Source organism: Akebia trifoliata, chromosome 9, assembly GCF_017979445.1.
Source record: "Akebia trifoliata isolate Shusen 1 chromosome 9, ASM1797944v1, whole genome shotgun sequence".
Classification (NCBI taxonomy): Eukaryota; Viridiplantae; Streptophyta; class Magnoliopsida; order Ranunculales; family Lardizabalaceae; genus Akebia; species Akebia trifoliata.
The window spans coordinates 5,937,594-6,009,682 of NC_141383.1; the positions used below are offsets into that span (position 1 = coordinate 5,937,594).

At 35.6% G+C, this 72,089-nt stretch overlaps 1 protein-coding gene across 1 annotated transcript; it reads right to left on the bottom strand.

Moving 5' to 3' along the window:
- Positions 1–16,889: 16,889 nt before the first annotated feature.
- LOC147394201 (ATP phosphoribosyltransferase 1, chloroplastic-like) lies at positions 16,890–45,690 on the bottom strand. Its single transcript, XM_086453113.1, has 11 exons — positions 45,308–45,690; positions 45,160–45,219; positions 33,520–33,633; positions 32,788–32,853; positions 32,568–32,675; positions 32,334–32,417; positions 21,587–21,688; positions 20,829–20,942; positions 20,674–20,754; positions 18,280–18,399; positions 16,890–17,444 (listed from the first exon to the last, which is right to left on the bottom strand). Exons 1-11 carry the CDS (start codon positions 45,554–45,556, stop codon positions 17,349–17,351), a joined length of 1,194 nt encoding a protein of 397 aa, XP_086309239.1. The 5' UTR covers positions 45,557–45,690; the 3' UTR covers positions 16,890–17,348.
- Positions 45,691–72,089: the final 26,399 nt, after the last annotated feature.

The following is a 72,089-nucleotide window of genomic DNA, read 5'->3' on the forward strand; positions in this document are numbered from 1 at the left end:
GGATAGAATTTGGATTATGAACCTAGTTTGAATCGAATATGGTTTACAAACTCGATTGAGGTCGATTTGAAAGGTAGTGAATTTGATTGATGATGATTGATTGGATGATATTAGACTTGATTAGGGTTGAATGTGGGGATGGGCCAATAGAGGCCTCACTATGCATTAGAGATAACAAACGGATATTACAATTAGTAGACACTTGATGAAAATGTGAACCTGATGAGGATGCAAAGTGGATGGCAAATCAAGAGTGAATAAACTCGATTAAGACCAAGTAATCAATGACATACAATGTTGAGGCCAAATTGGTCGTTATTTCGTTTTAACTTTAATTGATAAAATCCCATTAGAAAAATCATCATTGATGGTTGGAAAAAATGTGTCCCACTCTTAAAGAAAGGCAATAGATCCGAATTGGAAAATGATGAACGGGCTAATTGAGGCCCATTAATGAAAAATTATTGATGAATTTCGAGTTTGGGTTCTATAAGACGTATGTACTTGAAAATTTTGAAACTTATCTCTTTTTTAAAGTTCATTTTGAAACGTCGAATGAAAACAAAGGTTTCATCACTTAATTAGAGCGTCACAAATTGTGGACTTAAGGATTGAACAATTTGGCACATTTCATCTTATTAAGCTTTCAATCCAAGAGGTAAACGAGAAAAAAAAAATCAATAACCATGATCTTTGGTTAAAACAACAAGAAAAAAAGAAGAAAAAAAATGTAAGTCCGTTAGTCTGAATTTAAGACACATTGCCTATGGTTTTTAGCTTGAGTCAAGAAAAAACACATTTTTTTTCATTTTTAATGATAAGCACAACTATTAAAAAAAATAGATATCCCCTTCTTACCTAAGGGAACAAGTAAAGGAAAAACACACATAAGACTATACAAATTGTCTTCATCGATTCCCTTATGGGTTTTAATACCTTACCTTCGTGAACTTTCAAAATTACAATAATATGAACATGGGATGGATATACATTCGATTTTGAAGATCTTAGTGTCCTAAGTTTATTAATCGTACTTCGATGCATGTGGGCTCATATGTAGTTTTCGGATACTTATTCTTCAAACCACAATGTATGCCAAAGTGTCCATGTCTTAAGTTGGTAAATAGGGTCGATGTTTTCCTCTTAGCCATCCAAAACAATGATCATGTGCACTTTAGAGTATTAGCATCTAGGGCTAATTTTTTTAAAAAGGGAAAGGGTGGTTGTGTAATGAGTTGTGAAGCGTATGTGCACGTGCATTTTGAAAAGTGTATTCATCCTTACATATTATTTGTCCGAGAAAATATAAAAGTAAAAAAATTAAGTAAATATTACATGCATTCTCCCACAAAATGAAAAATAAGAAGAGACGTAACAAATATTAGTATATATGCAAAAAATCAAACAAATAAAAATACATATTTTTATTTTGAAAAAATGACCGAATCAAAAAAGGGTTGGGCCCGTTAGTGTACTCCCTAGTGGAGTTGCCAAGTTGTATACATGAGATTTTCAAGTTTAAAGATCTCTCCTACTTGGATATGGAGTCGTCACCATTCCTTTTTAGAAAAGAGTGTGAATGGCCACCTGGCAAGTAGTTTTTGAAAAATTATTTTTCATTCGTAGCGACTCTCGTATAGATAAAGGCTATTGGTCCACCTAAAGTCTAAGTAAGAAGGTCCATATTAGGGAATATGGAAGGTGTTAGGCACCCTATTCCCTCCACCATTAGTAGTAATCTCAGATTTCATCATTTTGGAAAGTAAATATAAAAAATGGGAAAATTGGTTTGTTCCTTCAAGTGCGAATAACTTTGATTTCGATTTAAACATTTAAGCACTTCCTTATTAAGGAAGGGGCCCTTCTATGGTCCATACATTAGAAAATATTGAAAAATATAGTCTTCAATCAAGGATATATTTCCATAAGGAAAGGACCCAAAGCCTTAGTCTCAAAACATTTTGTGGTATGTGCACTAGTGTAAGGATTGTTTAAGAAAATATTTTGAAAAGAATTTGCAACCTCTACCCTTTCAACTTAGCCAAAGCCCAATCTATCGAAAGTAGATAAGGGCTTGCATCTCATCTTAAGGTTGATCTAGAGAAAATAAAATAAAATAAAGAAAAGGGAGAAATAGAGGAAATGAAATACGAAGGGGAAAGAAAGGGGAATTATTGATTTATTTATTTTTTCTTTAGTCCTTACTCTATCTTTTTTGACTTAATTTCCTTTGTGTCTTCTTCTTGATCTTTAAGATGAACTACTTGATCTTAGTCTTGATATGCTTATAGAGTAGATGTCTTAGTGGTTAATGGATGTAAATATTAAGTTTGTGTGAGAGAGAGAGAATGAGATAATGAGAAAGAGTTGAGAAGATTGAAGTGGTGAGGCGTGACCCACCATTTTTATTAATCTTAGGCATTTCTTTGAAATAAAATTATTATTTTGAGGGTTTTGGGCCATTAGGCCCATTTTGATAGAATATGTTTTTTTTTTTTCAACTTTTTACGAGTAGGGCCCGTTCAAATTGGGGTGTCTACGATAGTGACTCTTTTACGGATAAAGACATCAATTCACCTAGGATCTAGTAAAGGTTCGATAAGAGAGAGTGGAAGGTGTTAGGCATCCCTTTCTCTCCATCAAATGATGGTGACCTTAACAACGTGGTCATTTTTAATAAAAAAAATGAAACAAAGAAAGATCAAACAATCGACAACTTGTACCCTTAAACGTAAGGGATTTGTTACCAGCTCAGATCATAAGGATCATGTCATTGAAAGAGATGATCCTTATCAAAATCATACCTTAGGAACCTAATTTTGATAAGTATTGGTTAATGGTTTTTGACCCATTGTCATGGGTTGAGAAGACCCAATCATCGACAACCTCAAAACTAGTTGAGTGGGGTGTGTGCAAATCGTGTTTAGGGGTTTAAAACGATTTTATTTAAAAATGATTACAACCCATACACTTTTGACCAAACTGAAGTCCGATCTACCAGAAGTAGAAGAGGGTATTCATGGTATCTTATGGCTTGAGGATGGTTTTTAGGGTTAGAAATGTAAAAACTAAAAAATTAAATTATAATGAATGACATGAGGCATAGGGATTGAAGGGTTGTTATTATAAGGTTGGGGAAACGTGTTTTTAGAAGGTGGTGGAAATAGGTCATTCTTGACCCAAGTGGGTTGGATCCTTCAACTCATATGGGTTGAGTGTTAGGTGAATTAAAGGTTGTGGTTGTTAGTTGAAAGAATGGTTGCATAAGGGGGGGTAGTTGTGAATATTTTGAGATGGTGGAGGAGATAGTGACATTAGTCCAATGGTGTGGGATGAATGGGTTAAGTGACTTGATTAAGAATATTGGGGTGTGGGGTATATAGATGACTTATGGTATGTTGTGAGGAGAATGTGATGGGGTTAGGTAATGACATGGGGTATGGGTTGTGCAGCTTTTATGGGTGATGATGAGGTTGGATAGAATGATTTTGAGAGATGAATTATGGTGGTGACAAATGTTCCTCATTGATTATCAAGGATTGCATGGACTTTTATTGGTGGTGATAATGGGTATGGATATGGATAAGGGTATGGACTTTAGGATTGGGCTTGATTGAATTGAGCTTTAGACTTGATGAGGGTTTAGGTCTTAGGATTGGCTTGAATCTAGGGTTTGGACTAGAGTTGGGTTGCATGGGATTAGGGTTAGGTTAAGTTAAGACATTGGTTAGGGTTAGACTTATTTTAGGGAAGGGCTAAAATGGGATTTAGGGATTGAATCCTTGTGAGCCTTAGGTGGGCTTAGGATGTTTTCGACTTCGGGGTTAGAGGGGTGAGAGGTTGAAAAGATGGTGGATTTAGAAGGCCTTATTGTGGGTCCATGAGACCTTTAGAGGCCTTAAGACCTTTTGATTTGATCAAAATATTGATTTTTGACAATTTAGGCATTTTATGCCTATTGGAGGATTTTTTTAGAAAAAAGATCTTTTTGGGTCCTTTCGAGTGAGGGCCTGTTCAAATTGGGATGTCTACTCCTTGATTGATAATGGCTTGTATGACGACGAATAAATGTATGGGCTTGGCAGAGCATTCACTTCCAATCTCGAACCCCCAACCAACTGTGAAAAGTTCAATGGGCTTGGGAGACCTCTTCCGTGCTAAGATGTAGAAGTTTGAAGTTTGTTCAAGTGACTTTTCCAGCTTCCTCGATTTTTTAAGGTGGAATCAAAGCTTGACAAGGTCCAAGACTTGGAGAAGTTTAGTTTTGATTGCTCCATTGCCAGAATTTTTCTTGAATTCGAGTCGAACTTCTTCAAAGTTGCGAAGAAATAAGCCGAGAGAGAGTCGGAGGTGAGAAGTTTGAAGGTGTCATTGAAATACTTCACGACAATCAATCGAGAGATAAATAGAGGTATGAGAGGGAATTGGTAGGTTTGGAGGTATCTGCAAATGCCCTAGACATGGAGTTGATCATTATATACCAATAAGTCATCAATATTAGAGAGTAGAATAACCAATTATCCAATGAGGCAAAACATTTGAAGACAAAAATTGAAGAGATCAACAGACGACTGAACACAATTGAAGAGGATGTTTGCTAATTAGTTCAATAAACAAACATAGAGATATTATAACAATGAATGAATTCAATTAGGCACAAAACATGCAAAGCAATATCATTCATTTCGAAGTCATACAATTTTAACAATAAAATCGCTTCAACCACTTACCATTTATTGACTCACTCAAATCTTTTCCTGGACTATTAATGAGTCTGTAAAACCCCATTTTCAATGCTTTAACCACGATATAAGGATTTGACGCAATCTTAATCTTTGTAGAGCCAACACTAACATAATCTACAACCTTGAGGACAAGATCCCCTTCCTTGAACAACCTCTCCTTGACGTGCTTACCATAATATCTCATTGTTTTGAGGTTATACATATCCATTGCTCGAGATGCCATTTGTTTCTTCTCTTCTAACAGATTTAGATCGGCCACCCGTAAATTTTAATATTCAACTATCTCACTCTGCATTACACAAGCACTAGACATCCTCGAAGTTTCCAATGACAATTTTGTTGGTATAACAACTTTGACTCCATGTACCAAAGAAAAAGGGGTTTGCTTTGTGTAGTTCAAGCTGATGTTCGATAAGATCACAGTCTGTTAACCAAATTTTTATGCCAATCCAATTGACTTTCATTCATAGTCTTACATAATACATGCTTCAAAATCTTGTTTGTGGCCTCGGCTTGCTCGTTTCAAGTCAGATTATAAGTAGTAGACTGGATGTGAAAAATCCCAACCATTGCAACAAAGCACGTGTTTCTCATTGAAATTGGGAGTTGTGATCTATTATAATAGTTTGAGGGGCAAACAAAAATGTGAAATGATGTTATTCATTGTAAAGTCTACAACGACTTCTAACAATGCTTTCCTCAACGGAATGGCTTAGACCCAGTTAATAAAATACTCTGTCACAATGAGAATCCATGCGTGGTTCTTGCTTGATGGGGGTGAAATCTTACCAATTAAATATAGATCCCACATTTGGAAAGGCCAATAAACGCTTACGGTGCAAGCGAGAGATATCAGAATGTATTTGAAAAATTTTAAACCGTTGTACATACACTCGACAATTCTTATGCATGGTTAGCCAAAAATATCCCATTCGCAAAGCTTGAAATACCAAATGGTCCTCACTTTGGTATTTTCTGTTGAAATAGAAAGAGGAATATTGAGAGACAATGACTTGATTTTTCTATTGATTAAGAATGCATATATATACAGAAAGGTTGGGCATTGCCATGAGTTATCCAAAACACAGAAATAAGAAACTATCCTAGAATTAGGGGATTACAACTAATTACAAGGATATTACAACTAATTACAGAAAATACAGAAATAGGAAACTATCCTAAAATTAGGGGATTACAACTAATTAGAAGGATTGAAAAGGTAAAGAAAATATGCTGTAATTAATTCTGTAATATGCCCCCTCAAGATGGAGCTCCAGAGGAGATGCCAATCTTGACCCTTAATTCTTGAAAGCGACTTCGTGGAAGCGGTTTGGTAAGAGCATCTGCAAGTTGATCTGTTGAAGAAACATGAGTAACACGTAGAGCGCCTGATTGAACTTGATCTCGAATAAAGTGATAGTCAATTGCCACATGTTTCATGCGCGAATGAAAGACTGGATTGGAACAAAGATAGGTGGCACCAACATTGTCACAATAGATAACAGGCTGTGTAGAAAGGGTGACGCCAAGTTCTGTGAGAAGGGAACAAATCCAATTAATTTCTGAAGTAGTAGCAGCAACTGATCGATACTCAGCTTCTGTGGATGACCGAGCAACTGTACGTTGTTTCTTGGATGACCAAGAAATAGGGTGACGACCAAGATAGACAATATAGGCACTCGTAGAGGTATAGTCATCTTTGTTGCCAGCCCAATCTGCATCTGAGAAGGCATGAAGAGAAAGTGGATTTTCCTTATGAAAAAATAATCCATGGGTCAATGTACCACACAGATATCGAAGTAGTCGTTTTGCAGCATTCCAATGTTCAGACGTCGGGCGATGCATGAATTGGGAAAGCTTATTGACAGCATATGCTATGTCTGGGCGAGTGAGACAAAGATACTGTAGACTACCAACAATTGTTCTATATTCTGTGTAGTCAGTAAGAGCTGTACCTGAATGAAGTGTGAGATTTCCATCTGTAACAAGTGGTGTAGCGACAGGTTTTGCACCAAACATTTTTGTCCGAGCAAGAAGATCAGTGATGTAACGTCTTTGAGTAAGCAACAGACCAGATGGAGTGGTGAGAACCTCAATGCCGAGAAAATAAGACAAGGCACCAAGATCCTTGATTGAAAATCTTTGTGCCAAGAGGTCAATGTAGTGCTGAATAATATTGGTGTTGGTGCCGGTGATAATAATGTCATCTACATAAACAAGTAGATGTATAGTAATGTCACCTGAGTGGAGAATGAATAGAGAAGTGTCTGCATGAGAGTTTGTGAACCCAGACTCAATGAGGAACTGGCGAAGTTCAAGGTACCAAGCTCGTGGGGCCTGCTTGAGTCCATATATAGCCTTCTTTAATTTGCATACATGTGTTGGATTATCTCGATCAATAAATCCCGGAGGCTGGGCCATATAGACATCTTCAGAGAGATGGCCTTGAAGAAAGGCATTATTAACATCCAATTGGCGCAACTGCCAACCTCTACTAACTGCCAAGCTTAGAACAAGGCGTATTGTTGTCGGCTTGACAACCGGACTAAAGGTGTCATGATAATCCACTCCAGGTCGCTGATGAAAACCTTTGGCAACTAATCGAGCTTTGTACCTGTCAACAGAACCATCAGGAAGCCGTTTAATACGAAAAACCCACTTACATCCAACAAGATTCTGCTGAGAAGTAGATGGAACAAGCTCCCAGGTTCCATTCCGAACAAGAGCATCAAATTCATCATTGATAGCTTGTCTCCATTTGGGATCTTTTAGGGCTTGGTTAACAGTATGAGGCTCAATGTCTGATGGTTGTGAGAGGACAGCAGTGAGATTCATCTTGGTTAAGGGTTTGTGGATGTTGTTTTTCGCTCTAGTGGTCATGAGATGGGTATTTTGATGGGTGGGTTGAGTTGTGGGTGAAGCAGAAGAGGTCTCAACATTGTGTGGTTCTAGTGGTAAACGGTCGACCGTTTGGGCAGTTTGTGACGGATGTTGACACGAGGGATCCCTTTGTGGAGGCGGATTGAGTGAGCCACTTGAGATGGGTAGAGTTTGGACCGGGGGAAGCCATTTGGAAATGATTTCTGGGGTGGGACGAGATAGATGGAATTTGTGAGTGGTAAAGGGAAAGGAGTTTTCAAGAAATTTGACATGACGGGAAATATATGTTTTAGAAGTGGACAGATTAAGACAGATATAGGCACTTTGTGTTGAAGAGTAACCAAGAAACACACAAGGAGTGGAACGAGAGTCAAGTTTATGTTGAGAATAAGGACGAAGCCACGGATAACATAAGCAACCGAACACCCGAAGTTTAGTGTAGTTGGGTTGAGATTCCAGGAGTTTTTCAAAAGGAGATGAAAGATGTAATGTGGGTGTAGGCATACGGTTGATAAGATATACAGCAGTAGCAAAGGCATAAGTCCAATAAGTTAAAGGCATCGATGCATGAGTGAGAAGAGATAGACCGGTTTCAACAATATGGCGATGACGTCGTTCGGAAAGGCCATTGTGTTCTGGTGTATGAGGTGGTGTAGTAAGATGGGATATACCATTAGTGGAGAGAAAACTATCAAGGGCTTGATATTCACCACCATTATCTGAATAGAGGGTAACAATTCGATGTTTAAATTGGTTTTCAACTAATGCCTTGAAGCGCATAAAGACATCATACACATGGGATTTCCGTTTAAGTGGATAATACCAAATATACCATGTATAATGATCAACAAAAATAACATAGTACTGAAAACCATCAACAGAATAAACAGGAGAGGTCCATACATCAGAAAATATAAGTTCAAGCGGATGGGATGAGGTTAAGGTAGACGAAGAAAATGGAATTTTATGACTTTTATTACATGAACAGGCATTACAATGTGTGGAAGAGGATAACGAACTAGACAATGGTAAAGAAAACTTGGAAACAATGTTTTTCATAATAGTAAATGATGGATGACCTAGTCTAGAGTGCCACTCGGACGAAGTGGTCTTGACACTGGAAAAAGCAAGCAGCGGTGAAGAGGTAATTGAAGGGGATGAAGTCGGCCACTCATATACGCCATCCTTAGGTTCACCCATCAAAAGGATTGCCCCCGTGTGTAGATCCTTCACCTGAAAAGCAGAGGGTGAGAATTCAATAGAAACATGGTTATTAGTGCAAAATTGATAAATTGAAATTAAGTTCTTTTTCATGGAAGGGACACAAAGGACGTTTTGTAAAGTAAAGGTGCGAGAAGAAGTAGGTATGGTGGTAGAACCGGTATGGGTGATGTGAAGGGCTGATCCATCGCCGATCATGACATCATCAGATCCTTGATACGGGCTATGAAGAGAGAGATTGCTCAAGTCAGATGTAACGTGGTGAGATGCTCCACTATCCAGCAGCCACGTAGGAGTAGTGTTGTTGCCAAGAACAGCATGATTGGCTCGTGGTTGCCATGGTGTGGAAGGGCGATATGCCTGAGAGCCTTGAGGACGAGGTGTTGGAGATTGTTGATTAGTGACAAGCCGAAACATTGGGCATCGTTTGGCAGTGTGCCCTTGAATGCCGCATGCTTGACAACGACCCAAATAAGGTTTGGGTTGGCGTTGATCATGAGGAGAAAGCACAGTGGTATGGCCTGGCTGTTGTGGATTGTTGGTTGGTGGACGCCAATTTTGACGATTCCGGAAGGCTGTGGAATTTGCTGTTGCTGGTAGTGATAGAGAAGATGGTTGAGTGGTTTGAAGAGATGCTTCTTTGTTGAGAAGTTTCTCATGGAGTTCAGCAAAAGAAATTGGCGTGTCACGGGCATTAATTGCATCAATGACTGATTTGTACTCATTACTGAGTCCTTCAAGAACCCGATCAATAAGATCCTCATCATCAACTGGCTTCCCCAGAAGAGCAAGTTCATCGGCACGAGTCTTTATTGCCTGCATATATTCACTAATTGATTTTGAGCCCTTTTTACACTGCTTTAATTGTTCCTTCAATTGTTTAATGTGACCACGAGATGGTTTGGCGTAGGTATTAGCTAAGGTCTGCCATGCATCAAGGGAAGTGGTGGTGCGAGCAATAAGTGGTTGCAATGAAACAGAGATAGCACCAAGGAGAGCACTAAAAATGAGACGATCCTGACGTTTCCAGGTTGTGTATGCCAGATTTGGGGATGCAACACCATTGACGGTGACGGTGGGTGGTGGTGGAGTATGAGTGCCATCAATGAAGTGATGAAGATCATAACCTTCAAGAAGAGATTGAATTTGATGGCTCCATGTGAGATAATTGGTGGATGACAGTTTGGTGATATTTGAAAGATTGATTGTAAGGAGAGAATGTTGAGGATCCTGGGAGTTTTGGATGGTGATAGGATCGGTAGTGGAGGGGGAGGTCGCATCGGAAGCCATTGAGGATGCTGATTGTGGTGTTTCTGGAAAAAAAACAGAGGATAATATGTCCAAGAAGATTAGGCTCTTGATACCATGTTGAAATAGAAAGAGGAATATTGAGAGACAATGACTTGATTTTTCTATTGATTAAGAATGCATATATATACAGAAAGGTTGGGCATTGCCATGAGTTATCCAAAACACAGAAATAAGAAACTATCCTAGAATTAGGGGATTACAACTAATTACAAGGATATTACAACTAATTACAGAAAATACAGAAATAGGAAACTATCCTAAAATTAGGGGATTACAACTAATTAGAAGGATTGAAAAGGTAAAGAAAATATGCTGTAATTAATTCTGTAATATTTTCCACACATTCTCTCATGTAATTCGTGCATCACTGTAATCCCTTCTGTATGAGTGATTCAACGTAAGAATATCCCAGCAAAACCTCACTTGTAGAACAATCCCCTAATGATAATGTAGTTGACTTCTCATATTGTTAGGTATTTTTCTTTGGCTTCATCCTTCGAAAGAGTCCCCTTGTCCAATTAATCGTATACGATAGAAAATCACATTACTTCCCGATTCTCACTTGTAACTAGAACCTCTTCACTGTTTTGTTCTTGGCAATCTTCTCATTCAAACTGAGTGCTACTACGTTTTTGGGGCACCTTAATAAAAACTTGCTTGTCTATTGAGGCCATTTGGAACTTTACCGTAGTTATAGATAAAGAATTAGCATGTGCATTATTTCTCCGCGAAACTTGTTACATTGTCTCTTTACAAAAAAGGCTAACAATCTGATGGCTTTTTGAATGTATGGATTCAAATGATCTTCTTTCACATGCTACCATCCTTGAAGTTGTGAAACCACCAACAGAGAGTTCTTTATCATAGGCAAGTCTTGAATTTGTGCATCAATGGTCAATCAAGTATCATAGCTTCGTATTCGACTACATTGTTTGAGCAGTTGAAATCCATAATGTAAAAAAGAATTTATTCCCTTCCAACTAAGAGAAAGATATAATAAACAAAACCTAAGTTCTATACAAGTGTGCCTTCTTGAACTTATCAACGAGAATTTGCTTATAACTTGGGCTTCAAGGTCTTCGAGCTATGGAACTACTAAGCATCCAAATTTAACATTTTTATAGGTAAGGAGGTTTGTGCTATGGGTTACGTGAGTGCAAATACATGTGTGTTTTTTAAAAGAAAATATATCAACCCCTTACAAGCATTTGTCTCTCAAGAAAATGAGAAAATATGTAAACATTACAACATTCTCACATACAAAAAATAAAAACAATAAACAAAGTTAGAAAAGAAGTAAAATATATTTTTATTTTTTCTAAAATGGTAAAGTCAAAAAGAAGGTTGAACCTGGCTTCCCTAGTGGAGTCGCCAGTTGTAGCTATGCAATTTTCAAGTTTATAAAATATTGATACTATATGGATTAGAATAACAATTATTCATTTTTGAAAAAGGGTGTGAATTTCCACTTGGATAATTGTTTTAAAATTTTAATTTAAGAAAAACTAGTAACTCTCGTATGGATATAACATCGATCTACCTAAGATCTAGGTAAGGATTCGATTAGAGATTGGGAAAAGTGTTAGGCACCTCTCTCTCTACTTTATGTGGTAACTTTGAAAACATGATTAGTTTTAAAATAAAATAAAGAATATCGATAAAAATGATTTGTACCCTTATATGTAAGGGGATTTAATATTGGCTTAGATCATGAGAGTTACCTCATTGAGAGAGATTAACCCTACACATGTCTTGTCTTAAAATCACACAATTTTAAAAAGTATTGGCTTTTGTGATTATGGACCTACTCTTATAGAATAAGGAGGGGCCAATTATCTTTAGCCTAAAAATAGGTTTTTTGTTATGGGTGCAAAGTGTGTGTGGTTTAAAATAATTTTTTGTTTTGAAGATGGCTTCAACCCCTATAATTTTGATTGAACCGAAGTCCAATCTACTAAGAGTAGGGGAGGTGTTCATTACATCATAAGGCTTTCTAAAACAAAATTTAATAAGGGAGAGATAGGAGAGGAAGATGGAAAGGGGAGAAAGGGGAAATTACTTAATTTAATATCCTATTCTACACCCACCTTGAAGCTTGTATTTTCATTTCTTCTTCTTCTTAAGTTCTTGATGAAGTGTTTATGTTAGTCCGTTTTAGAGAAGAGAAAGGGAAGGTGAGATGGATAAGAATTTTGTAGAGTTTTAGGTTGAAAGAGGGGGTTTGATAGCATGAGTTTTTCAACTAAAAAGGAGGTTTATAAGTATTTGGGATGACTTTTAAAGGTAGAAGGTAGTGGAGGACGACATGAGTTTTAGGCATGAAAGATTTGGAATTTGAGTTTAAGGAGGGGTAAATGGGTTACGTTTGCCTCATACCCATGGATAAGATTGAAATGGGTTTGTTAGACAACTCATAACCTAGGTTGAGTGATGATTAAGTTAGTGAGTGTGGCGTTAGGTTGAGAACACGGTTAATTTAAGAAGTTAGATGGTTTGATTTTAGGAGGTGAGTGTAGTTTTGACATGTGACAAAGAAGTATGAAGGTGTAGGTTACATAAGTTGATTAAGAGAATGGGGAATAATGTAGCATGGGGGCAACTTGTGATGAGATTTTGGATGAGAATGATTGAGTTATGTAATGACATATGGTGTGGTGGGGGGAGTGATGTGTGTAGCTATCGAGGGTCATGATGGGGTTAGGTAGATTAGATTTGGGAGGTTGATGGTGGTGATGATATGTCTCTACCTCTTGTGAGAATGGACTATTGAGGTTTTATCGACTTCGATCAATGGACGTGGATTGAATTTTTAGGATACTGTTGGATTTGGACCTTAGTTAGAGATGGACTTAGGTATGACTTTAGGGGTGGGTAAGTTGGAAAATGGTTAACAATTTGATTGGGTTTGATTAGATAAGGAAACTTTGGGGTTGGCTCGGTAGGATTTTTAGGAACGGTTTTTAGAGAATTGGGCTTTGAATGGTGGACCTAGGTTCGTCATTTAGCAATGGGTTGGGATGAATGCATGGTTGTGAAGGAAAAAGATTTATTTATGAGCCCTTAGGATTTTATTTGTTTTTGAAAACAAGGCCCATAGGTCTTTTGAGGATGTGAAAGACATTTTTAGAAAATTAGCCTTGTTGACCTTCTGATTGAAAAATACATTTTTATGGGCTTTCTTAAGATTGACCTGTGTAAATTGGGGTGTTTATACCTGTCCCTTTTTGTAGGAATTACGTGTAAAGAACTGTAAAAATTATATTAGAACCCCATTTGTGTGGGTCCAAAAAGTTTGTCAAAAAACAATTGAAAAACACTGAGTGAATTGATGAATTTGTATAAAATGGCCACCTAAGCACGAGGACTGACAGGGTTGGCCTTTTGAAGCACAAAGCTTGTTTGAAATCTCAGATTTTGTTTAAAGTTTGATGAGTTTTGAAATTCAGATTAGTTTTAAAATGCAACTCGAAAAGGGATTTTTGAATCCCCCACTTGTTTGACTTATCCGTATATGGTATACGGATTGGATCTGGCTTGATTTACTTGTGCTTTAACAAATTATTTTTATTCATGCTCCCAACACAAAGGAAGCTTAACGTTTTTTACCTGTACATGAAGCACGGACCAGTAAGAAATTTTAAACATTAAAACCCGCTCAACATCTTTCTTCTCCATTTTCACTCCTTCGATTCTTTTTTATTTTTATTTTTCGCCTTTTCTTGCTCTCTTCTTCTTCTTTCTTCATTTTTCTTTGATGTCCATTGTTTCTCAACCCATTTTCTTCAACTTTTGGGAGTGCGAAGTTGTGACGCCTTGGCTGGTGCAGTTTAGAGTGTGGCTACGGCATCAAGGTATGTCTCACCTCATTTCTCTTTTTTTCTTTCTTTTGCTTGCTTCATCTACTAATTTCCAGTCTCTCTTCTTGGCTTTTGCCTAGGACTTGGGACAATCTTTAGCATTTCCTTTTGGGACTTTACTTGAGTTGATTGGGAGCACCACTTTAGGGGTTAAGGTAGCCCGATTTTGGTGATTTGCTGCGTAGATTGAGATAAACTCTCTCGCTTTCATTTTTTTTATATGAATTTTTGGATGGGATGGTCTTGGCTTAATTGAGTGGGTTCATTGTTGTAAAGTGGGTGATTTGGGTATGCATGAAATGTTGGTGTTGGTTGGGGCTTGTTCGAGGGGTTTGGGGATGGATTTTGATGGAGGTGACATGGGCTTGGGTGGGGAGGATTTTGATTTTTAGGGTGTTACTTGGAGGTGATTTTTCTAATGAGGAATGGTTGCTAGGTTGGGTGTTTGGGTGATAGATATGGAGAGTGGTTGGGGAATGTTGTTTGGGGATGAGATTTGGATTGGCTCAGGATAACGGGTGATGGGTTTGAGGATTGTGGTGTTGGGGATTTATGGTGGTAGGTTGGTTCCGAAGAGTGGTCGGGCTAAGTCTTTCGATGGGTTGTTGTATTTGGGTATGGTAAGAGTAGGTTTGAATAGATTCGGGGAAGGTATGAGTTGGGTAAGGCTTGTTGGCCATTGGTCAAGAATTTAGGTTGGAGATTCAAGATAGATTGATTTCCATGATGAGGTTTTCGGGAATAGTTTCATTGGTAAATGAATGTGTGTCATTTGATTGGGTTGGTAAATGGGTTTGAGGTTTGATGGTCTTGAAGTACGTTTTTTTTTTAATTTTTGCCATGCTCTCTTTGTTTCCAAGTACTCGGTTTTTATGCCTTATTTTCCTTATACATTTGCATTATGGTTCTTTGAAGGGTATGGTTTGGTTAGAAATGAAGGTAAGTGTAGGATTTGTTATGGTGTGGCTCTTGGATAGGTTTTTAGAAAATGATTTGAGTTAGGTAGATAGGATTTATTTGAGTTTTGATGGATTTGGGTTGGTTTATCCCAGGCTTTACCAACCCAAAAAAATATATATCATGTTTTATTAATGGGACCAACTAGTTGCACACCACCCATTACCAATTGCACTTTATCACTTGAAAAATCCCCTTTGTGCTCCATTTGGATGATTACAATCCAACAATAATAATAATAATGTTGCACTCTTTTTTTTCCTTTCTTTCTCAATTATGCCCAAAGAAATTATTGTTAATTCAATAATTTTTGCAAGAAATATTTTTTTCATTTCAAAACCATGTTTACAAAGTTATTTTCTCTTGAAATCCACAGGTTCAAAGTAAATTCTAAACAAAAATTTAAAAAATAATACCTTAATTTGATTAGAACTAAAGAGAACACAAACAAATTCAATCACAAAACACGATCAAAGTAGAGCACGAGCAAATAATACAAAATTACAAGTTAAAATAAATCTTAAACCTTAAAAGATTAGGTATTGGTGTGCAAGCAGTAGATTAAAATAGAGGTTATAAAAATTCAAACATTAATAAAAGATTTTTTAAGATTGTGGTGCAACCAACAGTTAGTGGTGTGCAACTAGTCAGTCCTCTTATTAATATATATACTTTTTTAAAAAAAAATTATTATTATCATTTAAAGGCGTTAATATCGCTGAGGTTTTGATTCTCAAGTTTGAAATTTGTAATGCAAGCCAGTAACAAAAAACGATTAATGCAGCACTGGCCTTACTTGAATCCCTGATTTAGTGTCATCATATGACCGTTGAACATTGGGTGGTGTCAATCATCTTCAAGACGTACCAATTAAATTGTTGCATCTCAATGACCACATTCCAACATTCACAGAATTAGCACACAACAATTTCTTATACAATACCCCAAAAGAAAAGTGTAGAAAGCACCTGGAAATTAATCAACTTCGCAAGGCACTCAAATGTTTTATCTTAGCTTCACCATCATATTTCGCAGTTTGACCTTGCCAATTATGTTGGATGTCATGACACTCCTTGATCTTTTACAAGAACGTACATTTTTTTTTCGAATCCTTTCTCATCTCTTGAAAGTGAGAAACATAACAAAGTTGTGTCTGCTATCATTTGCATGTAATGAAAAGTTTCAACAAGTAAGCCATATAAAAACACTTATCGAAGCTAAGTCATGGCTAAATTTTTCCAAGGATCTTTACTAAACCATTATAGAGGATCTTTGCTAGTCCACAGATTTTATCGTTTTACCATACATGTAGCAAAACACATTGATTTGTCCAAAAATATGTTTACGTGCAAGAACAACCAACTCGTCCAAGCTGCACCCAATCTAAAATCATTGGTCCTTAAAAACATAATGAGGAATAAATGTGGTTGAATCACGTCTGCAAGCATCAAGAAATCTTGGGCTAATGATACAAAAATCGATTATTTTACTCTATGGATCAAGACAATGTTGGTTCAAGTTAGGCAATTTGTATGGTAACCAATTATTTTCTGATTTCATGAGGCTATGATCGTCAACTTCAACAATGGAAACCCACTCAAAGACTAAGCTAATTGAAGGATTCTGCAATCTGCACAAAGATATCAACAAATCTTCTCTGACCCACTATTATGTATAAGGTGGCAGCTCTGTCTAGGCTTTAAAAATAACAACATGAAGAAGCAAGTAATCTCATTTCTAATACTAGAAATATCATTAATGAAGGTTACACTTACCTCTTAAGCTGTCAACTCTAGCATTCAATGTCTTAATCAACATCAAGCTTAATCAACATCAGGCCATAAACATTTCGGTGATGAACCTGTGAAGATGTGATCCACCATCCGTTTTGCTGAGGAAAGCTAAAAACATAATGAAGTCCATTACAACATTCATGACTTTATTTCAACAAAACATGATACAGTCCGAGATGTTCTTAAAGCATGAATAATAAACTCCGTTATTTGTCAACTACCTGTGCTCAGCCTACAACTATCTGAGCAGCCAAAACTTAAATTACAAAAGAAAAAAATTGGATCCCAGTAGTTCAAACAAATTTGACTAAACTATTAAGAGTTAAAAACAAAGATCTTCGTAAATAAGTTTTCATTAAAAACCTGAAATAACACATCTACATTTGGAGATGACAAGCTGTTGTTCCTGTATTTGGGCCTTTTTGAGATATCCAGTGCATTCCAAAGAAGTTTTTTGTAGGTCTTCTCCTTGGAGGAGAAGTAAGCAAAATTTTGAAAAGCTCAAGACACACTCTCCATTTACTGCTTACCAAAAAACAGATGCAGAATAACTTCACAACTGAAGAAGTCAGCACAGCAGACTATTAAAGCCCAAGTTTCACAAGAAGATCACGCCACTTTGGAGTTTCTTCATCAAAAATGTAGGTCAAAGGAGAAATCAAAACTCCACTTCCTCCAATCTGTATTGATCCATAGTATATATTAAGCAAAAGATTTGCTGAGGCAGATTAAGAAACTTCACTGTTTCGGTGGGTGCAATAAGTAAATCACTCCAATTGTAAAAGAGGCAGAGAAGGGAAAAATTAAAAAACAAACAGAGATAGATTCAAGTTACGAAGGCAGTGGTCCTGAAAATATCGGTTCCATGCCAACAGGTATGACACATAGCAAAGGCTTTCTTAGTTTTACCTTTAACTAGATTAAGTGATTTTAACCAACAATTAGATAAGCAAAAAAGTTAAATTTACGCATAACCTTCTGGGTGTGAATATTTTGAGATAACCCCTGCATTTCAAACCGATGATATACCCCTTGACCATGGTCTTCTCTAAGATAAACCAAAAATGACCTCGTCTTCAACCCCTTCAATCCTTCAGGAGATTTTGATTCATTTGGCAACCCTTTATCCCCCACCCCCCAAAAAAAAGATTAAAAAAAATGATTGTCTTCAACCCTTGATTTATTTGGCAAAATCATCTAGGATAAAAAAAAAAACTTTATATATTTTACTTTCATAGATTTAGAAGACAAATCATTAGATAAAATCAAGTAGTTAATCAAATCATGCAGAGAACACATGGTGATCTTGTCACCAAAACCTAAGGTTGAAGCATGTGTGTGCTTTTTTCTGCTGTATTTTTTTTTATGTGGGGGGAGGGGGAATATCAAGGGTTTTTGGCTGTCATCATTTTGAAAACACAGGAGAGTATCTTACAACATGCACTAAAACCAGAGGGGAGTGTTGAAATTAAATTACCCAAAATATTAATATGTAAATGAGGAAGTTTGACTCACCGCCCTCAGCTGCTGAACAGACTTGTAGAGTGCCTTTTTGGGTACACAAATGACAATTGCATAGTAGTCCGTTGAGACTCTTCCATTACGCTTGCAAAACACTGGACTTACCGTGGGTCCCTGCAAATAAATAACATAAGAAATCAGGGTAGCACTTGAAAATACGATAGTACACCCTTTTTTTTTTTTTTTGTTATAAATTTCTTTCAAACAGGAAGATGAGATGAACCCCTTCTAGTACAAAAAGTTGAACAATGGGGGGAAGTTGATGTTGATTAGGAGCACATTGACCAGTATTCCGACACATTTTCTCTCATTGTTTGTAATGCCTAGTAATGTGGAATCTCAATTGGAAAAGTTGGTGAGAGATTTTCTCTGGCATGTTAGGAGTGACAATCGGAAGTTGGTTAATTGGAAGTTAGTGTGTCGTCCTAGGAAACTAGGTGGTCTTGGGATTAAGAGGTTTAGGTCTATGAATAGAGCGTTGCTAAGGAAATGGCTTTGGTGTTTTGGTATTGAAAATGACTTACTCTGGAGGCATTTCGGTAGTTGCTAAGTTTGGGGAGGATCATCTTGGCTGGGACTGCAAGCCAAGTAGACTTCCTTTTGGGTGTCGTGTTTGGAGAGGTACTTCTAAGTTGGTAGCTTCCTTGGGAGATCATATTCACTATGAAGTGAGAAGAGGTGATCGTGTTCTTTTTTGGGAGGACCGGTGGTGTAGTGATACCCCTCTACATTTTCTGTTTCCCAATTTGAACATGTTATCTATGAGAAAAGGAATGTATGTCTCAGCCTTCTTGGTTCCTAGGAGAAGACTGGTCGAGGACGCAGTCTCTATCGTTGATTTGTTAACTTCAACGGGTCTTTTGTTGTATACCGTGGATGCAGGATTTGGAAAGGAAATAGTGATGATCGCTTCTCTATCAAATCTCTGTATTCGTTACTTGAAGGTACTCAAGAAACGTGTTTCCCTTCTTCATTGATTTGGAGTTCTAAGGTTCCTTCAAAAGTATCATTTTTCTTGTGGTTGGAGACCTTGAATAAGCTTCCAACGATCGATCTTTTAAAATGTAAGGGTCTCATCTTGATTGATTATTGTTGTATGTGTGAAGCGAGTGGTGAGTTTGTGGAGCACTTTTTATCCATTGTGAGGTGGTTTTTTGTGTTTGGTCCAATTTTCTTTACTTATTTAAGGTCCCGTGGTGCCAACCTAGTTTGGTTGTTCCACTCCTTTTCAGTCGGAAGTCCCCTTCTTTTTCTGGCAAGTTGAAGATTCTGTGGAGGTTAACGCAGATTTGTGGAAAGAAAGGAATATGTGCTCATTTGACAGGAAGGAAAGTAACTTACAAGAACTTATTTTCAATATATTTGGTTTGTTATTCTTTTGGTGTAAGCAGTTTAAGGAGTTTAGGTGCTTCTTCTTTGAAGATTTTCTGTTTAGATGGGAAATTGTAACAAGGGAGTAGTTGTCGCTTGTCATCTTTTGAGGACTCTTTGTCCTCGCATCAATAATATTTTACTTATCAAAAAAAAGAAAGAAAGAAAATACAGTAAACAAAGAAGTACAATAGGGCTCAGATCGAAATAGAACATAACACATACCATTTGAAAACAAGATCCTCGAAGAACACCAAATCAAAATCTTTATTCAATTTCCACCAACAAAAAAAGTTTACCCTTTATGATTTTATTATATGGTGCATGCTTCACAATATCATTGTATAATAGATTTTATTATAGCATTGTTCCTGTTATAAATTCAATTTACACGTCATAGTCTAGCTCAACCCATTAAAAAATATATATATCAAACTCTGGCTCTTCTTCCACTAGCTCTTGTTTCTTCCTATTTCTACATTTTTCTCTCTGCCGAACGTACTGTTTTGCTTCTTCTAGTACTAAAGTCGTGTTATGTATTTTTAGTCAGATTGATGTTACACTCAAAGCGTTGTTTGTTGTCTGAGGGACTAAAACATTAGTTGAAAAAATTGAAACTATGGATGTGGTGCAATTTAATTTGATTTTTGATGAATTCGGAAAATGAATTTTGATATAAACTTTGGAATGTGAAATTTTGAATTATCCTTTTTGCTATATTTTCCCATGATTTTCTAGTTTTTGAAGTTTTTGCTATTTATTTATTAATTTAAAAAAAAATATTCTCATGAGGTTAGAACACCTTGCCTCACGCCTCGACAATTAAAACACAGAATGACAACTATTTCAACAATACATAAAACAAATGACAACAATAGAAAGAGAGACAGAGTTTTGATCATGTAATTCAGAGCACTCAATTTGTCCACTCAAAACTTCGGCTTAACATCACGGTCTGTGATTTCTTTATCCAAGAAATAATGGAGAAAACAAGTAGCTTTCCTTCTAAACCCATACCTGCAACCCAGTTAACGATGGCTGGCTTAAAACTCTCTCAGCTACTTCCTCTGCACTACTTCCCCTCATATTTGCAGTTACCTATCATCAAGAGTGCAAATAAGACAGAAAATTTCACAGAAAAACAAATCAAAATAAGCAACTAAGATGCCCACCGTGAACTGATCAACAGCCCTCAAATGTGCCTCTAGTCTTTCAAGAATTTCGTGTGTAATATCCAAGACACCTTCACGCTGAATCATAGAATTTTTGCTTGCAACAAGAACAGCCTGAAAAACATTTCAACTCTTAGGAAAGAAGATTCATAAAAAGATTTAGAGTAGCCAAGATGTGTTAAAGCCAAAAATACAAGACAATTTTCTTTACCACCAGGGTCAAGATCCTCTAATAAATAGTAGTTAGCCATAATCATGGTTTTAAATCTCATGCAAGACCGAGATGACAAGCCCAAGTCATCTCGGTATCGTCCATAAATGAGATGGATAGACAAGGCGTGCGGAATCTCACAAGATAAATGAGATGACACAGCCAAGATTTTGAAAATCTCGTCCGAATCAGTAAAACTAGGCTGATTCAACCGGGATTTATTATTTCTTAATTAAAATAATTAATTTTTTTTAATTTAATACATATTATCTAAATAAAATATGATTTTATGATTAAATATCTTCTAATCAACCTCATTTTATAAATAATAATAAAAATTATAATATTCTTAAGTATACATGAGGTATACATGAGTAAATAATTATAAACCGAGTTAAAGGGTTCATCTCGTTCAAGACGAGTTGACTCATTTGAGACAACTCAGACTCGTCCATTAACAAGACGAGATGTCAAACCAAGATTTGAAACCATGGTCACAACCCTATTTAGTTCAATGTTTGAAATGAAGAGGGACTAAGAGATTTACCTGGCTTTCTAAGACAATTCCACCTTCAATTTCTTTCAAGTTATTTTCGCGCAATGTTGTTCCACTACTCACAAGGTCCAAAATAGCATCTGCTATACCCATCTAAGACACACAGAAAAATGCTTGGTTAGCCACATACAATGAAATATAGCCCAGAATAGATAGATTAGCAAAAGTAAGTTGAAATGTACCAGGCACAACACATCTAAGAAACACAACCTACACTAAATTATTACTGGATAGGCTGTTAAAAATGCTGATATTAGGTCAGAAAGGAGAGAGATCAGATATTTCAGATACGAGATCATGTCTGATTTCAAATCAAATGGTATGTATCACTAGCCTAACATGATCCAGCTTCCTATGTAATGCAGTTAACAGAGATATAACAAACAGTCATAAAGAAAGGTTTTGTATTAAGGGCAACCAAATGAAGGGCATATAGAGGCTGGCATGTTGTGAGAAGTAAATATACCAAAAAGGACTTCAGACTTTTAGCTCAGAAGTTCCCAGCATTTGGAAGTGCAAAAACAAACAGAAGTGCCCTAGTCATTTAGTGTTAAGTCGTCTTTTTTTTTAGGTGGGGGTGGGGGGTGAGGGGGGATGGAGATAGTGAAAGCTTATATTAACTCACTTTCAATAACAGAAGAATTGGCTTTGGAGTCTGGAAAGACTGGAATAGGGGTAGCAACCCAAAATCCTTGAGCTAAAGTTTTGTTGTTGTTGCACCATCATCATCATTATCATCAAAACCCATATCCCATAAATTTCAGGTTGGCTGAATGAATCCTGTTAACATGCTCAAAATAATTATTATCCAATCCACTTTTCCCTTCTAAGATAATCATGACCATGCAAAACCAAGAACTAAAGCATTCTACACATTGCCTGCTAGATCAAAACTTGAATAAATCCTACAACCATGAGAATTGGGGTTTTTAAATAATATGATGGGACGACCGAGTTATGGGGAGAAATTGATGCATGACGGAGAGGGAAGTATGTGAAATACTAGGAGTTTAGGGAGCGTTGGTATCTAGTCCATTCTAAATAATTACAAAATTTTCACTGGAATCCTTGATTGTTGGCTTGATGTACGTTTCACATTAAAAATGCAGGAAGTGACTCTTATGTGTGTCTCATTCACACTGTCTCTATTTTCTTGAACAATATTCTTATGATTTACTCCAAAAGTTCTTGGAAATTAAGACAATTGAGCACCCTTTCTCCCTATTACCTTTATTCTGGTGATAAAATCACTAGGTATGAGGATGTCTAAAGACCTCAAAAGATGAGCCTTGAGGTGTTCAAAGTGACTAGAGATAATCAAAATATTTCTCAACTTCAGTTGTAGCAGACACTATTAATTGTGGGGCCTCCCAATCTGCTTTGAGGTTTTTGATAGGTTCTATTTGCTACCTTAAGGTCATCTCAGGCTTGAGGATCAATTTAACTAAAAGCAAAGTCAAAGAGTCAAAAGAGGTGGAGATAGAAACTTTAACGAGGGTGTGTGATGTAGGATCTTTCCTTCTAATTCTCTAGTTCTGTTGTTAGGAGTTAGTTTCCAGTCCAAAGCCACATGGGATCCAATTATTGATTATTTGGTAGGAAACTAGCCATAGAGAAGTCTTAGTATATATGCATAGAGGAAAGGATAGTGCTGACAAGAGCAACTTCTCTAAGTCTTGTTCACTATTCTTATTTGGATTGCAAAAAAAAGTAGAGACTGATTAGAGATTCTCAATGGGATGGTTTCTCCAAGTCCCATTAGATACTACTTGGTATATAGAAGGCCGTTGGCACACCTTAGAGAAAAAAAGAACAAACTGACAAGCGTCTCTACTATGAAAACAAATATATCATCTATCCATAAGAGAAATGAAAGTGTCTAAAGTGAAGTTTGGTGCCCAAGACTATGGAATAGAAAACATTTGGCGAGGTGCCTACTCTAGTCAGAAAAATGAGGACAAGTGGGGATGACAGTGAAGGTGCTCACACAAGCCCTAGTTTGATGGCTCAAATATTCATAAAACCATAAGCATCTCCATCATGCCAACAATCTATACATAAGAGAAATGAAGGTGCTTCTATCCCCAACGAACGACCACAAAGAAAGACGTGGACATCAGAATAGCACTTATTTAGTAGAAAGGACAACCCATAAATACTTTAGGAGATGATCATGTTAGCAGGAAGTCATGACAATGGCATCTCAGTACTACTCATCAGCCAAGCGACCTAGCCCCGAGAACGTCATGCACTTTCTTGTATATCTCACTTCAAAACCTCCATTCAGTAAAAATTGATATTTCTCCTAGGCTCACTCCCAAAATGTTTGAATGCATCAACTTGGTTATTTACTCTTTTATTTCCAGATATATGACCAAAAAAAAAAAACAAGGATTTCATGTTAAGGAAAGAGTTGTAATGATATTGGGGACAATTACAACAATGGTATTAATTTTGACATATTTCCACAAAATATATACAAATATTTTTATTTCACATGGCCCGACAATAAATTCAACTGACATTTTTTATTTTTATTTTGACCAAAATATTCTTTAATTTTTTTAAAAAGTATTCTAGAAATATTGATAAAATTTATAAATATAATAAAAAAAACTATATATTTCTTGTAGAAAGGACTTGTAAATTACATGTGATATTCATTTTTAAGAAGAAATGGATTAGGATTGGTTAGGCATCTATATATCATCATATTCAAAAATAAAAATATAATAACACGTAAGTATAGTACTCAATAATTTGCCCATTAACCATGTATTTTACATATTAAGGTGTATGTTGTTAATAAGACATTTTTATTTTTTTTGCTAAGTAAAAATATATTATACGAGAAACTGGGGATCACAATGACCAAACCAAAAAAGTGGCATGAACAATGGAAAAAATATGAAAGACTAATTTGCAGCATACGGTGACCCAATGCCCAAGACTAACTAAGAATCTCTTATATTACAAACTTGATCCCATCTAAACAGAACAGCTTCAAAGAGAACTCCTTTAAATATTTTTTGTACTTTACATGAAAAGTAAAGGGTGTGGGGATACCCTGCAATATCCAACAAAAAAAAGGATATTATGATTTCTTAAATCGAATGCTAACGTCCCTTGAATACATGATGATTGTTTTCTTTCCAAATGTCCCAACAAACAGCAAAGGAAATTATTACTCTCATTTTCATATATATTATTATTGTTGTCCACTCTTTGACACTCAGGTACTTATGTGTCCGTCTAGAGGAATGCTGCTGATCTTAATTTTCACACTTCATAGTGTTGCTGATGGTATTCTTATGATTTATGAGTGCATTTAAATGTTTGTTATAGCATTTTCTAGAATTTCAATAAAATATTCCTCAATATTTCCATCATTTCATGAAAATTGAATTCCACAATGAACAAAACATTTTCATTTCCAGATTGATTGAAATAGACACTGACATAAACTTATATATATTTATCAAAAAAATATTACATATACATATAATAAATACGGTCAAGATCGTGGGACAACTATTTGTCATAATTTTTTCTACAACACTACCTAGATGTCATCCATTTATTCATTTTTTTCCAACACTGCTGGATGCCATGGATCTTGTAAAATGGACAGCATCCGAGCATTGTAAAAAATGTTTTATCAAATAGTTTTCCCCCCGTTCTCGACCCACACACACACACATACATATATATATGGGGCAGGATCAAGATCGAACATTTTATCCAATGTTTTATAAAACATATTTTGTAAACTGGGGTTAGAAGTTTCGGAATGGACTGATTTTTGGTGAGGATGATCTCTACAAATCAGCCCATTCCAAAACTTCAAACCCCAGTTTACAAAACATGTTGGATATATATATATATATATAATTATTGGGAAATACATCCTTACTTTATTTTATTTTCCTAGTTTTCTATTATTCTCTTTGGAAGGGCATTTATGTCCATTCACTTTGATTAGTATATACATCTTGGAAAGCACTCCTTGAGAGACTTGACAATTATTCTTCTAGAATTCTTCTTGGTATCAGAGCCCTAGAGGATCCATTGTTTGCTCCTTAGGGTTTCTCCTTCACCACCTCCCTCTCCTCTCTCTTCTCTTCTCCTTCCACCAACCCATTTAGTCTTTGAGACCAAACCCTAGCAAGTAGTCTTTGTTAAAGGGTCTCCCCTTCAGGGGTTCTTTTTTTTATTTTTTGACCCCAATCGCATGATGTGATAGAGGTGTTTCTGTGTGATTGGTTCCCTGCAATAAGGCTGCACTGTTGTTGGGTTGCAAATTTTTTGTGCTGCTGGCTGGACTTTTCTGCAATTAGGGCCCTTGCATATGCAATAAGGGCTGGGCTATCCTGCTGGCAGTAGTGCTGCGATAGGGGTTTTTCTGCTGTGTTAAGCTGTTCTGCTGTGTTGGGCTGGCAGTGGTGCTGCGATTAGGGCTGACTGCGTTGGGCTGCCAAGCTCTCATTACCAATAAGGATTGGAGTTGGTTGTGATGCTGCGATAGGGGCTGTGCTGTTAGTAGTGGGCTGCAATTAGTGCTGCTGTTTTTTGGGCTGGCTGCTTTGATGTTGTGGGCTGCGATTAGTGCTGCTGTGCACTTATGTGATTGTGATTGTGTTGATTTCGTTTTAGCTCCTTAGATGATCGCAAGACCTCCCTTCAAGCCAAAGCTCCCTCTACTTGCTTTGTTATTCAATTCTGTGGATAATCTCTACTATTTCTGTTTTGAGGCGGCTGCTGTCCTTTTTCCTTTACTCCAGATTTCTAGTGATCGCTCAGTTCTCACACTCTAAGTGTATGATGTTTTGATCCTACAGTATTATCTTCATCAAATTGTAGACTTTCTACTTTGGATTATTACTATTGTCTTTAGCCTTTTGCCTTTGTGAATTATGGCATCGCATCATGGTCAAAATTTGCAGTCTTGGTCTCAAGCTTCTGGTGTTCTTTCTACTCCACCGACAAATCAAATGGCTCTAGCAGCCAATTCGGCCTTTTCCGACTCTCGTGCCCAAGGATCTGGGAGATTTCCATGGGGGCGGTCGTCGTGGTCGAGGGAGTGGCCTTATTTGCAGTCACTATGGGAAGATTGGCCATGAGAAAGTCCGATGTTTTCAGCTCATCCCCACTTGTGCAATCTACTACCACTCCTTTTGTGCCACATTCTGCTCCTCATACTACCACTGTAAACTCATCACAAGTTCCTACTACTAACCGCCTTGCTTCTCCTGAAACTATTGATCTATGGCAACTTCAAACCCAGATTTCCATTATTGTTCGTGATTAGATTCATGCTCATACTGAACATGAAGCACATCGTCAAGAGAAATACCAGAAGAAAAGGGGATGGTACCCTTACTGTGTATAGGTGTAAGTGACTCATCAGCAATATGAACCTCAATTACCATGCCCCCAGGTATATCTTCTGCATTTCATGGCAACCAATTGAGTCTTGTTCCCCTAACATAAGTTATCGATTCTGGTGCCTCTGATCACATGACTGGAGAATCTAGCCATTTTACTCCATCTACCTTTCCAATTACTCATACAGAGGTTCGCATTGCTGATGGGTCAATTACACCTATACACAGTAAGGGTATCATCCCTTTATCTTCTGGTATTTCTCTTGACGATGTGCTTCATGTTCCTCACCAATCCCTTAACATTTTGTTTGTAAATAATATTACCAAATCTTTAAATTGCTTAGTGATATTTTTTCCTCCTTAATTTTATTTTTCAAGACATGACTTCGAAGAGGATTTTTGACAAAAGGTATGAATAGGATGTGCTATACCTGTTTGGAACTCTGCACATTACTGCTCCGACTTCTGTCCTTCCCTCCTCTAGGAGTCGTAATTTTTCTTCTGAGTCTATAAATTTGTGATATGCTCGCTTAAGACATGTTAATTTTCAGTACTTATGTTCTTTATTCCCTGTTTTAAAAAAATTTTGCAGTGGAGATAAGTTTCAATGCTCTCTATGTGAGCTTTCTAAACATACTCATACTTCCTATATTCCTTGCATACATCGATTTAATATTATGTTTGATTTAGTTTATTCTGATGTGTGGGGGTCTTCCCCTATTAATGTTTTTACTGGTCATTGGTATTATGTTGCATTCATTGATAACTATTCTTGTTGTACTTGGGTCTATTTGATACGATCTCATTCTGAAGTGCTTCCTATTTTTGTTAATTTTCTTAAAATGATTTAAACACAGTACAACATAATTGTAACAGCCCTTAGGTCTGTTAATGGAAGGGAATATATTTTTGATGGGATTCGCTCTCACCTTCATGAGCATAGTATGCTTCACCAATTAACCTATCCCTACACTACTGGGCAGAATGAGGTGGCGGAACATAAGAACCGCCACCTTATGAACATTATTCACAGCCTTCTTTGAGGAATGCATGTTCCTAAGTTATATTGGAACATAGAAGTCCTCACTGCGACTTTTCTTCTTAACAGTGTATCAAGTCGCACCTTAAGGGGGCAGGTACCTCTTCATGTTCTTCGCCCTGATAGTATCATCTTTCCTATTATACCTAGAGTCTTTGCATGTACTTGTTTTGTTCAGGACAAGACCCCTCATCGCACGAAATTATATGAAAAAAATCATTCAATGTGTTTTTTTGGGTTACTCATCTATGTCTAAAGGGTATCGATGTTATGATACCGTCTCTAATTGTGTCATACATTCTCTTGATGTCACTTTTTTTTTTAAATGTTCCCTACTTTCATAACACATCCTCTTTGTAGGACTTTTTTTCCTTTACATGATTTTTCTCCTTTGTAGGGACCTTCTTCTATAATATTTCCTTCTCCAGTCTTCTCTCCATCTTCGCCAACGCTTCAGGTTTACTCTCGTCGCACTCGCTCCTATCCAACCTCCTCCTTGGACTTAGATATATTCTCTACTACCCATACTCTTATTCCTTCTATTTCTAACTCCCACTTACCTATTGTACTTCGCAAAGGTAAGAAATGATGTGTTACCAATCACCCTATTGTCCAGTTTGTTTCCTATCAGGGTCTCTCTCCTTATCAGGCCTACCTTACTGCCACTACTTCTATTCGAGTTTTTCAATCTGTTTCAAAGACTTTACGAGACCCTCACTGGTCAGCCACCATGACTATTGAGATGGATGCCTTGCAAAAGAATCATACTTGGAAGCTTATTTCTCTTCTCTCTGGGGAGCGAACTACTGGTTGTCAATGGATTTTCACTGTCAAGTATCTCGTGGATGGTACCATTGATCAATACAAGGCCCGCCTAGTTGCTAAGGGATTTACGCAAACTATAGGCAAAGATTTTGGTGTTATATTTGCCTCTGTAGCTAAACTTCCTACTATTCGCCTCCTTATTTCTTTGGTTGCATGTTACTCATGGCCTCTCTGCCAACTAGATGTAAAGAATACCTTTCTAAATGGTGATATGTCTAAGGTTATCTATATGAACCCTCCTCCTGGATTTCGTCTTTAGGGGGAGTATTATGGGAAGGTACGTTGCCTTCTAAAATCTCTGTATGGGTTGAATCAATCTTCACGAGCCTGGTTTCAACGTTTTTCTGAGATTATTTTATCTATGGGACGCTCCAAATGCCACTCAGATCATACATGTTTTGTTTGTCGAGGATTGGATGGTCATTGTAATATTGACCTAGTTTATGTAGATGATATTATCCTTATTGGGGATGATGCCCAATAGATTGAAAGGGTAAAAATGATATTGGGCCGTGCTTTTGAAATTAAGGACTTGGGTCCTCTTAAATACTTCTTGGGGATAGAAGTGGCCCGCTCTCAACGTGGTATTTCACTATCTCAGAACAAAAATACACACTGGATCTTCTTCAGGACACTGGTATGCTTGATTGTCATCCTGCTTTCACTCTTACGGATCAGAATCATCGTCTTCATGCTGAATCTGATGATACTTTATCTGATCCTTCTTCCTATCAAAGACTCGTAGGCCATCTGATTTATCTGGCTAACTCCAAACTAGATTTGACTTTTGCGTTTAGTGTGGTCAATCAGTTCATGCATGCTCCGCGCAATTCTCATCTTGATGTTTTTTATCGTATTCTTTTTTACTTAAAATCGCATCCTGATTTTGGACTCTTTTATTCGTCCACCGCTCAACCACATTTGTCCTACTTCACTAACGCTGATTATGTTGGTTTTGTTACGAATAGAAAATCTACTTCTAATTTCCGTACTTTCCATGGTGGTAACCTGATCTCGTGAAAATGTAAGAAATAGAATGTAATTTTTCATTCTCCTGCTGAAGTTAAGTATCGAGCTATGACCCTTGGCACATGTGAGTTTATTTGGCTTCAATCTTTGCTGACAAAACTGGGATTTCCTATTTCTGATTCCTCCACATTGTTTTATGACAACAAGTCCGTTATTATGCTTACTTCTGATTCTGTTCTTCACTAAAGAACCAAGTATATTGAAGTTGATGTTCACTTTCTCAGGGAGAAAGTTCGATCTGGTGCTCTTCAGACAGTATTTATATCTTCTTCAGATCAACTTGCTGACATGCTTACGAAGTCTGTTGGTCCTTCTGTCACTAACTCTCATATTATCAAGCTGGGTTTAGTTCATATATTTGCTCTAACTTAAGGGAAAATATTGAAAAATATGTCTGTACTTTATTTTATATTCCTAATTTTCAATTCTTATATATGTAAGGGCATTTATGTCCATTCACCTTAGTATATGTATCTTTGCAAGCACTCCTTGAGAGACTTGACAATTATTCTTCTATAATATGTATGGGTAACGCTAACGTCCAAGACCCCATAAGGACGTTAATATTCCCACAACTTTGTATTTCCAAAAAATGCCCTTTTTTTTTTGTTAGTGTTAAAAAGTAAATATATTTTTGGTACTCATTGGATGATATTTTTGTAAATATCAAAATTCTTAATGGTATTTTGATCCTTATGCAATAAATGCTTTTTCAAGAATGCTATTAAGATTTTTGATATTTACAAAATTACCATCTAACAAGTAACAAAATCCCCTTACTTTTTGTACTAGAAGACAAAAATAATAGCATTTTTTGAAAATCCAAAGTTTCAAAAATAAATAATACAAAAATAAATAAAGAAAACAAAGAATTATAACGTATCCCCACAAGGTGTAGCCATAGTCAAAATATGTCAAAAAGGCATGCACCTCCCCAAAGCATAAGCTCTTTCTACACTTCTAGGAATAAAACATAAGCCTTCCTCGGAAAAGGGCCTTTCCTTAAAGCCACGAGGCAAATTTTGATAGCCTCGCACTAAGGAGAGACTCAAAGAATAAGCCTCTGATGCATTTGCAAACATTTATTCTAAGCATTATTAGCACACATATAAACTCACACAATCTCTAATGTTTTAATTATTAGGGTATATCAATAAATTATTTATATATTTAAAAATACTTTTTTTATAATAAAACATGAATTGGATGCTTAATTGTCTATTCATTTAAGCAAGTACACATATTACGGTCTATGCAGGTAGTATGGCATGATTATTCATTTCTATATATGATATAGTTGTTTTTCTTTGTTGGGCTCTTCGGTTCAAACAACATGTAGTGAAACGTTAATGACCTTTGTTTCCACGCTCCATAAGAGTTTTTATTGTGGTTTATGACTTCAAGTATACTTTCATGTCTGATTTATAATTTTCCTACAGTTTGAACGAAAATTTTCTCAATGTTTCCATCATTTTCATGATAATTGCATTAATTTCCACATTAGTCAAAGTATTTCAATGAAATATTTCCATTTCCAAGATGACCAAAATAGACACTCAAACTGAAATCCAATACCTTGACTACAACTAAAGGGAAACAACAGTGTAATGATGGTAAAACTTAGAATGTGAGTGAAGTTACAAAAATCATACAAAAGTCAAAACCTCCCTACTAGAAAGATAACCTTGTCAAAAAGACATTTAGTATTTATTTGTGTTAGAAATAAGACGGTCAACAATTATTTGGATGTGGGTAGTTGGAGATTGTGAGACCAATGGCAACAACGGTGAGTGGAATTGCAACCAAGCTATGGACATGGACGAGTGGAAATGCAACTCAGTTATGGACGGGTAGTGAGAAAAGAGGGTCGAGGGAGTAGGTAGAGCAAAGGGTGTCAAGCAAATGTTTGAGTTCTTTTCAAAAAAAAATGTTTGAGTTGGATCAGAAGGCTTGTGACAAAATGTATAAATATAGTTAATTTCTTTCGTTAGCCTCATCCAACTAGTACAACATGAAAGAATAAAAAATACAACAGTTGATTCTTTATAAACACTTTTATTGTACTAATGTGAAAGCCCACAGAAGCTGATTTAAAGAACCAGTTCTAGTGAAAAACATTGGAAGTCAAATGGTGTGTATTCAATGTGTGCAGTTGTGAAATATAATCCATGAACAAGGAAAGAATTTCAACTGAAGAAACTATAAAGGGAAAAAGGCAATAAGGAAAACTAAAAGAAACTTCAATTATAAAACAATCAAAGACAACCTGTTAAAAGCTTAATCCGTTAATGAACGTATGAACATGAGAGACAATGACAAGGACAAAACCTGGATGCTCTCTTAATGCAAACTAGGCAGCCTTTTGCTAATATAAACAAAACTGAATGAAAATACCATAAACTTGACCAAACTCCAACATAAAACATAAGTTGAACTTTTACAGTCCCAAAGAAGTTCTCACCGCCGGTGCTGCCTCCAATGCTCCATCAGCAGTTGAGAAAGTAACATGCTTCAATCCTTTCTCTTTCATAAATTTAGGACCCAACTGTGCATAAAAAAGAAGCAAAGATTCACTCAACATGACATATCCAACAAAAAACTGGATGATGAAAACAGGTATCTATGCATGAAGCAAAATAAAAATAGATAAATAAATAAAAGAATAATGAAATGGGGTACTGGATTATGAACATACATAAGTGAAACCTGTCGCAACTCGCATAGGCCTCTCATTGGTCCATTGCGGCATTTTTGCAAGCTCATTCAGCGAATTTATATTTTCAAAAATCCCATACTTGGGAATCTGAAATTCATAAAATATGATTATTAACATAGAATCGGGAAAAACGGCCAACAACTAAAGTTAGTTGTGGCCCATTAAGCATCCAACAAATAAAATATGACAAACTACATACCGCAAGAGATAAGCGACAATCCCCATACTCAAGTGCACCATGAACTATCACCAAATCTTCATTCCCCTGCCAAAATACAGAAATAAAAACAAGAATATAATCCAAGATTCAATAGCACGATAAAACAGATGATGCCATTAACAGGTTTCTTCTTCCTTAGGAAATATACAATCAAGCATTGAAATAGTTCAGCAAAACCATGCTACATAGTTGCAAGAGAAACCAAAGATGTGTTTCCTCTGCTTGATCTTTTCACTCACCATCTAATGATGATACTCTGTTGTGTGGATACAAGTATGGATATCCAAGTCCAAGATGTGAACAGAGTCTCGGATTCGACGAATCAAAAAAAAGAGGATTTGCGGGCTCGACATTATCTTTTTAAGAATATAGAAATAATGAGTTATTTTCATATAATAGTAAATAATAATGGATTACAATAACAGAAGAAGTAGCTCTGGACAGTATAATATGGAGGAACATGATTCGTTTAGCTGACCCCAAATTTTTGGGGATAAAGCTTTGTACTAGTTGTTAATAATAATGGATAATACCAATTAAAAATAAGCAATAATGGATTATGTGACAGATGATCTTATGAAATTTATCATATACCCATAATCTATGATAGATAGAATTTATAATAAGGGGTTATGTGACGGAAGATATTTGAATCTGACTTTTTGGATTTGAAATTGCCCAACTGAGCTGAATCTACTGATGCAATCATACCTGTCCAAATTCACTTAATGTATCAAGGCCCACAATACCAAGGTCGAGATCTCCCGACAACAATTTCCGAACAATATCTTTCGGCCGCTGAAACCAGACTTCCAAGTTTGAGAGCTGCATCAGAAAAATTAAAGAGAATGACCATTTTAACATAAGATGAATATCTTCAAACAATGCAAAGCACATCACATGAAAAAGTGATACAAATAGCAATGCAAACAACATCAAATGTAAACATGTCACTTGGACATTTCAGAAACTGTAACAAGGTTCAACAAATCATTTCTGAAACTAGGGACTTCGAAAAAATTTCTGCTTTTATCCATGATCCAAGCACATGTATAGAAAAAAAAAATTATGAAGAAGAAAGGAAGAGAGAAAAAATTAATATATAAAAAAACCATTGTAACTTTGGAACAAGTTATAAGTACATCGGTTATAGGTCTATCATTTATGAGATGTCGCATGTAAGAAGTAGATGATGTATGTGTTGCCAACGTGACAAAGATCTGATCAAGTGGCCACATTGTGATAAAATTCCATGTGCATGTTGACATTATCAAGGACATGAATGATGATGTATCTATCGTTAACAGGGATTGTTAAAAGACCTGCCACAAGGCCTGTGAGGCATGCACCCTGAGTAACAAAAAAAGCAATTTTCGAAAAAGAGAAAAAAGTCATATTTAATTCGCATTTGATAACTCTCACGATAAAAAAATATATGCAACTTTGTAAAAAAATGGGGGGTCAAGTTTTAAACATTTTTTTTTTTTTCAATAAAAAGAATAGAAATGTAGGACTGGTTAATTTTTGTGGCCCTATGGTTCTTTGTGATTTGGTACACAAATGTTGTTTAATATGGGATTTGTTGATTATGTCTTGGTTTTTTTTAGCATCATAAAATGCATAAATATTCAATATTTGCTCAAAAATATATTGAGAACTTAAAATCGTCTCTAACCCCATCACAAATGGTTTACAAAAAATGGACGGTCCACGATTTTTCAACTTGTAAACATGGGGTTAGAAGTTTTGGAATGGGCTGATTTTTGGTGAGGATGATCTCTATGGTGAGGAGATCATCCTCACCAAAAATCAGCCCATTCCAAAACTTCTAACCCATGTAGGACAAAACATGTTGGGCAAATTGTTGGGCAAAATGTTGGGTGCTGAACATTTCCCATATATATATATAGGTTGGGTTCAAGAGCCAATAACATAGCCAACATGTTTTGTCCTATATGGGTAAGAAGTTTCAAAATGGGCTGATTTTTGTGAGGATGATCACTATAGTGAGGAGATCATCATCAAAAAAATCAGCTCATTCCGAAACTTCTAACCCCATCAAAAGTGGTTTATAAATTAACAGTAAAAATTGACGGTTCACAATTCTTCACCTTGTAAACTGGGGTTAGAAGCTTCAGAATGGGCTCGTTTGTTGTGAGGATGATCTCCTCAATGTAAAGAGCATCCTTACAAAAAATCAGCTCATTTTGAAACTTCTAGCCCATATAAAAAAATGTGTTGGCTATTTTGTTGGCAAGTTATTGGCTCTTGAACCTGACCCCATATCTATATATATATTGATAGCACTAAGCAAAGTTTCGGATTGGGCTGATTTTTTGTGAGGATGATCTCTATTGTGAGGAAATCATCCTAAAAAAAAAAATCAGCCCAATCCGAAACTTTTAGGTTATATAGTACAAATTTTGGCTCCCAACATTGGTTGCCGAGTACTACCAATATATATATGGGGTCAGGTTCAAGAGCCAATAACGTACCAACGAAATAGCCAAAGAATTTTTTTCTTATATGGGTTAGAATTGTGAGGATGATCTCCAACTTAAACCCCATCAAAAGTGGTTTACAAATTAATGGTAAAAAATTGACAATCCACATTTTTAAATCACTTTTGATGGGGTAAGAAATTTCAGATTGGTTTGATTTTTTGTGAGTATCATCTCCTCACCATAGTGATCATCCTCGCAAAATATTAGCTCAATTTGAAACTTCTAGCTCATATAGGACAAAGGCGTTGGCTCCGAGTTGGCTCCCTAACATTGGCTGCCAAACGGGATCCCATATATATATATATATATATATATATAGAGAGAGAGAGAGAGAGAGAGAATCAAAACAGCTTAAAACAAATAGAAGAAGAGAATAAGAGAAGAATAGAGGAGGAGAAGATTGGAGAGAGAGAGAGAGTTGAACACAATAATTACAATAGGGTTCGGCTCCTCTAATATATTAAAAGTACTAATAAGAAAACATGTGGGGCCCACCCCATTAATTAATTACATACGTAAATAGCAAAAAAGGGAAAGGGGGGCATAGGTCTACCACACATAATAGAAAGGGCCCATAGGGCTGTCATGTATAATAGAAACAGCACTAAGGGCTGTTGCACAAGAATTATGCAGAATTCTAACACTCCCGCTCAAGCTGGAGCATGCATATCAAAGATGCCCAAGCTTGGTACATAAAGAAGAAAAAAGTACGTGAGATAAAGGCTTTATGAGAAAATCAGCCAATTGATCATTCGACTTGACATACGAAGTGATAATCTGTTTACGCATGAGTAAATCCCCAATAAAATGACAATCAACTTCGATATGTTTGATACGCTCATGAAAAGCAAGGTTGCTAGCAATAAAGGTGGCTACTTGATTGTCACAATGCATAGGTAATGGAGCTTCAACACCTGTGTTGCGAAGAAGAGAATGAACACATAACATCTCAAAAGCAATGTGGGCCATTGCAAGATATTAAGGTTCAGCACTAGAGCGAACCACAACATTTTGCTCTTCTTATGCCAAGTAACAAGATTTTCACTAATAAAAGTGCAATAACCAGAGGTGCATCAGCAATCAGAATGACCACCGGCCCAATCAGCATTAGAGTATCCAAAAATAGTCAAGGAAGAGGAAAGACGATACAAGATACACTTTCTAGGAGCACCCTTCAGATAGTGTAGAATGCGACAAATAGCTTCCCAATGAGGCTATCGAGGGGCATGCATAAACTGACTGACCACTCCCACTACATAAGCAATGTCATGACGAGTAACTGTAAAATATATGAACTTGCCAACCAACTGCCTGTACCTCCTATTATCCTTAAAAGTTTTCTCATGTTCAACATCAAGCTTGATAGAAGGATCCATGGGAGTATAAATGGGACGAGATCTTAGAGTGCCCGTCTCAGATAATAAGTCCAACACATACTTGCATTGCCATAGAATGAGCCATCCTTGCAACGTGCAACCTCAATCTCAAGGAAATAACAAAATAGGCCCAAGTCTTTTGTATGAAACTATGTACTCAAATGAGCCTTCAACTGAGCAATACCAACAAAGTCACCACCAGTTATAATAATGGCATCCACATACACAAAAAGAACAATAGTACCTGAGGTAAAATGTCGAGAAAATACAAAATGATCAGAGGTGGAACACTGAAAACCACACCAAAACACCGCAGAATTAAATTTGTCAAACCAAGTACATGGAGACTGTTTCAGTCCATAGAATGCCTTCTTCAACCTACACACAAGATGTTATTTCCCTTCAACTACATAACCTAGGGGTTGATCTATATACACTTCCTCTTATAAATCTCCATGAAGAAATGCATTTTTTATGTCTAGTTGATAAAGTGACTAGTTAAAACTTACTGCGACAAATAGAAGAATTGTAACAGAGTTGAGACGAACAACAGGTGAAAAGGTCTCACAATAGTCTACACTATAAGTCTAAGTATACCCTTAGCCACCAATCAAGCCTTAAGACGGTCAATAAAACCATCAAGTTGATACTTTACTGTGTACACCCAACGACAACCAACAGTGGTCTTCACGGAAGGAAAAGTGGTGAGATCCCATGTTTGATTCTGATAAAAAACATTCATCTCATCATCCATAGCAAGTTTCCAGCCAGAAGTAATCAGAGACTGACGATAAGTACTAAGAACAAAAATAATAGACAATGAGAATGCAAAAGAGTGAAAAATAGAGGAAAAACAATGAAAAGATACTAAATTAGAAATAAGATTTGAGTGTAGGAACGAATACCTTTCAGAAACAAAATAGATAACGTGGAGGATGAGAGTGATGTAGGAGGATGTGGAAGGTCCTTAGAAAAAACAAAAGGTGGAGGATCCTCAGGAGATGATTCGACTGCGACTGGACCATGAGATACAATTGGGTGATGTTGAGAGCGCTAATAAACCTACAAGTGAAGAGGAGAAGAAACTGGAAGGGGAACAACAAGCAAAACTAACTCCCCCTGACAAGAATGAACCAGATCATAATCAAAATGATGACCCACAGTGGAGAAAAAAGATGTAGACTCAAAAAAGGTGACATCAACACTAGTATAATATCGACGCCCCATAAGATCATAACAACGATAATCCTTTTGAGTTCGTGAATAACCCAAGAAGACACTTAACAACTCGAGAAGACAACTTATCATGACCTTTTCCAAGAATGTGGACGAAGGACACACACCCAAAGACACACGGAACAAAAGAAAATGACTTGGCCTTAGGATATAACAAACAGAAAGGAAGTTTGGTTACCCAAAACAAGTGAGGGAACGCGATTAATAAGGTAATAGGAAGTAAGAACACCATTGGCCCAATAAGGTTTAAGACTGACATACTAAACAATTAGGTACGAGTAACATCCAAAGGATGACGAAGTCTACGTTCAGTGATACAATTCTATTGGAAAGTATATGGGCATGTAGTCTAATGGATGGCCCATGGTTCTGCAAAAATCAGACATACAGTTTTGGGTATATTCAAGAGCATTGTCAGAACGAAAAATATTAACACAACGTTCAAACTGAACAAATATCTCATTACAAAAGGTTAAGAAAATTTTGGGGAGTTCATAACGATCTTTCATTAAAAAAGAAAAGTCATTCTAGAGTAATCATCCACAAAAATAACAAAATAAGAAAAATCAGAAGTACTATTTATTCTTGTAGGACCCCAAATGTCCAAATGGACCACATCAAAAGGACTCAACTGACGAATATCTAAGAGGAAACTACTACGGTGATGCTTGCCTAACTAACAAGTCTCACATTCTAATACTGAAATTGGACTTCACATGGGAACAATTTGACACAACTTCTGCAATGATGGGTGACCCAAGCGATAATGCCACTATAGAGGGAAGATGGAAGCACTCAAAACGGGAACTGGCTCATCACAATCGAGAAAATATAGCCCATTCCATTCATTCCCTGAACCAATCACCTTATTTATTTGAGGTCTTGAAAAGCACAATAGGTAGGGGAAAATGTTACAGAACAGTGTAGTGATTTTGTTAGTTAACTTACAGATAGAAGATTAAAAGGAAAGTCGAGAACAAATAAACCAAAAGTGCGTGTCATGGGATTGGTAAGATGAGGATCACCAGTGCTCAGGACAGGGCGAGAAGAACCATCAGCCAAAACAATATGAGATCGAGATAAATGAAAATTAGAAAAAGAAGCAGATACCAAACATGTGAGTATTAGCACAAGAGTCAATAACCTAAGAAGAGGATGGGGATCGAGCAACTATACAAGAAAAATTACCTGTATAGACCATAGTTGTTGTGAGAACAAATGAAGAAGAAGATAAACCTGACAATTTCTGAAGAATCTCACTAATTTGAGTATTAAAATCGTCCAAAGACTCAAAATCAGTAATCGGTGGTCTAAAAGCAGATGGTTGAGTAACAGATGTAAAAGATATATCAACAGATGGATTATGGGAATAGTCAGGACGTCCCCATTTGTCCCAACAATAGTCCTCGGTATGTCATGTCTTACCACACTAGTTGTATTTCCAATTTGACCTATCAGTACCACTACTTAGAACCCCACGGGTTCCACCATGACCATCCCAATTACCACTACGACCACCACCGTGAGTACCGTCGTGGCCATGATGAGGAGTCCCACAAGTACCATCACTAGTGACTAAGGTTGATGACTCCTTAATAGAAGGAGTTGGGTGCATAAGTACCCTTTGAAGTCAAGAATATGCATTCGCTGCAATAAGAAGTCATTCACCAGCCATAATTTGATCCTTGAAGATATTGTACTTCGAGTTAAGAATGGACAACAGCAATGTAACTTGAAACTCTTCCCGTTGACGTCGCAAAACTTCAAAATCAGTGCTTAGGGATTGATATAGCAATAGTTCTCCCCACATACCTTTCAGATTACTGTAATGTTCATTCAAAGGTTTATCACCCTATTTGGTAGTGAACATGGACTCAAACAACACAAACACTCTAGTCCCATTACTCTCTTAAGAGCACATATCTGCAAGACAGCTCCAAATCTTCTTTGCAGTATCAAGGAGTTGGACATTGGAAGCCACAGATGGTTCCATGCTTAACCAAAGTCAGGTCATAACCAATGAATTTTCACTTCACCAATCTTCATAGTTCTTTGAATCCTCGGAAAGAGGATCTTCAACAAGGTACTTAGCTTTCTTCTTGGGTAAGGACACTTTTGTTACATGGGACCAAGAATGATAATTATTTTCATTCAACCGTACCGAAATAATCTGTTTAATCGAATCATCACTTAAAGAGCTACGTTCATCCATTAGAACAACCACGAAGAGAAACAAATACGGAATGAGGGAGACAACAACCGATGTAAAAAAAAAAACCTAAGAGAGAGGAGGCAAAGGTATGAGACGTAAAAAAACTCCACTGATTTTGGGTAAATCAAAAACCCAATTTCGACCAAAAGAAGCCGACATAAACACCACACACCGCAATTAAACCTTTGAAAAGGTCTGAAAAATAACACCACGCAGCCCCAAAACTCATTCACACATAACCAAACCCTAGATACACATCTAGGGTTTATCTTGCACCACCACAACAAACCGAAGTTCATTTCACTAAAAATACTACAGGAAAAAAGTTCAACTACAAAAATAAAGGCTTAAACCGCCAAAAAATAGGAGAGAAGAAAAAATACGTTGCTCTAATACCAAGTAGAGAATCAAAACAGTTTAGAACAAATAAAAAAGGAGAAGGAGAGAGAGAGCAAAACACAATAATCACAATAGGGTTTGGCTCTTCTAATATATTAAAAATTACTAATAAGAAAACATGTAGGGCCCACCCCATTAATCAATTACATACATAAATGGCAAAAAGGGAAAGGGGGCCCATAGGGCTTTATTAAAAACGTAGGCTCGCCTTTTGCATTTTGAGGCATTTTTTATTCTTGAATATGCACACCCCATGGATGAAGAGGAAGACATAGCCAAAAATAAATAATGAGAAAAAAAAACCTTACTTGATTCTTTGATGAATATTTCCCAAATCGTTACTCACTTCTCCAACAATATAGTTTTAGATGCTTCAAATCAACTCAAAAAGTTGATTGTAAGACGAAAAGAAACAAAACAAATAAAGTTTGGGTTGATTTGGATGGAGTTTGGAAATATATTTTTTTAAATCCACACAAAATCAGAGTTTTTTTTTTTTTTGATCGGTAAAATCAGAGATTTTAAGATTTTGTTTTCTTTAAAAGGATTGGATAAGGGTTTGTTTAGGGTTTCAGCCTATATGGTGTCTTTGATTGCACTTGTAAAATCAGTTTTCCATGTGTTTGATTGGTTTTTGTCATGGAAAATGGCTGTTGATCATCTTTCAAAAATCTAGCAAAAAGGGAGGCTTCTTTTATTCTTGAAATAAACAAACCTCGTAGAAGAAGAGAAAGATGTAGCCAATAATAAATAATGAGAAAGAAAAAAAAAAAAACCCTTAGTTTAATCTTTGATAAATATTTTCCAAGTTCTTACTCACTTTTCCAACAAATAGCTTTCGAAGCTTCAAATCAACTAACAAAGTTGATTGTAAGAGAAAAGAAACAAAAATAATAATATTTGGGTTGATTTGGATGAAGTTTGGATTATTTGCACATACACACACACACACAATATCAAATATTTTAAGTTTCTTTTCTTCAAAAGGGTTGATAAGGGTTTATTTAGGGGTTTTAGGATAAAGGTGCGTTTAATTGCACATGGAAAATAGGTGGGAAATCCATTTTCCATGGAAAATCACCTTTTACATGTGCTTTATTGGTTGTCATTATGGAAAATGATTTTTCACCCTCTTCTAAAAATCCAACAAAGAGTGGATTTCATTTTCCCAACTATCACCAGGATTTCATTTTCCCAACTATCACCATGGGAAAATGAAATCTAACCCCAAAATCCCACCCCAAATTAAAACTCTAATCTCTTTTCTTCCTTTTCTTCCTCACTACCACCACCACCACAATCGTCCCATTTCCCTCATCACAATGCCGTCATCTCAATCACCCTCCTTTTCTCCCTTCTTCTTCTTTTTCCTCCTCCCCCTGCCCCACCCCTACTTTACCTCCCTCTCTCTTCCTTCTTCCTTCTTTTTCCCCCTCCTCCCTCAATCCCACCCTTGCTTCATTCCTCAAGTTCCATTGAGTCATCAACCCCCCATGACAGTTAATGTCATCATGTTTGTTAAAATTTTACCTTACCATATTAGCAGTATACATAACTGAATTGAATAAATAAAATATGCAACTGGAACAAGTAATAAATTACTTCAAATGGTAAAAAAGAACTACCTCATGGACATATTATTTATCTAGTATTTGGATAAGCATTCCTAAAGACATAATTCTTTTGTCTCCTTTGCTTGAATGTAATAGCACTTGAAATTTGGATAGTTCTAAGAATTAGACTTAAGAAAATAAAATGAGGAAACATTCTAGAAACCTTAGACTAGTTAAAATTTAATGTTTTAATACATTTGAGTATCATTCGGAGTCCTACAAGGCAACCACTAAATGCTTTCATAAGTTGAATAAATATTCTTTATTTCTTTTCACTCATATCCATTGTTGCGGCTACTTCAATTTTATTTATTTTTTTATAACTAAATGGAAATGATCAAGATGACCACAACAAACAAAAGGCAATAGCCCCACAAAAGACCCAATTACGTGGATAGGTTACAAGCCCATTCTCATCCCCCCACAAAGTCTTCAAAGAAAATCCCTTTGGATTATTCATAGATTTTGCAAAATGGTGAAGATAATATCTTGAACCGAACTCTCCCTAACTTCGAACACCCGCGTGTTCCTCACCTTCCAAATTCCCCAACAAACAATAAAGGGGGCCATACTTCATAGTTCCCTCTTGAAAGCCAAAAAATATGACCTGAGAAATAGCCAAATTTCAAACAATGCCCAGACATCTCAAGGGGAGCACCAAGAAACACCAAACAAAACTAAGAGATGCGACCAAATTTCACAAGCCAGCCTATAATGTAGGAGGTGGTTCACTGACTGTTGCAATTTGTGACGTCTGACTCCTTAATTTTGGGGGGGTGAGAATCCATCATTTGGAACAATCAAGGCAATAAGAGTCTATCCTACTTCTTCCTAATAGGGATGACAGATTACATACCCTCCCTCCCCCTCTCTAATTATTTCTTCTTTGCTTCATACCTAAAACCTTTTGCAAACTCCATCTTCCATTTTGAAATCAACCCCATCATGTAGCAATCAAATACTTCAGAATATTCATTAATAGAACCCTAGAAAACCTCCCCACCCCGTTGCAATGTCCCTAATCAATGCATCGATCCCCAAAATTCATTATCTTAACACTGGTTAAACCCATCATCTTTGTTTTCCAAAAAATTTGACCAACACTAGGGGGTTAACAATTTAACATGCACAATATACTCTAACCATTATTGTTAGAGTATACGATACAACAATATGGTACATGACATACATTGACTCGTATTCCATGTATCTCATCCATAATTTAAGGTTGTAATGTATAATCGGTTGTGGTAGAAATTAGGAGCATAAGTAAGATCATGTGGCTCATAGAAGAATCTCATTGGAGAGGTTTAAGATAAAAGGAAACTAGAGATCATGATACATAAGTGAATGAACTAGGGAGGTTTATAAAGATAGGAAGGTGTGATCTTTATTGAAGAAAACTAAGGTAATAATAAAAAAGAAAAAATAAAGGATTTACTTCCGATGATGATGGTAGCTTAATCAATGATACCATGTAGAATATGATTTATTGAGAATTCTTGGATGACAATACATTAACCCTAAATGGATTTATATAGAAAATTACAAAAGCCAAATATAGAATAAATCTATACCTAATCCTGACTTTCCTAATCTTATCAATATTATTTCTAATTTTTACTACAACCTTCTATACATCACAACCATCCATTATGGATGAGATACATGGAATATGATTCAGTGTATCTCATGTACCATATTATTGCACCATATACTCTAACAATTGTTAAGAGTGGTTTATAATTATATTTCAGATCCCAATAACCCTAACAACATACCTAACTCTACCCTAGTCCCTTTAACAATCCCCACCATTCTATAAAAACCTAATCTATCATTAAGAAATACAAGAGCTTAACATCCACAATTATGCACAGGGAACCTCACAAATTGACTTCTAGTAAGTAATTTTTCCAAAATTTTGAATAATGTAATGTCTATGATATAGTGATTAACACTTTTTTTTATAGATAAGACTTTGACGAGCACACAATGTCTATAATTCAAGATCAATCCATTCAACACCATTGTGACATGAACATAATCAATACCAACAAAAGCACCTAGGCGACAATGGACCAGAAAGTTAAGCACTAATCTCTTTGGGTTGTAATAAACCACCATGCTCTACAGCTGCAATTTAAGGCAGCATTCACATTGCTACCCTTCTTTCAATGTTTGAACCAAAGACATGGTGCTGGCTCTGATACCATTTGATCCGAATCTAACCAATTACATGTACACCACAAGAACATAGGTGACGATGGCGTGGAAAGTTAAACCCTTCTTGTTTGGGGTCATACAATATTTTCATTCCTTTGGAAAATCATTATTTCGCACCGAAAAGAATTTCCTTCTCATCATAAAATCCAGTATTTCATCTACTGAAAAGAATTTACTCATGTTGGTTCTAAAACCACTATATCATCTTGTCACACACCCTGTCAATACCAAGACATATTGATGGCTCTTGTACCATTTGATTCCAATCTAACCTATTAGATTTACACCATAAGGACCCAAGCAAACAATGGTGTAGAAAGTTATGCCCTTGGGGTCATAACTTATCTTCATTCCTTGGACAAATCATTATTTTGACCACCGAAAAGAATTCCCTTTATCATCATCAAAAATTGAAAATTTAATGTACTGTGTTTCATCTATCCATATCAACAATGATTTTAAAAACCCTGCATCTCATCTCGCACATCATACCGATACCAAGTTGACTCATTCGAGCCACCTAATCTCAGACCATTTGAACTTTTTAAAATTGTTAATTAATATATATATTTATGTTCAAAAAATTAATATTTTTCTATTATAACTTAATTAGTAGATGATTAGTCACAAAATCTTATTTTACATAGATAACAAATATTTATTTATATCGGAAAAAAAACACACACACACACACACAAAACCAACATTGTGTACTCAAAACCCAAACAAAACTGTAGAATAATGCAACAATTGAACCCAAAAATAATAATAATAATAATACACACCTGAGGAATTTCAGCCACGTACTGTCGAGGATTTACTTGCCTAACGGAGAGTTGACAATCCTTTACAAAAAATTAAATTAAAATTAAGAGACAGAAAGAAAGAAACGTTACAGTGAATCAATCGAAGAAGAAGAAGGAATGAGGATACCTTAAGAAGATCAAGGGTCTCAGCAGCCATTCGACCTTTACTGGGCAAACCCAGACGAATTTCACTTCTTTCCAAGGGGATAATCTTCTCGTTCACAAATGTGAGAGGAGATATGGAGGAGCAACAAAGAATTGTGGGTTTAACAGAAAAAGAAGAAGTATGAGTAGGGATTGAAAAATTGCAGAGAGAAGAAGGGATAGTTGCAGAAGAAGGATTGCATTGTAGGAAAGTTTGGAAGCTGGAGGCCATGGCTTCTCTTCTTCTTCTTCTTCTTCTGCTTAGTAACCAAGACCAACTTCAAAACCCTAAATGTTATTCAGAGAAGGAGGCTTCCGTACCAATATTCAACCGGTCTTCAAAATGTAAGTTACCCCACCTTTCTTTGTCACTGTTCAAGTCATCAAATCTAGAGGGGTGAGAGAATTTTGGTCCACGCTATTTGCACCCATTTTTATGCTCATTGCACCCTTTTTCCTCTCTACATTCCACACAAAGTGTTTTTAAGTGGGAACCGTGAGCACAAATGATGGGTGCAAATAACCTTCTCCAGAGAATTTTTTAAGGTGACGTGTTAAAGGCACTCCAATTATTACTTAGGGCACCTTGAACAATTGACCTTATTTTTGTCTTATATAAGTTAAAAATTTTTAAATGAGTTGAATTTTTGTGAGGATGATCTTTATGAGAAGGTCATCATCACCAAAAATCAGTTCATTTTAAAACTTTTAACCCTATCAAAACAAGTTGAAGAATCGTGGATCGTTCATTTTTTTTAAGATGATCTCCTCACCAAAATTAGTTCATCATGAAACTTCAAACCTCCCAAAAAAATGAATAATCCACGAGTCTTCAACTTGTTTTGATGGGGTTAGAAGTTTCAGAATGGGCTGAATTTTTATAAGGATGGTCTAGTCACCATAAAAATCATCCTTATCAAAAATCAGTCCATTCCGAGACCCCATTAAAACAAGTTGAAGAATCATGGATCATTCATTTTTTTTTTTTAGATGATCTACTCACCAAAACTCAGTATATTTTGAAACTTCTAACCCCATCAAAAAAAAATGAACGATCTACAATTCTTCAATTTGTTTTGATGGGGTTAGAAGTTTCAGAATGGACTGATTTTTTGTAAGGATCATCTAGTCACCATAGAGATCGTCCTCATAAAAAATCAGCCCATTCCGGAACTTTTAACCCTCATAAGACAAAAACTTTGGCTATGGAGGGTGCCCTAGTTAATAATCCAGGTGCCTTTAACAGTTTCTTTTTAAAGGCCTCTCTAAATCGCTATTCACATTTTTCATGTATTTTAAATTACATTTTTATCTCTAATTAATTTAAAATTATTTTTATTCAAGGTTTTGAAAATCAAACCAAACCAATTGTTCAATCAAACTTGACGAAAATTTGTAATAAATTATATTTGATTGTGAACCATCAATCTTTTTTTACATTTTGTTTTTTAAAAACATAAATGAAGGTAATTTAGAAAGAAAAAAAAAAGTACATATATTTCTATATTTTTTTAATAAACATGATCATATCTTACCAAATTGAACTAGAATTCAAGTCAATTTGACAAATTTTCAATCTAGACGTTGATTCAATTTTTAAAACATTATTTTAATTCAATTGTGAAGATTTCCTAATTTGTAACAAGAGATAAACTTTATAAAGTATTAAATAGTTTTACAATGAAAAATACAAGCATTAAACGTTAAAGAATTTTATGTTAATAATCATTTGGATCAAATCGATCATCACCATGTCTTTTTCATAAATGATCAATAAATGCATAGTAGGATCTCTCTTTTTAATTTGTTGATGTCGAAAAAGGAATTGTTGAAATCGACCCATTTCATGCACCACCATCTCGACATTTGTGAGAGATGTTTGATTATAATCGACAAATCCACATAGCCTTCATCTTTGACCATCATGTTGTGCATTATGATCCACGTAGACATAATATCATGTAATATATGTTTACGCCAATAACGTATTGGTCACTGAACAATGTAAAATCATGATTGGAAAAGTTCGAATGTTTGTTCTATATCTTGTTGAAATGCTTCTTTTATTATTGTAAAATACTATTTTTTGAGACCTTGGGATTAAAAGCAGTCTGTACAAGAGTTGACCACTAAAAGTATATATCAGTCAAATAATAACCAACATTATGTTTTATACCTCGAATGGTATGATGGGAAAAAAAAGTTATACCTTGAGCGAGGTTCTCAAATTGGTTGGACTACTGTAAGACATTAATATCGTTGTTGGAGCCTGAAAAACCTATGCATGCATGCTATATCCAAAAGTCATATGATGTCATTGCCTCAAGAATTATAATTGGGGATCCATGACGTCTTGAGTATTGTCTTGCCCAAGTCGTTTGACAATTTTTTCAAACTCAAGACATATAACCAAAACTCTCCAACATTCTTAGGAAGTTAGATTCTACATCTTTTTTGTAGTAACCTTGCAATATATTCAGCATTGAGTGATCTCTAAATACCTCTGCAATAGTCCTACAAAACCTCTTCATACATACAATTCCAATAGACTCAATGGCAGAGCCAAGAAGAGACTAGGGGGTAATTGCCCCGCCTCAATTTATTAATGTAATTTGAAACCCTTATATTATAGTAATAATTTAAGTTACCCATATGTTTTCAAGTCGCTGACATATCCCTTTGATTGTGTCCCCCTCCCTCTCAAGTATTTAGGTGATTTAGAAACCCTTCAACTTTTGGTGAATATTTGAGATATCTCATCTACATTTTCAAATTGATGGCATATCCACTTTGACCTTGTTGCCCCCCTCTTAAGTCTTTTTAGGTGATTAAATACCTTTTATCAAATTGAAAAATTGTAGCACCTCCAAATTCTAACATGATTCCCCATGATTCCAAGCACTTAGACACATTCTCACAATGATAATAATAAATAAACAATATGGTGATATTTTATAATATTGCAACGAAAAGATTGAATGAATCTGAAATTTAAATGTATTAATATCCACAAAATAACTAGAAAGTAATGCTCAAAAGCTAAAACTCAAAATTGCCAAAAACATAAGTTGGTGAAACATTACACTTAACAAAGGAATGATCTACAACTAAAAATGATAGGGTGAGTAATAGAGAAGTTACCCAGCAAAAAACTATTATTTCAAATTAACAAATAGCTAACACGGGGAAAACCATGTTAATACATTAGTAAATATATATAAGTTTTCAAACAAGAGTAAAAGAAAAGCAATCATAATCATGCTGAAAACTAATTAAGACACTATTAAATAGTTTGCAATGTAATTCCAACAAAACCAAAATAAGCATATGAAATAGGTTTTACAAACAAATAGTGGTGTATGTTTGTTAAGAGTATTAATAACCATGACTGGATACCTATTAGTCAGGATCTGAATATGTTCCAAACTTTGCCGATGTGGAACCTCGTCGTTAGTTTTTGATTTTGTGGTCGATCATTGCAATTACCACATTAGAATGACTATTAATCCGACTCAGGTTAGTCATTGACTGTAGTCATAAGGTACAGGTCCTTCTACGAAATATCAATACGTTCAACTACTCTAGATTGTTAATGACTAGCCATCTTTATTTAAGCCTATCAGGCAAACATATGATTATCTAAGACATCTCAATATTTTTACAAACTATTGTTACATTACATAGTTCACCAATAAAGATAGAGAAGAATATCTTGAATCTCAGTTATGATGCTACTCCTTTTATGCATCTCATAATAGGAGTTTATTATCGTAATTGTTCATCCTAGGACAGCATGTTACTCCTGACGTGATATGACAAACTATCCCTTAAGACTTTTATAAGCTCTTTGACAGATCCCAAAATAACTACGTGTAAGTAATTATGACACCTCTTAAGCATTTTAGTGACTCTCGATGGATAAGGTGCCAATCTAACCTTGAGATTGGGGTAAATGATACGATTGGAGAAAAAGAAAAGTGTTAGGTAGCCTTTTCTCCCCACCAAGTGGTGATAACCTCAACACAACTCGATCAATTTTTATTATAAATATAAATGGGATAAAATGTCATGTGTCGATAACTTGTACCATAAGTAGGAATTTATTATTAGCTTTAGCTTATAAGGATCATCTCATCGAAGGAAATGATCCTAATAGGCATTAGCCTAAAAAATAACACATTTTTTAAAGTGTTGGCTTCGGTTACGGGTCCATTTTCATGAGTCGAGAAGAACCCGAATGTCAAGTGCCTCAAAACAGTTTAAAGATTTAAATCGATTTTATTTTTTGAAAGTGGTTACAACCCCTATACTTTCAACTGAATCGAAGTCCGATCTACCAGAGATAGGGGAAGGGGAGCATTACATCTTAGAAGTTTCCTAAAACAAAAATCAAAGAGAAAAAAGAGATAATAGAAGAGGGATATGAAGAGGGTAGAGAGAGAAGGGTGTATCCTTTGACCCACCTTGAGGCCTTTGCTTCATTTTTTCTTTTCTTTTTCTTCTTCTTCTTCTTAAGTCCTTCTTGAATGCTTAGTGAAGTGTGAAAATATTTCTTTTAGAAGGTAATGTGAGAATATGAAATTAAAATAAAAGAGAGTTGGGAATAGATTTCTTTTAGTTAGACTTGGGTACCCATTTTGGAGGGAGAGGTGGTATTTATAGATGTTGGGAGGATACTTGAGGAATATAATGGGGTGAAGTGTTGGGAGTATAGATAATGGCATAAGTTTTGAAGGTGAGGGGTATGAAATTTAAAGTGGGGAGGAGGATAATTGTGTAATGAAGGTAAATGGGTATTATTTTTATCCAAATTGTTTGAATCTTACCCAATCCATTTGGGCAGAGTATTTGGTGAGGTGAGATGATGGATGTTTAGTTTAATAGAATGTGAGTGTAAGGGAGTGATGTGTTAATGGAGTGTTAGGTTGGTTGAGGGGGTGAAGTGTTTAGATTAGGAGAATAGGTTATGTAAGAGATTGATTGATTGGAATTTGGGAGGGTTAAAGGGATGATGACATGTGTCAAAAGAGATAGGGAGGTGAGGTGGTTGGATGGGAGAAAGAGTGTTAGTTTGGTGATGAGGGGTGTAGGTTAGGTTTGTGAGAGTGGATTTGTAAAAAATGATGAGGGGAGGTGTGGGTTATAATGTGAGTTAGTGAGATGTTTAGAGAAAGGTGATGGATTAGAGTGTAGGGGGTATAGGTTATGATGTGGGTGGTTGGTTGTGTTAAAGAAATGTGAGGTGGGTAGATTAGGGAAGGGTATGGGTTGAGATGATTTTTGGAGAGAGGTGATGTAAGTAGATATATTATTAGAGAAATGTGATGGGAGTAGGTGGTTGGATGAGGAAAGTGAGAGGGGGTGATGACATGTGTCATATTTGATGATCAAGATGATGATTGGTTGATATGGATAATGGTTTGTGGGTTAGGATTATGGGTATGGATGTGGATTGGATATGGATAATGGTTTGTGGGCTTTAGTGTATATGCTTGAGTTTTAGGAAGGGTTTTAGGTTATTAGGAATTGGTTAGGGTTATTTTGAAATGGTTTCTGAGGGTGGGTAGGTTTTAAGATTTGAGTGATGTGGGATTAAATTTAGGTTAGGTGTAAGGTAAGAAAATGTACTTTTGAGAGTTGAGGGTTTGTGGGCCCTAAACGGGTTAGGGTATTTTCGAATTCGGAGGTGGAGCGGTGAAAGTTAGGGAAGGTGGGGGTACGCCAAGTCCTTTTGGTGGATCCACTAGACCCTTAGGAGCTTAAGGACTTTTAATTTGATAAAAATGTCATTTTTTTAGTGATTCAGGCTTTTGAGGCCCATTGGCCAATTTATTTGGAAAATCGGTATTTTTGGGCCTTTTTTAGTAGGAACCCGTTCAAATTGGGGTGTCTATATTAAATAAACATGCAACATTGCCTCTTGATAATAGAAAATAAAGTTAACCCTATATACTCACTCTCCAACACACATACACAAAGAGAGTCCATGTTCTCTTTCATAAGGAATCGCACCTGTAGTACAACCCCTCGAATCAAAAATACTTTTCTTTACGAAATTTAAATCAAAATCTCCATATGCTTCATAAACATTAGAAATTGAATTTTCGACAAGTTTTAAACATCAAAAATCACATTTTAAGTTTATTTTGAAGAAAATGACCAAAATTGGTCGAAATCCGAAATACCTTTTTTTATGACAAAAAAAATTAAGTTTTTGTCGGTGGCACCAATGGCTTTAATGGTAGCAAACTAGTTTTTGTCGATGACACTAACAAAACCTATCCATAACGAAGGTTCTGTAAAGTTGTGATTTTTCTAAGCTTCAAAACTCGATTTTTCTTCAAACAATAATAAAAGAAACAATTTTTAAAACATGGGTTCACCCCTAAAACATCAAACAATAAGATTTGTACACACGTGATTTCGTCATTACGATGACCACATCTACAATGGTTTGGAGTCGCCACCATTCATGTTGTAAGGGGGTGTGAATGGTGACCCGATGTACATTTTGAAAAATTACCATTTTGAGCTCGTGTGACTCGCTCGATGGCTAAAGATAAATCAACCTTGAGATTCGGGTAAGCGACTCGGGTGGAGAAAAGGGAAGGTGTTAGGCACCCTTTTCTCCCCACTAAATAGTGGTAAACCTCAACTCAACTCGGTCATTTTTTTTACTTAAAAAGATGTGAAAATAATGTGCCACGTGGGTGCATTTGTACCCTAGATAGGGGTTCTTTTGTCGGCTTGATCATAGGGTCATTCCATTGATGGAAATGACCCTGATAGACTTTTAGCCTTGGGGTCCATTCATCCTAAAAAAAGTAATGGAAGAGGGGTGAAGAAGAGGGAGGAGGAGAGGGGTAGAAGAGAAGGGGGTTATTTTCGTTGCACCCACCTTGTATCTTCTTTCTTCTTTTCCTTCTTCTTCTTTGAGTCTTCTTGAGTCCTTAGTATTTTAAAAGAAAATACAACTTTGTATGGTTGAAGGAATAGAGAAGAGATGATGAGAGAGATGATTGTAGTATGTGGTTTTTTTTTGTGTGAAACTTGGGGATGAATTAGTGAGAGAGAATTGGTAATAGTGGTTAGTAGTGAGAGTTGGGGGGATAATTTTTTGTTGGTGAGTTAGGGGATTTTTGAGAAGAGGATGAGGGTATTTATAGAATGTTGAGGCGTTATTCTTCTAGGGCTCTAATGGGGTGCCGTGAAGAAAAAGGCTCGACTGGTTATGAGTTTTGCGAGAGAATTGGGTGTAATTTAAGAGGCGATTGGAGGGTATTTCGGGAAGGGTGGTTAAATGGGTGCGTTTGCTCCAAATGGTTTGGATCCTCCCCCCTCCATTTGGGGTGGAGTGTTTGGTGAGGTGAGTTTAAGATGGTGGTTGTGATTAAACTGATATTTGATTTAAGCGCCTGGAGGCTTTAAAGAGGTGTTTCCTGATCTTTATGGGCGAGTGAAGGAGATGCTGCCCTGTGTCCCAGTGGGTGGAAATGAAGGGATTAGAGATAGTTTGATGGGGAGCGTTGAGTGTTTTGACTTGAGAGGATGGTGTAGGTTTAGGTTGTAGATGTGGGTTTTATAGGGATGATGAGGGTAGATTAGGGGAGATATAGGTTAGGGGGTGGGGAGATGTGTTTGATTTGAGAGAAAAGGTGATTGGGTTGATATGTGGGTAGATAGGATTTAAAGCAAATTAATGGGGTAGGTAGTTGGGTGAGGGAGGTGAGATGGGGGTGATGACATGTGTCATCTTGATTATCAAGATGGTGATTGTTTGATGTGGGTAGTGGTTGATGGGTTAGGGTTGTGGGTTGGATATGAATTTGGGCTTAGGGGCTTTGGAGTGTTTTGGGCTTGAGTTATGAAATGGTTTTGGATTTAGGAATTGTTGGTGGTTATTTTGAAATGGATATTTGAGGGTTGTAGGTTGGTATTAGATTTTAGGTGATGTGGGATTGAGTTTAGTTTAGGGGGGAGGCGAGAAAATGGATTTTGAATAATTTGAGGGTTTTATGGGCCTTAGGTGGGTTTAGATTTTATTGGGATTCGGAGATGGAGCGGTGGAAGGTATAGGAGGTGGTAGGCGTCCAAAGTCTTGTTTTTATTTTATATTATTTTTTTTTAAAGATTTTTGAAATCATGGGTTTGATTGAGATGCCACGTGTGGGCAAATCAGGCTTTTTTAGGCCCGTTGAGAGAATTTCATCGAGCATTCGGGTATTCTTAATACAAAGGCGGAGCGGTGAGGGTTGGACAAGTGGAAGATAGGTCAAACCCCTTTGGTAGGTCCTTTTAGACCATTGAGAGGTCCCTCAGGGGCCTCGATTTAATTAAAACATCACTTTTTAGTGATTTGGGCTTTTGAAGCCCGTTGGCCAATTTTGTTGAAAAATCGATGTTTTGAGTGGAGCGTGGTAGATGGGGGCATGTCGAGTCCTTTTGGAGGGCTCCCTAGACCCTTAGGGGGTCTTAAGGGCCTTGATTCGATCAAAATACCATGTTTTGATTGATTTGGGCTTTTGAGGCCCGTTGGCAATTTTTATTAAAAAATCTGTATTTTTGGGCCCTTTCGAGTATGGGCCCGTTCAAATTGGGGTGTCTACAAGATTGATCATGATTTTTTGAAAAAATAATATATTTAACCTAATATTTAACAACATAGTAAATTTTGGATTAAAAATCTAAGATGCATGAAAACTACAACCATTAATAAGATACAGGAAATTCCCTACATTAGTTTGATGCTAAGAATATGCGAAGAGCGTAGAAATCTAAGTTGATTCCTTAGTTTTTCCTCTTGGGAGTGTCAGAAACTTTAACTTTACAATTTTCTTCAAAGATCTCGACAAATCTGTAAAACCCCGAGTCTTCGATTCATATCTCGAGGAAAAATAAATAATAGAATTTTGAGAAAATCTTGAAAGTGGGACTTAGGGGTAAAACTTTAGGATATTTCTGATAATTTTTAATGGAATCTGACCTCACCATTGGATTCAAAATGATCGAAAAACATACTTTAGCCTGTAAGCATACTCAAATGCGAGTCCGAACAGAAAAATTACAAAATCCTCGATTACCTAGTCGGATCAGATCATGCTAAAATAATGACTTTTTGATAAAGTAATAATTATTAAAATTCAATCATACCATTGAGTTCGTAACAAAAAATTATTGAAAATGGATTATTTACTTATCAATTTCGGAGTCCAAAAAGTCAAATTATCGTCAAAAACGAAAACGACGTTAATTTTAGGGTCCCATTGGGCCAAAAATGTAAATTTTTGTTAGAGACGGAATTTATAGAAATTGACCACACCATTAGACTTAAAATGAAAAATTAGACGAAATAGAGTATTCATTCATCACTTTTGGAGGTCGGATGGTCAAGTTATCGTTGATCGAAACAATAAACGAAATAACAATTTCGTCTTAAGACTTTACGTAAATAATTTTTTTTTTATTTTTTTTCACTATTCATCTTCCAAAGTCGTCTAAAAACCTGCCAACGGTTTAAAAAAAATTAAGTTGATGAATATCAGAAAGTTGATATTTTGTTTGCAAGATTGAAAACGGTAAAAATCAAAAAAAAAAAGGGAAAAAATGTATAAAATGGTAAAATGTCAGAGTCATACCTGAGGGATGATGTCTGTATTTTACATTGTTGTATTGTGTGTAGGTTTGAATGGATATCAAGGATAATGTTACTGATTGCGTGTTTATTTACTTTTTGTTAGTGCGAGACGTTGTTTACTTTTTCGTTTCTGTTCTGTTAGTTATTTAGGCGGGTGTGCTACACTTGCATGGTAGGAAACGGATATCCATTCGCAATCTGTGTTATGTTAATTTTTCTTTTGTTTTCAAATGAAAATAATATATATATGTAACTATTTTGTAAGTTGTTAAAGAGTGTGAATGCTTGAAGGATAGTGCGTCATATCATCTGGAGTGGTGTACTATCCTAAGATGTTACGGTAGGGACCACGAAGCTCATAAGTGGTATGGGACGCACAATTGGAATTTGAGTTGTTACTCTCTATCTTTACCAGTGAACTTGTAATATAAAGGTGGTTGTATACGAATGGTTTGTATATTTAGGAATCACATGCACGCCTTATAGACATAGACGAAGATGATTAGTCAGTGATCACTAACAATCTATAGTAGTCGAACGTTCTAACACATCAAAAAGAGACCTATTGCTTACGGTCACGTCAAACGGCTAGTCTGAGCCGGATAAATGATCTCGCAAGTGTGGTAAATAGTGACCAATCACAAAATTAGGAACTAATACTTTATTATAAAACACCATGTCCCGACTGAGAGCGATCTAGTCGTGAATCTCAACTCTCTAATTCCACTACTCTACCAATAATAATCTGTTGCCTTATTTTGATATATAAAATGAAATACATGTTTAATATTTCCATTTGATCAATTATTTTGTATAAAAAGAAAATATTATAGTGAGTACTGCTAATCGATGTAATGTGATTTTTAAAACGCTTAGTTGCTCATCCCTGGCTATATGTACCAGTTAATCGTAATTTTTTTTGTAAAACTTTGTTTATTTTAAAATGATTCAGTACATTTATTCGTTCATGTTAAGAAAAGTTATTGGTAGAAATTGTTTTCTTCCTTACTGGGTAACCATTGTTACTTACCTTTTCCTTCTCTATATTTTAGTTTCAGATCCGAAGTTTTTTCGAGGCAAGTGTAGAAAACGAGTGAGAATCATCTGGTGGGTCAGATAAACAGTCAGAGTCTATCACTTGGTGAGTATTGGGGCTATACCCCTAATGGTGTCAGATTCATTTAAAAGTATTATGGGTTTTTTATCGAGCGTTGGGACTTTTGTTAGAGTAGGAAATAGTTGTATAATTCTGTATTTTGTTATCCTTCCGCACTCTGATTTATCGTAAGTTATTAAATGTATGTAGGCTTCTGCTATTGTGATATTTTATTTGTATATATGCAAGATTGTATGTCATTTATTAGGTACAGGTTGAACGTCTTGGAATGCTAACATAAACAAAGGGGACCATGCCGAAATTTCGAGGCGCCACCTTGTGCCTCGAGATCTGACATGGGGCTTTGTGTTAGCGTTTGGCAAGGCGCCACAGAATCAGACAATTTAACATCCTATGATGAACCCTAACAGATCCTCTAAGTGATCAGAAAGTTTTTAGAGGTAAGGATTTTCTCTAGGGTTTTTTTTTTCATAGCAAAAAAGAACATAACAATAGAAAATATGTAATTGTATTACATTTAAAAAGTCAAAATGACGTAACAGTTATTTTTCAATTTGTATTAAGAAAGTCTATGTCCCGTGCTTCGATTTTCACAAACTTATAGTCTAGCTCGATTAATTTTTTGTTGTGAAGCTAATGTGTAATTGAAATTATTGAATTTCAACTTCAAGGAAAACAATTTCCTATTGATTGACTTACAAATTTACTATAAAGACGCATAAAAATCTGGGGAATTATAAAAATATTTAAGATACCCTATTTATTCAAACTAATGACAAGCCCCTTTGACCCTTGTTCTTCTTTACTAGAGTAGCAGAAAACGATCTAAATACCCTCATTTTTAATTAGTAACATAAAACCCTTAATTTTAATAACTTTTTCTTCTAAAATTAGCCATATCCAAACTGTTCAACCTATATGGTTAGATAATTTTAATTTATTAATTTCATCTTCAAACCATCGTTTTGAAGATCACCTTAATCTCTTGTAGAAAATGCTAGAATTTCCAATTAAAACAAATCTTATAATCTTCTATGAAAACAAATCCATTAAAGTAGATTAATCTAAATATTGAAAATTAGGGTAAATGTTTTTATCCAAGAGGTTGAAGATCTTGGAGATGACTGATATTTTATAAGAATTTTGGTGAATATTTGAATACTTTGTCTTTAAACTAGTAGTATTGCTCTTTGACTTGGGTCTTCTATCATAGATTAATAAGAAATAACTTCAACCTCTAACCAAAAACCATTGTTATCTTAAAACTGTCCATCTTCAAGCTTTACGACTTTATAATTAACTATAATATGCCCCCCTGTCATAAAATCCCGGCTCCTCCCCTATGTGGACTCACTAATTCTTACATATTCATTAATGCTCTCCATACGCCAATATTTAGAATACAATTGTTTTTTTTTTGTTGTAAGTTGGACCATTCCTTTGCATGAAGTAGTTTTCACGACCTTTGACCACGCCAACAATAAGGAGGAATAGACTTCGACACTTTCAACATCATCTATGAAATAGACTTTTTCTAAATGTGGGGTTCTTAGAAAGTAATTATTCCAAATTATAGTTTTCCCTCTCACAGTGTATTACGATATATCCAGGAATTGAACCTTTACATTTTAGCTCGTCATATTTTTCAAGAGATTTAGTTATGCTAACATTGTTAAAGGTATATATACAAATTAATAATGTTTGTTTCTTCCACTTTTGCATTTCTGTTGCATAATTAGGGAAATGTGATAAACAACTTATCATCTTTATTAGAATATAAAAATGGTGGATGTGATAGGCTTGTTTTTAAACTCATTATTCAAAATGATTGTAAGAGAGTCCATAAATTTGGGTGATCCAAAAATGATGAACTAGAACGAATACAATGTTGACCTTTATAAAAGAAAAATAAGAAATAAATATGTTAATAATTTTAAAAAATCTTTTATATCAACTCACAACTACAAACCCTATCCTCTAACACCAACCCTTCAATGCAAAAAAAAAAAAAAAAAAAGAAACTCAGGTTGAGAAATTATATACATTGTTTTTCTTTAAAAACAAAAGAGAAATTAACATTACAATGTTGAGATTGAATATCCAGTTTCCTACCATGCAACTGTGACTACACGGCTTAAAATAAATAACAGAACAGAAACATAACTCAGAGCCTTGTGCTAACAGAATTAAATAAACATGCAACCAATATCATTATCCTTTGATAGCCGTTCACCAACCTATACACAACACAACAATGTGAAATGCAAACATCACCCCTCGAGCGTGACTCATACATTTTACCGTTTCATCCATTTTTTGACATTTTTTACTTTTCATCTTTTCAAGCACAACACCCATTTCTCAATCTTTCAAAGTCATTTTGATTATTAAATCGAAAAACTACCAAAGTTTACTCAAAAAGGGGTCCCAACGATGCACGGAACAAAAATTGTCAAAACGATGAAAGTTGGTGAAAATTTGGTTAAGTGTCGGAAACTTGAATTTTCAAAGTTCTTGAAATTGAAAATGGATTTTTGAAAATGAAAGCTTTAAAAGCGAGATTCGACATAATACAAAATTTATAGCTTAATTCAAAGTAACGCAAAAGATATTCACTTTTGAAAATCTAATGAAAACGTCGAAATTTGTGTTTTGTTGTTGAAATCAAAATTTTGATTTTGATCCTTTGAGATTTGGATTTTGAAATCATTTATATTGTTATGAAATGAGTGGTAAAACATTAAATTCTTTAAATAATTAAAGTAAAAAAAATTAAAGAGGACATTTACTTAAATATTTTTAATGAAATAAATGGTGAAAATATATATACAAGTGAAGGGGAGTTCAAAACAAAAGCAGACAATAGTTTTTATCAACATTTTTCAAAGTACGGTGGGACCATGGTTTTTGGACGATAGAACAGTCATCAAGTTGCAACTTCATGAATTTTGATTTTTTGCCAATTTTTTTTTCCGCTTGTTCTTCGATTTTCTAACCCATCCACGTATAATTATTTAAATAAAGTGAGAACACATCAAACAATGAGGGTCTTGGCGTGATTTTAAAATAAACGAAGCAACATTCTCGATTTAAAAATAAACAACAAGTTTTGTAAAAAATCTAAATGCAAGTTTTCGAAATCTATGACTACTAATAAGAATTGAGAGTCCCTTACATGATTTGTGGTTGTCAGACACAATGAGCTGAAAGCGCCCTCGATCAGCGGGGTGCGCGGATCCGCTTTTGACCTTTAAGGTTTGGGAGTCGCCACCTAGTTATTATGGTTTAAGAACCGATCATCGACTCTAAACAGATAAGGAAAACTAATCTACAAAATAAACTAGGTCCGGGAATCATGTTACTGGTTGGAAGGTGTTAGGCACCTACCCCGCTCGGCAAATGCCGGTATCTACTTTTTCAAATAAAACTACATTGCTAAAAAGACCTAAATAATAAAAAAATAAAAATATTTACATTTACGAACGCAACGGTGTTATTCCCTCAGATCTGATAGAACAGCTCCTCGTACAACACTTTTCGCTTCGTTCTGTCACCGGACTCGCTTCAGACATCCAAGATGAATTACCTCATTCTTAAATCTGAATTTTTCTGATTTGTTTATGGATTTCTAGGTGTTTTTGAAGGGTTTTTAGGTGTTTTTTGAGCTAAAGTTGGGGTATGGATGTTAGGTAAGGAGTTAGGTCTTCAAAATTAGGGTTTATGGGAGGTTAGGGAAGTTTTTTGACTTACTTTTCTCAGGATTTATTTTTTCATACGAAAATAGATTGTACAGACCCTTATTTATAGAATTTTTTAAGTACTTTTTAGATAGAGTTAGTGTTTAATTAATATTATTTTAGATATAGTTAGTGTTTAATTAGAATTATTTTTAAATAGAGTTAGGTGCTGTTTGTTAAACTGAAAAAAATAAGTGCTGAATAGCATTAAGCGTTGAAACTTATAAGCGCTGAATTTAATTAAGTGTGAAAAAAGTGTTTGTTAGATGCTGCTGAATCATATATGTTACACATTGCTGAAGCTGGTAAATTGTCTTTGTTACCCTTACAATCATATTATACATTGTTTACATATTTCAAATGCCTATTTCTTATCAAACACAATAAAATATATTATTTCTTATAAAATTAAAATATAATTCATTTTTAAATAATAAATAATACTCAAATCTTCAATTTATAAATATAATTTATATTTATAAAAGCCAACAAATTCAAAAATTAAAAATAATAATGTCATACAAGTCACCAAAATTTGAAATCAACATTAAAATAACTTAATTTTAGATGAATAATTTTCGATAGAAATAAAGGATGTGTAATTATAAAAGCACCTTATGAATTAATAAAGGCAATCTACACTATAGCTAATTTTTTTTTTATATAGGTTAAAGTTTTTAGAATGAGCACATTTTTAGTAAGGATAATCTAGAGATCATCCTCACAAAAAATAAGTCCATTTTGAAACTTCTAACTCGTCAAAAATAGTTTTTTTTTAAAAGGACGATTTACGATTCTTAAACTTGTTTTGATAGGGTTAAAAGTTTCAGGATGTGCTAATTTTTGGTGAGGATGATCTCCTCATTGTAGAGATCATCTTCATCAAAAATCAACTTATTCCAAAACTTTTAACCCATATAAGACAAAATAATTTAGCCATGGTGTGGGTTTATTCATTTGTGGGGTGTTTATATACTAATGAGGAGATCATCCTCACCAAAAATCAACTCATTCCAAAACTTTTAACTCATATAAGACAAAATAATTTAGTCATGATGTGGGTTTATTAATTTGTGGGGTGCTTATATATTTATCCATGGGATATAAAAGGTAAATCTTTTAAGAATAAGGGCATACTTGTCCGTGTTGAAAGAAGCAAAGTGCTTACCGCTTCAGTACTTTTTTTCAACATCAAAATAGTGTTGAATTTTTTTCACTTATTTTAAGCAATAAGCACTAAAAATATAGAGAAAACAAACGCGTTATTTTGACAAAAAGTGCTGAATTTATTTTTTTCAGCAATAAACACTGAAAAATAACGCAAACAAACACTGCTGTAGTGTTTAATTAGAATTATATTAGATAGTTTTACAATTTAATTAGAATTCTATTAGATAGTTTTACAATTTAATTAGAATTCTATTAGATAGTTTTACAGTTTAATTAGATTTCTTTTAGATAATTTTAGAGTTTAATTAGAATTATATTAGATAGTTTTAGAGTTTAATTAGAATTATATTAGATAGTTTTACAGTTTAATTAGAATTCTATTAGATAGTTTTAGAGTTTAATTAGGTTTTTTTTAGATAGTTTTAGAGTTTAATTAGAATTCTTTTAGATAGTTTTATAGTTTAATTAGAATTCTATTAGGGTTTTGACTTTGATCTTATTAGATTGATTAGGGTTTTGACTTAAATCTCACTTGATTGACTAGGATTTAGGGTTTTGACTTAAGTGTTACTTGATTGGCTTGATTTTAGGATTTTGACTTAAGTCTTACTTGATTGACTTGACTTAAAAATATTTAATTTTATTAGGATTTCACTTTACATTAATTAATATTTTAATTATTAATTTAGAAAATTTTAATTATTAAAATTGTAAAATTATTATTTTGCCATTGAAGATGACTTTTTGCGTTTTAAGTCATTTATCAATGTTCCAGGATGTTTTAGAATCGATTTTTCGTAAGGAATTCAATGGAAATATTGGTTTGTGTCATTTATGAAAAAAAATTTTGTGTGAAATGGTCGTGAACTTTATGAGGGGTATTTTCGTAATTTTGTCAAATTTTGTGAAAATTGGCGAAATGATTTATTTGGTTTCGATTTGTTGTTTTATATGTTTGAAAGTGTTTTCCTAAGCGTAATGTAGACTCTAGGGATATTTTGAGGTTAGAGGTATTTTGATAATTTGATCATTTTTTAAAGATTTTTATCTCGAAACTTCTTTTTGTTTGAAAAATGATGATTTCTTTGTTTTTGGGGTTATATTTTCCTAGCGTAACGTGGTTTCTACAGTTTTGTTAGTTTGACATACCTCATCCAAATTTCTGAAACATATCTAGCAAAAAAATATAGCATTGGAATAATTATCCCTCATTGGGAACCGTCACAATCGGGTTAACGAGTTGATTAATCAGGCGAGTGCAAAAATGAGATGTCTACAGAGCTAGCTTGGAAATCACGGATTGATAGCATGGAACTCAAAGTAGAGTGGGTTTGATTGCGAACTAACGATAGTTGGTAAAGCTTTTCATGGACGACACTCTCATTTCCCTTTTACAATAAAAGATAGATCTAACTAATAACTCGATGAAACCTTTGAATGGAATACGTTGAGGTTCGCTCGAACTACATGACTGTTTTTTTTATGAAAGATGGGGAAGATGAAAAAGATGGGCAAAGAAAGATGGTGATGTTGTAGATCTTGTCAAAGCCGATAACTTTGCTTTCTTTGTCAAGGTTCAACTCGGCCTCGTTCTTGAAGAGAATGAGTCAAAACCCTTGGGTTGAGAATCAGTTGGGTTTGGATTATTTAGAGAAGAAGAGAATGAGTTAAAAAAAAGTCAACTTTCTTTTATAAAGGACTAAGAGATTTTTTAGTATTTTCCACTTGTTTCTATTTTCGATGATAACTTGACTATTCGGACTTGAAAAATGACAAATAAGTATTCCATTTTGAATAATTTTTCGTTACGAACCTAATGATGTGATAAAAAAATTTCTAATTCTCGCTCTAACAGAACTTCACCCATTTTAGGTCCCATCCAACACGAAATTTGAGGATTTTATAACTTTTTCATCTGAACTTGAATTCGAGCATGCTCACAGGCTAAAATATATTTTTTGACCATTTTGAATCCAATAGCGAAGTCAGTTTTTATTAGAAATAAATAGAACTAAATCCAAGTATTTTACCTTAAGTCCCTCTTTCAAATTTTTTTTTAAAATATCACCATTTGATTTCTTCGAGATATGAGTTAAAAATTCGAGTATTACATAAAAAGAATATAAATATGTTGAAAATAGCTAAAATAAATATAAATATTTTCAAAATAATTCTTAACATAAATAGATAAACATATTAAACAAGTTTAAATATAAGTAGTGGTAGTGTGTTTGTTTAGAGTATTGAGAATCATGAGTGGATACCTCTCAAATAGGATCTAAATATGTTCCAAACTCCACCGATGTAGAATCCCATCGTTAGTTCCTAATTTTGTGGTTGGTTGTTACACTTACCATGATTGGGTGACCATTTATACTACTCAAGTTGGTTGTTGACTGTGATGATAAGTTACATGTCCTTTTCGGAAGTTTCCGTATTTAACTACTTTAAAAAGTTAATGATTATTGACTAGTTATTTTCACCTGAGCCTATCAGGCAAACATGTAATTCACTAAGACTTCTCCATACTTTTCACAAATTACTGTTACATCACATAGTTTACCGATAAAGATAGAGAGAAAATTTTCGGATCTCAATTGTGATACTAATCCCTTATGCATCCCATATTACATAGGAGTTACTATCGCAATTGTTCATCCTAGGATAATATGTCACTCTAAACATTATATGACAAACTATGCCTTAAGGCTTTCACAAGCTTTTTAACGGATCCCAAAATAATTATATATAGATATCTTTTGTTTTAAAAATAAAATAAAATAAAACATAGAATCATGTAAAGTGGACATCCAGTTTTCTACCATGCAACAATATAACCCATAAAAATAAAATAGTACACATCGCCTCACAGTAATAAAATCATAAATAAACGTACAACTATCATCTCACGATAACAAAAAGTAAAATTTAACCCTAGATATCTACTTGCCACTACACGCAAATAATGAGAGTCCACACTCTTGTTTAAAAAAATCAAGGACATTGCATCTACAATACGATCATTTCGAATTTCAAAATTTAAGCCATTTTACTTTCTCAATTTCAACCAAATCTTACATACTCTTTGAAAAAGACAAAAGTAAAGTTTTAAATAGTTTCAAATACCAAAAATATTTAATAAAATTCCTATTGAAAAAATGACAAAAATGGTCAAATATAGGTTATGAAGGCAATTTAAGACAAAACTATTGACAATTAAGCAAAACTATGAACTACTGGTAAAATTTTGGCTAAGTGTTGAAAATTTGATTTTTCTAAATTCTTCAAATTGAAAATGGATTTTTGGAGATAAAATTCTTAAATAGGAGATTTGATATCATGTAATTTTTAAAGCTTAGTTCGAAAGAAAAGTTTAAGATGACGGGAGTAAAAAATCTGACAAAAATGTTGAAAGTCGCATTTTGTTCTTGAACCCAAACTCTTCAAAATAATTTTTAAATCAATTCAACAAGAAAATACATTAAACAAACAATTCTAAACATGATTGTTTATGAAAGAAAATATTATTTCCCTAATTTATAATGAAACACAAAAGGTTTTGAATTGAAACTACAATGCATTGAAACCTTAGATCTAAGTCGAACAAAACTCCGAAGAACACAGAAAGCTGAGTTGATTCGACGCTCTTCCTCTCTGGAGTGATTGAATGTTCTAACTTCTCGATTTCCCTTAAAGCTTGTGACGATTCGATCGTTTCTCTATTTTATGCTGAATCTTAATGAATCCTTTAAGTAGATGAAAACTAAAGTTGGATGTCGAAGGAGGGTAGGATTTTTATCTAGGATTTATTTTTAGAAGAGAAGAGTATGTAAGAGTTGGAAAAATTCTAAAATTTTTCTTAAGTTAGGTATTTATAATGTCTAGGGACGTAAAGGTTATTAAAAGATTTGTTTTCTTTTGGTTAGTAAGTGTATGTCCTGAACTCTGATTTTTGCAATCTTATAGTCTATTTTAGTTATTTTTTCGGTACGGATCTAATGATGTAGTTGAATTTGTTAGAATGAAATTCAAAACAAAAATTCTTATTTGTTTGGCCTACGATTTTTCTTGAGATATGTGTACGGTTGGAATTCGGTGAACGGCTCTGATGAATTCAATTGCATTGATCCAAAGTCGTTATTAGCACCTCTCTTATTGTGCGGCATGGTACTTGCCAAAATTACTTAGATGCTCAAGTTAGAGAATCCCAGAGATAGTCTAAGAAAACTAGTTAGACTCTAATCTCCTCCAAAAGATCCCCTTCAATAGTGCTTACTGTGTTATTTATCCCCACTAGCTCTCCATAGGATTTCCCCCTCTGTAGGCTATAATCTACGGAGTTGTTTACCTAATCGGGATATCTTGGATTTGACCGTACTTAACTGCAGAGATCTCTTCTGGGATCTCTGGGATTAACGTGCACACATCAGTCTTACGATTTTCTTATGACTTGGCATGCCCTGTTTGGTGGACCTGGTCTTGCTTATTGCTATGTTGTCTTGCCAGCCAAATTAAGGAGGTCCCTGCTCTGACTTGCCCTGCTTGTAGGGCAACGTTCGTATATTGATATGGGCCTGGTACCACTCGATCGATTTGGACACGTGTGCGGTTTAGATTTGTATGTAATTATTTTCCTTTACAATTACCCCTTCTCGAGGAGGCGTAGGGTCTCTTTGTCTCCTTGAGACATACTTCTACTATCTTATTGACTACCTTGATCTTTCATAATTGCGCCTGCTATTTCTAAATCAATGCATTCAATGCAACATCGTTTCGAATCTTCTTTGACGACTTTAAATGGATCACTCTTCATCTATGCCCGTACGCGTGTCCCACCACTTTCTACGTTACTTCCAATCTTGTGACGCTTCAACTCGGCTCAAGTTGTCCTTTCAAATGTACGTGTTCCTTCGCCTCTTTCTATAAATAGAGGACTTAGTGTACTTTTTCTCACTATCGTGCTAAAATTCTAAAAATCTGTCATTTTGCTTCTCTGAGAGAACTCTCTATCTCTTATTTGTAGCTACAGTTACCTCTTTCACACTGAGGTAATCTTCTCTCTTCCTGTCCACTTTCTTCTACATTCATGCCTCGTCAATGACTGTCATTGTGTCCCAAATTTTACGAAGTCTCTATATCCTCGCCTTTGTACACATTCGAGTCAGAGGAGACTCTGATGCCCCTGGCGAATGCCGCCAAAGTGAAATCTTGATTTATACTGACCAAATTAAGGTTGGCCTTAGTTTTCCTCTCTCTGCCTTCCTTAGAGATGTAATAAGTAAGATAAACTGGGCTCATGGCCAAATATCTGAGAACTTCTACCGCTTGGTGAAGGCTGCTGAGAAGATGGGCATTACCCCCAACAACTTCCTTTCCTGGTATAATCTAAAGGCCATCCCCCAAAGGCCGAAGTATTATTCGTTGTCTACCAAGAGTGTGGTGGTGGCACTAATTCCTTCTTTCCCCAATTTTGATAAGGGGTGGCATAGATACCCCATCTATATTTTTTGGGACTAGAAATTTGCCCCTAGCATTCCTCATGAGGGATTCAGAGTCCCTTAGACCTTCCAGGATAATGCTAGTTCGAGGCTATTATTTGCGTCTTGTCCTTTACTTTATTTTCAGCCTATTTTATTTTTAAATGCTCCTTGTTCCTTTCACAGATTCTTTGGCTCTTGTGGCCACAGAGGCCAAAAAGGAACAACGTAAAACGTCCAAAGAAAAGAGGCTTGTGGCAGTGGATCTCCGAACCAGGGTTGTAGAGGGGACGGTAGTGGAAGATCTTTTCGCTGACCTTCCATGATCATTTGCACGACGAGTTCCCTCTGGCCCAGCTGGGCAGACCATAGAAGATCTTGATCCATTCCATCTTGCCTTTACTTTCCTTCGACCTCTTCTACAACGATGGGATCCCATTGATCAGGTTCTTCCTTCTTTGGGTGAGCAGGGTTGGAACCGTTTGATCCATTCTAGTTCAGGCTCTCCCCTTATGGGATTCTGTCAGGGTCCTCTGACGTGATGAACATTAACTTGTCGGAGTTCGCACTTATGTTCCCCTGCCATCAGGGCCACTCCTCCCTCTGTCCCAACCAAGAAGCGACAAAAGAAGATGAGTTAAGCTCTTCAAGGTTGCAGTCTTTTTGGAGAGGTTGGTCAGTTGGTTGTGGTGCCTAGGGACCCTGCTGCCCTTACTTCTACCTCTACTGTTGTTTCCACTACAGTTGCTACTAATACTACCACTAGTGTTGCAACTATTTTTGTAGAGCTTCCTACGGAGACTCAGATGCAAATAGGGTCGAGTTTTGCCACCACTAGGGAGGGCAGCCCTGCTCCTGATCTTCAACCATGAAAGAGGCATCAGTTAGTCAGGAAAAGCTTGATGAGTCCTTTTCTTTCAGAGGAGTCTGATCACAAAGGCCCTTCCTTGCGCAAGACTCCTCTGAAGGTGGGAATGAGAGTAACATCTTTCAACCCCCTTGCTATATCTACAATAAGAGTTGTAGGGTGAAAGACCCTGTTACCGTTGCTTCCCTGCTTTCCTATTCCATTTTGCCTAATGACTATGATGTTGCTGACCGGGCAACGTTGACCTGGGTTTTAGTCGATTCGCCCACGGCCTTCATCAGGTAACTTCCGCTCTTCATGCCCTACTATCTGTTCTATAATTTTAGTACACTTACGCTCTTCTCTTTATTTCGTAAGCTTACATTTATAGGACCCTGGCCTTTTTGAGATGGCGTGAGGTTGAGAACCAAGAAACTATCCTGGCCCGAGAGCAAGGAGAGAAAATAATTATGCTCCAAGCTGAGCTAGCCTCTTCTAGCCAATTTTCTCGGGAGGCTAAAAAGGAGATGGAGGCTAACGTGGCCTAATTTTTCGAGGCAAACCTAGTCTTGGAGGCCTCTAATAGAAAGTTGATAGATCTTCAAGGTATTCTTCCACTAGAACTGGCCAGCTATAAAGAGAAAGTGAAACGGAGAGACACAGAGCTAGTAGAGCTTCGAAAAGGAGTACAACAACAAGAGCTCGAACTAAGTTCTCTGAGAACAAGTATTGATTCAGCCAAGGCTGCTTAAGCTAAAAAAGATGAGGTCGAAACTAAGGAGCAACTGGGGCAACTACATGCCCAGTATTCTTGACTAGTAGAGGAGGTTTCTACAAAAACCTTTCATGAAGGCTTTGAAGCTGCTCGGCTTCAGTATGAAGTGGGGCACGATGAAGAGGACATGAATGAAACTTCTTTGGTGTCTCCTGTTAGGAACATACCCTGGACTGGACGTCTAGGGCACATTCCCCCTTTCCAACTGGATGAGAGGGGAGACCCCGCTACTATCATTGATTGGGCTCTTTGCGATCTTTTGGAGGTTGGTGCTACCTTAGAATTGAATCCAGCCCAGACAACGGATTCTTCAGCTTAATCCAGCGACCCACCCCTTACTCACCCTTCCAGCCAACCATCCGTTCTTAGCGAGGACCAGAGTAAGGTTGCTGACCCCTCGAACATTACTGCTGGGGTTGATTCTCCAACTGTTGTTCCTCATACTTCTCCCTCAACTAGTCAGTCTCTCTCTACTAGACGATGACCTGTTTTCAATTGTTGTGTTACTGTACTTTGTACCATCTCAACTTTGGGATCTCTCCTTTGTATTTTCTCAATTGTTGTTGTTACATTTGCAACTTTAGCTTTTTCCTTTTATCTTACCTTTTCTCTTACCGTTTTAACTTGCACACACATTCGGCTAATCAGCTTTCTAACTTAGTGCACTTCTATATTACGCCCTACTTTTCTACTGCTACTCTGTTTACACTAGTTAAACTACTCATGCGCACACTGGTTAAACTGCTCACGTACCCTTTATACTGCCCATTACGTATTACTTATGCATAAACTGCTCCCTACTTTCACAATCAGCTCATTCTGTTTCAACAATCAGCTCATTATTACTTTTTGCTTTAATAATCAGTTGTACTTAACTTACTCTTTCACATAATTATTTAACTCTGCAAACGGCTATTTGAGTCACTGTCCCTGAAGAATGCTCTAACTCTGTTTAACCTTTCGACTGTGATATTCGACTAACTTTTTTACTAGTGAACTCGTGGTGATAGAGTAGTGCCCTGACCAACTTCTTACTCTGTCAACGAGGGTAGAGAAGACCCACGTAGGTCCGAATCCCAACTGGATTCACATAGTGCTTTTGTTACTCATATTAGAGTTGGGCCCTGACCAATTTCTTACTCTGCCAAGGATGATAAAGAAGACCCACGTAGGCCCGAATCTCGGCTGGATCCCACTGTAGTTCTTTTGAAACTCATGACAGAGTAGGACCCTGACCAACTTTTTACTCTGCCAATGAAAGTAGAGAAGACCCATGTAGGCCAAGATCCCGACTGGATCCACATGGTGATTTTGTTACTCGTGTCAGAGTTGGGCCCTGACCAGCTTCTTACTCTGTTAATGAAGGCAGAGAAGACTCATGTAAGCCCGGATCCTAGTTTAATCCCACTTTCCTGCTAATTCTTGCATAGAACTTTAGAACAACTAAGGCAAAAAAAATTATTGATAAGTTACATGCATTCCATAGTCTAGGCAGCTCCTGATCAAACATTGTTATTAAATAGTAGGCTCCTTTTTTACCCATTCTGGCTACTTTGTACGGCCCTTCCCAACTTGTCATTGTTTTATTCTTCCTTGTCGTAGTACTAAGTCTCCTTCATGAAACTGTCTAGGGTGAACTTTCTTGTTGAAGTAGTTTTGCAACTTTTTGTGATAATATTCCAACTTGATTAGCACTGCATCTCGTTTTTCTTCCCACATGTCTAGTTTTGCAACCAGTTGTTGGTCATTTCTATCAGTTCCAACTATTCTGGACCGCACTGTGGGAAAAATACTCTCTGTAAGGATTACTACTTCCATTCCGTAGGCCATGGGGAATGGAGACATCCCCGTAGAAGTTCTGGCGGTTGTCCTGTATGCCTATAAGACTCTATACAAGACCGTTGTCCACCTGCTTTTTGCCTTCCCTAGCCTTTTCTTCAAAATATCAATCAAAAATTTATTTATCGCCTCGGCTTGCCCATTGCCCTACGGTGTGAAAAACAACTATGTTATTTCATGCTCATTGCAAAATTCTCTAATCTGTTCTCCAGTAAATTGTCTTCCATTATCAGATATTATGGTGTGTGACAAACAAAACCTGCAAATAATGTTCTCCTAGAGAAATTTCTGAACTTCTTGTTGTCAAATTCTGGCTAAAGGGAGTGTCTCTGCCTACTTAGTAAAATAATCCGTCGCTCCAACAAAAAGGTTAGTGCTTGACCATATTTTTAGTCATCAATAAACCCTATAGAAGATTGTAGTAAAGTGATTTGTAGGGTATCGTTATTGGCCGGGGATTGCGGGTACTCCTATTCTAAAGAGTCATAATAAATTTTAGTTAGTTTAATTAACAAATTGAAAACAAACATATTACACAAATTTGTAGGGGTTTCAATTTTGGCGATTCAGATTAAAAATAATAATAATAATAATAAAAAGAAAAAAATAATAAAAATAAAAATAAAAATTAAAGAAATAAATATTTACAATTGATCATCTTCTCTCACAATTCAGAAAAATAAATTCATTAAATGACTAATCAAATTGCTTCAACATAGATAACGAATTTTTTTGCCTTAATTACATATCCGAATTGAATCAAAATGCAAGCCTAAAGAGATCATGCATCTTATAAATTCCTTCTTAGATAATCCCTAGGATTTTGGAAAAGTCCATCACCGAGTTATTTTGATTAAGCAATCAAGTTAATACTTAGCGTATCCTTACAACTTCTTAAACAAATCATTAAGATCAAAAAGAATTATGATTCAATAACCTACTCTTCAAACCTATGGAAAAGTCCATGGCTAAAGAACATGTAATTTTCAGATCACAACTATTGTTCATAGTTTTTACCACTTTTAAATCATATTCCAAATCAATTAGGTGATTAGAGATACAATTATGGCTTCAATGACCGTTAATATCAAAGTTTTCAATATGACCAAACTGAAAATTCAGCATACATAATTAAAATTCACTGATTCATGTGTCTACATATCACCAATCCGAAAACATCAATTAATGAATCTGAAAGTCACTAACTCATTGAATTAAAAATTTCCAACTTAAGAATCCAACAAGATGTTCTTTAATCCAAAAGCAACCAGGGTTGCAATAATAAAAATAAATAAAAGTCATAAGGGTTACACTTTTTAACACAATCAAAGAAGTTTGAGATGTGTTGGTGGTGATGTTCCTCACGGCGATGATGTTGATGGTTGAAAACGAATACAAGCAGCAACGTTGTAAACTTCTTGACAATAATGTTGCTGAAAAATTTCAGCAACTTCTCCTTCTTGACAGCAACTCGTTGGCCCCCTAGTTCCCCAAGTTTCAGCCACTTCTTTCCTAAAGAAAAGATTAAAAAAAAAAACCTAATCGAGAGAGAGCAAGAGAGAGAGAGATAGAGATCTTCCTTTTTTTTTTTTTTTTACCCGTTCTTCTCTTCCTTCTTAGAAGCTAACAAAATCTCCTAAAAAAAAATCCTAAATCTTATCCTCCAATAACAATATATAAATCTGACTAATTAAAATAAAATAAAGTCCTAATATAATTAGAAAAGTGGTGTTTTAGTTGGAATTTTCGTGCACTAGATTTGGAGACTTTCGAAAATAAACCTCGTCAAATTTTTAACAAATTCGCGTCAAATTCGCGTCAAATTCGCGTCAACAGTTTACGTATAGCAATTTCAAACCCAATTTTGACCTTGATACAGTTATTATCTCTTAAAACTCAAAACACGAAAGTTGTAGATATTTTTCTCAGCGTTCCATAGAATTTGGAATCATCTCAATTGGAGTTCGGATGAGAGAGTTATGCCCAGATTACGAAGCGATGTCAAAACTGTCCAAAATCGCCCAATTAATTTCGTTTTGCACTTAACACCTCCATTTGCATCCTAAATCAAAATAAAAGAATAATGAGTACATTTAGGCACTAAATATGTATAAAGGACTAAATATTAAAGGAGAAAAATATGACAATTTCCGTTCTTATCAGTTAGGT

What these genes read in the sequence shown, in the direction of transcription:
- LOC147394201 (XM_086453113.1), bottom strand. Translation starts at nt 45,556, where the DNA reads ATGGCCTCCAGCTTCCAAACTTTCCTACAATGCAATCCTTCTTCTGCA. An exon ending in GAATTGTCTTAGAAAGCCAG is followed by an intron (nt 20,943 to 21,586) that starts GTAAATCTCTTA and finishes AATGTTTTTCAG; the next exon opens with GCTGTTCTTGTTGCAAGCAA. An exon ending in CATCGTTAACTGGGTTGCAG is followed by an intron (nt 18,400 to 20,673) that starts GTATGGGTTTAG and finishes ATTTATTTGCAG; the next exon opens with GGACCCACGGTAAGTCCAGT.